Raw genomic sequence first — 72,089 nt, 5'->3', positions numbered from 1 at the left:
GGGTTCCCTGTTCCCTGTTCTGTCTCCACTTACCTGGCAAGCCGGAATTTGGCCCTGAAGATAAATCGCGGTTCCCGCTGTCCGCCACTGCTCTCCTGCTGCCTGTTGCTGTTCCGGTCTCCCGCCGCCGCACTTCCATCTTGCGCGGCCGCAGTGGGGAGACCGGACCACAAGACTACATGACCCAGGTGCCCTAGCAGTCGGTCACGAACCACGTGACCGTGCGGTGCGCGCCAGGAGGCGCTTAAAATCACGGTGCTGCTGCGGCAGAGCGGGTTCCCTGTTCCCTGTTCTGTCTCCACTTACCTGGCAAGCCGGAATTTGGCCCTGAAGATAAATCGCGGTTCCCGCTGTCCGCCACTGCTCTCCTGCTGCCTGTTGCTGTTCCGGTCTCCCGCCGCCGCACTTCCATCTTGCGCGGCCGCAGTGGGGAGACCGGACCACAAGACTACTTGACCCAGGTGCCCTAGCGGTCGGTCACGAACCACGTGACCGTGCGGTGCGCGCCAGGAGGCGCTTAAAATCACGGTGCTGCTGCGGCAGAGCGGGTTCCCTGTTCCCTGTTCTGTCTCCACTTACCTGGCAAGCCGGAATTTGGCCCTGAAGATAAATCGCGGTTCCCGCTGTCCGCCACTGCTCTCCTGCTGCCTGTTGCTGTTCCGGTCTCCCGCCGCCGCACTTCCATCTTGCGCGGCCGCAGTGGGGAGACCGGACCACAAGACTACATGACCCAGGTGCCCTAGCGGTCGGTCACGAACCACGTGACCGTGCGGTGCGCGCCAGGAGGCGCTTAAAATCACGGTGCTGCTCCCGCGTCGTGGGACCGCGCGCGGGTAGCGCCGGGAGAAGCCCGGGACAAGGGCGGGACCGTCTGTGGCCGTCCGGGGCCGACGGAGGCCGGGCTGGGCCACCCCCTTTGGTCTTCCTATTACATGGACTTGCTGTGTAGGTAAGATTGGGTGGAAAACATCTACTCGCGTTTGTGCCTGAGAGTTCTGGTTTGTTTATGAGGATGGGGAAAACGGTGCCCACTAGTGGACCCATCCGGCCTAATACCAGACAGAATACATCTATTAATACCCCTCTCCCAAGTCTAACAGCCATAGATCGCATGTTACAGAAAACCATCGGGGTTGTTGTATCAGCAATAGAGACCACTGAAAGACGCCTCTCACTCCCTATTGGATGTGCCCCTCCTGTATTGCCGGTTGATTCATCTACTATCGTGGCTAATTCCTGCGATTCTATGTTGTTGACCTCCTATATTGGATTACCAGGCCCTCGTAAAAGTACTGAATCTTTTACAGTGACTCATATTGTACAACCTGATTTGTCACCCAGGGTAAGCAGACTTTCGACTACCCCGGATCTTCAGAGACAGGACTTAAGTACAGATTTTCAACCACCTAATGACATTATTGATCTAGATGGTAGTATTACCCATTTGTCACCTAATGTTTCAGACTCAGCAACAACCAATGTTGCTACTTCACCGGTTAGAACTAGAGGGCAAAAGGCCAAAAGCAAGTTAAAGCACATAGAGAAAATTCAGCCCGCATATAAACAAAGGGGTAAAACCTGCAGGAATTATTCTAAAAAGGCAGGTAACCTATTTGGCCGTAAGGGGGCATTACCTGTAACTCAGCCAAATGCTCCTGTTGTCCAGTGTGATGATATTGTACACATGGTTGGCAAGGAGGGTTTTTGGGAGAAATGGAATCTTTATTTTCGACACGCATAGGGCCCATTTTAGACAAAATATGTGATTTAGAAGTACGGATGGATTCCATCGAACAACATTTAACACAAATCCCCCACTTATTTAAGTCTACCCAATCGTTACTGGTTACCCCGCAAATGGAAACTACTATAAATAAACCTGCATCTGAAGCTGTTCCACGTATGACTGTGGGTGTTAAGGACAAACCAAGAGGCCCAGTTATCCATCATTCAGCCCCTAGTACTTTACCCCATAGCACTAATAACAACAGTTGTAATTTGACTGCTCAGGGGAATCATGAAGAGAATGGTATAGCTCCGCAGGATAAAGCTGTCACCTTTATGGAAGGCACCGAGAAACATGGAGGCTTAGCAACAGATCAGTTAAGGGGCACTCGTCAATTTGATGATTTGAAAAATAATAATGTCCCTCCTGTTATTAACCTGCCACCCGAGTGCGGAGCATATGTCGCAGTTTTGTGTAACATCCCCAGATTACGGAAAGGGCAATTGGAAACAAATGCTTCTCTTAAAAACAAAACCCTTTATTGGTTAAGCAAAAATTGTGGGTTCTCAATCCTAGATGCTGATCAGATCTTGCTTACTCAAAGAGTGGGTTGGATAGGCCCTACATCTAAAGGTTTTGAAGGGGACTGCGTTATTATTAATTTTGGATCACCTTTTTGGGTTCATAAAGTTTTATCTAGAGCCCCTCCGCCCTCTAGTTGGGAATATAATACTACCCTCTTGCCACTTGCCTATTTTTATAAATTCCCTGTCTTTAACAATTCAGTTTTTGGCCATAGGGCACCTCACGTTAGGAACAAGTGGCTGCCTATGGGACCTGTGGGTAGTTCTGTGTTTTCCCCTTTACCACTCTATAATAGGTTTCAATGTCTGTCACAATTGGAGGATAACGATTGACACGGAACTTCACTAGATAACATAGTGGGAAATTCAGATAAGGGGACTATGGCGAACCCAAACATATTTATGAGGCAAAGTGAAGTCATTATCAATTGTCAGGAACCTATTATAACGAATGGGTCACTGGTTATAAATGACTTTAGTGTGCCTGATATTTTAACAGCTAGCATACTCAGTGAGCCCATCGTGAATTTAGAAGTACCAACAAACAGGCATAATGATAAGATCGCCAAGATCCCAGAAGGGTATTCATTAACAACCTGGAACATCGCAGGTCTTGGAAGCAAATTAGGTACTCCCTTTTGGCTGGATTTTATTAACTGTGGAAGTGACATAATTTGTTTCCAAGAAACATGGTGTACAGATTGCGTCACTGTGGAAGGTTACACCTCATATTGTGTTGATGCGATACCTTCTCCAATGGGAAGAGCTAAGGGAGGACTATTGTTGCTTATCTCAACTAAACTGATTGGATGTAAAGTTATCTCTTACTCTATAATTGACAGTTTTAGTCAAGTTTTGCGCCTAACATTCCCTGTTGGAAAGGATCTGGTTCTAATTAATTTTTATAATAATAAATTTCGCAGGGATAGGGGAGCTTGCTTAGTTTCACTGGAAAAAGAATTGGATAATGTATTAAATATCTCACCTAAGTTGACTGTTGTTGTGTGGGTGGGTGATTTTAATATCCAAGCTTGTCCCACCACATTTATTAACTCATGTGGTTATATGAACTCTTATTCAACCACTGTAGGGACTAAGGATGATATGATACATTTCCCTCATTGTGACTATGGCATGACCCTTAATGCTCTAATGGCCAAACTTGACCTTGAGCTACTGGATTGCACCGAGAGAAAGGGCCATATTAAATGTCCATCATTCACTGGCCGAGATGCAAACAGTAATATTGATCACATCTTATTAACTAGGAATAGTCCCTATATGGACCTTTGGATAACTGAACAGGTGGTTAGTGACCACAATAGTATTTCCATAGTCCTGTTGGCATGGGGTAACAAATTGACTAATACTGATTACACTATTACTGATATTCTACCCATCAGACCGAATGGAATGAGAATCAAATGGGATGGTGTAGACCCACATAAGATCCAATCGGTTGTGGTAAATAGTTGTAGGGACAGCATTAATTACTGTCTAAGGAATGAGGTTACCTCTGGTAAACTTTGTATGGAATTCACTAATATTAATAAGGTGATAAGCGATGTTTTAACCCGGAAATCCAAAGGCCTAAAACATGTTGGTAAGAAGTGGTTCAATTCTGAATGCACGGAGATATTAACTAACTTAAAGTTAGCTTTAAAGTCCAAACCCCGTGACAAAACTTTAGTCCGTAAATTACGATATGCTTATAAACAAGCTGTCCTTGCCCATAAAAAGGTGATGAGATCAGATGCCTGGGATAAGCTAGGCTTCGCAAGTGAAACCGGAAATATAAAATTATTCTGGGAAATTATAAATAGTCCCTTTTTAAAGGATGATCATATCCCTGAGCTGACGTCCCATGTTAATTGCACAGAATGGATAGAACATTTTTCTAATATTTTTAATCCAGATAAGGTTTTTTTAGATCAGTTTTTATTAAATAATTCTATTTGGCCATTTGTGCCACTGATGATTGGCGTCGATGAGGTGCGGGAAGGGATGGCAAATAGTAAAGGGGGCAAGGCACCAGGCCCGGATGGTGTCCCGATCGACTTATATAAAGCCGAAATAGATCTATGGGCACCAATCCTGACAAGAATTTTTAATGCTGCATCTGAGGGGGATTTTCCAAAATCTTGGGCAGAATCATTGATTGTCCCTCTATACAAGAAGGGTTCTCGATCCGAAGCATGTAATTACCGTCCTATTTCATTGTTAGATTCTTCAATTAAAGTACTAAGTAGGGTACTATTAAAAAGATTGGAAGACTGGGCTGCAGATTCAGACATTCTAACCCCAGTTCAATATGGGTTCAGGAAAGGCATTGGGACTATCGAGCAATGCCTTAATCTGGATTTGCTTATTAATAAATATACCACAGTGAAAGGAGGTAACTTGTTTTTATGTTTCGCTGATTTGAGCAGTGCATTTGATTTGGTGGACCACTCGCTCCTTTGGCCAGTATTGCTTGACCTTGGTGCACCGGAGGAGATAGTATTCTTTTTAGCAAGACTTTATGAAAAACTCTCTTGCAGTGTACGCTATGGGCCCACTGGCGAGCGAACTCCCTTCTTTACCGTGCGTAGAGGTATAAGGCAAGGATGTGTTATGGCACCTTTTTTATTCTCTCTCTTTATTAATCAAATTGCATCAACTTTAAACAATATTTCAGCTGATGCTCCCAAAATTGACAATATGGTCGTCTCAGTATTGTTATACGCGGACGACGCGGTCCTAATTTCCCGCACCCCTTTGGGTTTACAACGTGTTATTGACGCTTTTATTCATTTTACAAATGGCAGGAAATTGCTGATTAATAAATCCAAGACTTTTACAATGACTTGCGGTAAAAAATCAAAGTCATCATGTTCCTTTTTCCTAGAAGGCTCAAAGATCCAAGCTGTTAAAACATTCTGCTATTTAGGTATTAATTTTGATGGCAACGGTAAATGGACTAATGAGCAAGTAAATATTGGACATAAAGTAAATAGGAATTCTAATGGTATTTTTCGTTTTGCAACGAAAATAGGGGACTATAGAATAAAGGACATGGTCACCATATATAATGCGAGATGCGTTTCTTCAGCTCTATATGGTGCTGGTATATGGGGTTACTCCTCCACTGCCCAACTCCAGATAAATGAAAACAGCTTCCTCAAACGCCTGTTATGTGTCCCGGCTGCAGCTTCTACAGACTTGATTCACCAGGAAACTGGCCTCAATTATATTTCTGACCTGGCTGCAGTACGCCCTCTACTATTATGGCGTGCAATATGGCACAAGAAGGAAACTGCATTCACACAGTCTGTAATTAAAGACTGCCTTAAGCTAGATTTATGTCATCGTATTCCGTGGATAAATTACATTACTTCTTGGTTTAATACTCTGTTTGGAATTAACATTCATTCAGAGTATATAATACCCCTTTCGAAGAAGGAAATTAAAGACACGTTCATACTGTATAAGATGGAAGAAAGAAGTCAGCTATTTCGGTCTCAAAAAACCTCTGTCTTTTATAGGCAGCTTAGCCTTAAGAGTGGGCTACAGTCGTATTTGGTGGATGTGACTATTAAATCGCACCGTTTTGTTTTAGTACGTTTAAGACTAGGCATTGTACACCATCTTGTATCCTTCCCTGTTATAGGGGCAGGTTCTAATTTAAACTGCCCATGTGACAACGTTTCTAAACAAAGTTGCTGCCATTTCCTGCTATTTTGTAAATTTTATGTCTTTTTAAGGAAGTTTTATTTGAAACCTATCCTTTTAAAATACAATATTCGTTCTACAGCAGACGCAATGAACTTATTATGTTCCCTCCAAAGCCCTGACGTCTGCTTCTATGTTGCATCTTTTATTCTGAAGTGTAGAGCTGCCAGGAAATCCATAATTTTATGAATTGTGCAACGTGTTCTACAATGGCTATCATGTATACGTGTTTAAGTTATTATTATGACTATTTTGTGGTGCCATAGATAGACTCATGTCCACCCATGTTAATTTACATATATTTGTAATAAACTCGTGCAAGGTTATTCTGCTATACTTGAACTTGTGCATTAGTTTTATTTTGGCATGGGGGTGCCTTTTATCATGTTATGGATTTCACACCTAGGCACATGTCACTTTATTCTTGGTATGGAATGTTTCTTAGATTAGTGAATTTTTGTTTCTTGTATAACAATTTTTCATACCTAAATTTTGTACTATGCACATATCACTTTATCTGTAAGTGGAGTTTATAATTTGTTCGATTCCTAGTCCACTGTGCAACATGTAACAATTTTTAAAATGACATTTGTCGGATTTTTATTGATGTGTATTTATGTATGGTTCTTTTTCAGTCCGTGCAAGATACTGGTCCTGGCTCAGTGATTTATCATTAGTTGTAATTAAGTCAAATATATGTCATAAATTTTTAATATGTATCATTATGTGTGTTCAGCTTATGTGGTTGTATTTATACTAACCGAATAAAAGCTTTTTGACTTGACTTGACCCCCTACTCTGCCCAAACACCACTGCTCTGCCATAAACCCTAAAACACCACCCCCAGCATGACCCCCTACACTGCCTGAATACCACCGCAGTGCCCTAAACCCTAAAACACCACCCCCAACATGACCCCCTACACTGCCGAACACCACTGCACTGCCATAAACCCTAAAATACCACCCCCAGCACAACTCCCTACACTGCCCGAACACCACAGCACTGCCCTAAACCCTAAAACACTACCTCCAGCACGACCCCCTACGCCTCCCGAACACCACTGCACTGCCCTAAACCCTAAAACACCACCCCCAGCACGACCCCTAAACTACACAAACACCAATGCACTGCCCTAAACCCTAAAACACAACCCCCAGCCCGACCCTCTTCACTACACAAACACCACTGCACTACCCTAAACCCTAAAACACTACCCCAGCACGACCCCCTACACTACCCAAACACCACTGCGCTACCATAAACTCTAAAACACTACCCCCAGCACGACCCCCTACACAACCCAAAGACCACTGCACTACCTTGAACCCTAAAACACGACCCCCTACAATACACAAACACCGCTGCACTACCCTAAACCCTAAAACACTACCACCAGCTATACCCCCTACATTACCCAAAAAACACTCCACTACCCTAGACCCTAAACCACTACCCCAGCATGACCCCCTACACTAACCAAACACCGCTGCACTACCCTAAACCCTAAAACACTACCCCAGCACAACACCCTAAACTACCCAAACACCACTGCACTACTCTAAATCCTAAAACACTCCCCCAGCGCGACTCCCTACACTACCCAAACACCACTGCACTACCCTAAACCCTAAATCTGCCCCAGCACAACCCCCTATACTACCCTAACACCACTGCACTACCCTAAACCCTAAATCTACCCTCAACACAAACCCCTACACTACCCAAACACCACTAAACTACCCTTAACCCTAAAACACTACTGCAGTACGACCCCCTACACTACCCAAACACCACTCTACTACCTTACACCCTAAAACACTACCCCCAGCAGTACCCCCTACACTACCCAAACAGCACTGCACTACCCGAAACCCTAAAACAGAACCCCCAGCAGTACCCCCTACACTACCCAAACACCATTCCACTACCCTAAACCCTAAAACTCTACCCCCAGCAGTATCCCCTAAACTAACCAAACACCACTTCACTACCCTAAACCCTAAACTACTACCCCAGCATTAACCCCTACACTAACCAAACACCACTGCACTACCCTAAACCCTAAAACACTCCCCCCAGCACAACCCCCTACAATACCCAAACACCACTGCACTACCCTAAACCCTAAAACACTCCCCCCAGGACAACTCCCTACACTACCCAAACACCACTGCACTTCCCTAAACCCTAAATATACCCTCAGCACATCCCCCTGCACTACCCTTAACCCTAAAACACTACCCCAGCACGACCCCCTACAATACACAAACACCACTGCACTACCATAAACCCTAAATCTACCCCAAGCATGACCCCCTACACTACAAAACATCATTGCACTACCCTAAACCCTAAAACACTACCACCTGCACGACCCGCTACACTACACAAACACCACTGCACTACCCTAAACCCTAAAACACTACCCCCAGCATGACCCCCTACACTACACAAACACCACTGCACTACCCTAAACCCTAAAACACTCCCCCAGGACAACTCCCTACACTACCCAAACACCACTGCACTTCCCTAAACCCTAACTATACCCTCAGCACATCCCCCTATACTACCCAAACACCACTGCACTACCCTTAACCCCAAAACACTACCCCAGCACGACCCCCTACAATACACAAACACCACTGCACTACCATAAACCCTAAATCTACCCCAAGCACGACCCCCTACACTACATAAACATCACTGCACTACCCTAAACCCTAAAACACTACCACCTGCACGACCCGCTACACTACACAAACACCACTGCACTACCCTAAACCCTAAAACACTACCCCCAGCATGACCCCCTACACTACACAAACACCACTGCACTACCCTAAACCCTAAAACACTACCCTCAACACGTTGTCATCAGTGATATCATCTGTGATGTCACTGACCATGTCATGAATGATGTAATATGTGACGTCATCAGCAGTGCATTGCGGTGGCGCGAGTTATAGTTAGCTGAACTAACTATAAAACCGGAATTTCTATTGTATTGTACGAGTGAAATGTCCAACTAACTATAACGTTCCTGAAACCTATGGTTTTTCAGTTAATTTCTAGGGTTTTTTAAATGCTAATTTCTAACAATAACGTGCCTGAAACCCATGGTTTTTTCAGTGAATATATATATAGATATAGAAGATATTACCTACTAGCAGTCGCCAGTAGGCAGTTATGGTTAGGACCTATTTTCCATAGGAAATCCGCAACATTCTATTTGGAATAACGTTGGCGCCGATTGACGAATCTTCGCGAAATTTTCCAAACTTTGGCCAGTTCCGGTCCGCTCCTATCCTGAAAATTTCACGGTGATTCGTCAAGCGGGGGCCAAGAAAAAAGGGGGGTCCCAAAACGCATTTTCCCCATTCATTTTCCCATAGGACCTGTTGACGCAGCTGCAGCCCAAACTGCTGAACGGAATTACACCAAATTTGGCAAAGAGGTAGTCCTCAGTTCAGACTCATGACTTTTGCTTAAATGGTATAAATCCGTTCTGTAGTTCCTGAGAAAATTAGAATTAAAAAGATAGATATATCTGGGCGGAGCCTCACCACACATATCATCGTGAGATCTGATTGGCTGTCAGTACTTCATCCAAGAAGTGTTGGCAGCCATCTTGGGACCAATATACATGATAGCACCTCATTAAAAAGCATTGCAGTTAATAGAAGGTTTTAAGACTTTAGTTACATTATAAATAATTTGTTGATGGTACCATACTCATTTTAGGAATTGTGGTGTGTTCTAAGGTGATTTTACCATGTGTCTGACATTCTCAGTAAAACATGTACACCAACAAGGGCAGAGACTGTCAGTTGATTCCTTTGTGTTCTACTGCAGCTTTCCAGAGTGTTCTAAAGAACAACTAGAGCACTAACAGTCCTACTTATGACAAACGTATTGCACACCTGAAGCCATCTTGATTGGAATAAAGTGGTAACTCTTAAAACATTTAATTTAAAAAGGAACAAAATGAGGGGGTTCATTTTGCCATAGAATGTATGATTAGTGCTGCAGAAAGAAAAATTAGGGCACATTTTGAGTGACTTCTCAAATCCTCTTCTATTTCATTAAAGAATTCTAACATGCAGACTAAAACATGCACTTTCAAAACCAGCAGCAGACTTCCCTGGTGAGCAGGGATCTAATGAGCAACTAGAGTGCTAACATTCAGAATTTATAGCAAATGTGTGACATATCTGAATACCTTCTTGATGGAACCAAAGTAAAAAACTGAAAGCATTTCCTACTGAGGAGACTGCAGTAAATGACGAAATGACGAAACTTCATAACCAATAAATCTCCCAAGATGGCCACCAGAGACAAAAGAGCCCAAATGCAGCACAAATATCACCCAGATGTAGCCCACGTGTAGCCCAATGACAGAAGTGTGCAAAACACTTATTTTTTGTGTATTTGCAGTTTTATATAGTGCAGACTTGTCAGGTATTGGAGTGCTTTACATGAGCATTGGTTACATCACACAAGATCAAATTCATTTTGGTTGTAGACATGGGGAGATTAAGTGATTTGACCAGAATCACAGAATGTTGAGCTGAAGCAGAAACTCCAACCTGGTTCCCCAGTTGCAAAGTCTGCAGCTCTGGAAGTAACACCACGTCCTCTCCCCTAGGTGCAACATTTAATCAAGTGGTCAACTGGATAAAAAAATATAAAGATTACAAATAATTTAAAAGTTCTTTGTCGCTATTTGAAAACTCAGAAAATATGTCCTCATTTTAGTTTTTTAGAGCACTAACCATAATTTTGATGCAAATAAGACCCTCTCATATATGTAATTTCTAAAGGAAATGCTCTGGGTATTACAGTTTTGATTACATCAAGATGACGTCAGGCGTTCCACACTTTTGTAATAAATATACAATGTTAGCAATCTAGTTGTTCATTGGGATACTGTTGAGAGGCAGAGGCCAGGGGCACGGCTCTGAAAATTGAAGGCAGGTAGGAGAGTGCAGAGGCAACAATTTGACCACACTGGGCAGGCAGGAAGGGCAGTGGCAGCACAACAGACTATGGAGGGCAGTGGAAAGGGGGCAGGGGCAACAAACCAACAATACACGACTGGCAAGAGAGGCTGTGGCAATATAATAGACCATTGTGGGCAGAAGGAAGAGGCAGTGGTAGTACAACCATACATGCCAAAAGACCCGTTTCAGCCAGGAAACGTCCAATGTTTTTAAGCTCAAATGGGCTTTATTGATCTGTCTCTTGTCTACAATCTCCTCTTTTTCAATGTAGCTCAAAGGGGAAAATCAATACCCCAGGTTTTTTTTCAAAATCTCCCTCTTACCAAGTTCAAAATGTTCGCAAGTAGGGTACATTGGATCATGGTAGGCAGGAGGAATTGGGGTAGGGAAATGGACTTGGATAACAGAGGACAGGAGGGACACGGAGAGGTGCACCAAACTGACCCTACAGGGAAGGCATCAGGGTTTGCAGCAGCACAATACACCACACAGGGCATGCGGGACGGGAGTGCAGCACAACAATCCATAGAAAGCAATAGGGAGGGGACAGGACCATGCACATGGACAACAGAGAACAGAGGGGAAAGAGGCAATGGTAGCTAGCTGACCATAATGGACAGACAGGAGAGAAAGCTGCAGCATAACAGACCATAAAGGGCAGGAGGGACGGATCAGGGGCATTAGAATGGAACAGACAAGCCAGGAGGGAGGGAATAGGGGTCTGCACATGGAAACAGAGGGCTGGGGGCAAGGGGGCAGGGCAGGAGCAGCAATATGACCATGGAGGTCAGGCAGGATGGGCACTAGAAACAAGACACACCATGGAGAGCAACAATGAGACTATGATGGCATACACACAGACCATGGAGGATAGGTGGGAGGGGGTCAGGGGCAGCTAGCTGACCAAACAGGGAAGGTGGGAGGGGCCATGGCAGCACAGAAGACCATGCATGGCAAGCGGGAGGGTTAGTGGCAGCACAATGGCTATGATGGGCAAGAAGGAGGGTGCAGGGGCATGCACAAAGGACCATGGAGGATAGAAGGGAGGGTCAGGACCTGGGCACAGACAAGAGAGTTCAGAGGAAGGGGCCTCACAACAGACCGTGCGGGGCAGGCAGGAGGAGCAGTTGCAGCACAACAGAGCAGGGAGGGCAGAAGGGTGTGGCAGTAAAATGGACCATGGAGGACAGGAGGAAGGGGATAGGGGCATGGCATGTGGACAGGCAGGGTGGAGGTGGCAGGGACAGGTTACAGTCATCTGACAATGCTAGGCAGGTGGCAGGGGAGTGGCAGCTCAACAGAACACTCAGAGTAGATAGGAGTGGCAGGTCCATGGAACATGGTGGGCAAAAAGGATGGAGCAGGGGCATGCACAAAGACATCGGAGGGCAGGGGTAAGGAGAATAGGGGCAGCAAGCTAAGCACAGAGGCTAAGCAGGAGCTATATGATGGGCCATAGAATTGGGCAATGGAGGGCAGGAGGAGTGGACTGGTACATCATGCTAAATGGAGGGCAGTGGCAGCACATCAGACCATGCATGGCAGGAGGGAGGAGGCTAGTCCATGGATTCAGACAACAGAGGATAGGGAGGAGGTGGATGGGGCAGCAAGCTAACTGTTCAGAGAAGGTAGGTATTACCAACTTTAGTGTTTCTAAAATGTGAGTCTGTGCGAACTACTTAAAATATGAACAAGTATGCAGCATAATCTCACTTTTATTCAGGAAGAAGAGGACGTTTGTGACTGTGACTCCGGGCTCACTTGGCAGAAACACCCCCTGACCCTCCACCCCCCATCGCAAAATGTAATGCCCGTGAAAAGGGTAGGTGGACGCTGTGTTATATAGAACACAGTCCTGAGAGCACGATTGAAAATGAAAACTAGATATAGTGTATGGTATAAACTATGCACCAAAAAGTGTGATATAAGATGAACCGGGCGTGACATATAATATGCAATAGATTGTGCGCAATGACAGATTCAATGGAGAGCGCGAGATAGCAGAGGCACTAGCGCGTGCTATGCGATATGCACCTTGGAGTGTAATATGCACAGGGCAGTGTTGTGTAACCTAACTAGTCTCTAAAGTTGTAATATAAAATATGTGCTGGGGAGTGCAAAGTTGCATATGCACTGTGACAAAGATATGGATCCCAGATTGTAATATGTATGGCATAGCGCTGTGCGTTATAACATAGGCATCGAGGAAGGCACGTTAGATGGGGCAATATAACCCGTGCGAAGGCAAGTGTGGCATGACATATTCAAGGGGTGGTGTTACAGTGCACATGGGCTAGAGAGTGTCATAGCATACGCACTAGCTGGTGGAATACAACACAGAGGTGTGTGGCATTCGGCGGGCACTGGTGGGTGTAACACAGCATTGGGCTCAGCCAGGAGCACGCTGTGACTCTCAAGTGAGGTTCGTCTCCTTTCCAGAGAGTAAAATAAAAAGTATTACACATCCGGCGGTGGATGTGTGTTTTATTACCCGTGAGGGGGGTTTCTTGCATAGTTTGGTCGAATTTTTGTCGAATCCCCTTTGAATGGCTTGGTGTGCATGTGTATTAAATGTGCCCGTCAATAGCTACTCATGTTTGTATAAATAAACGACAAGGGTGTCTACTTGGAGAGTACCCATCGGCGGGGGTGCCGGGATTAGGCACGGTAGGGCGTCAGACACGTCAGAACTTCACTAGCGGTGTAAATACATTCCACGTGGATTCATTGTATGCATAGTCGCCTTTTAATGAATATCACGCAAATCGTCATGGTGATAGGTACATACAGTTTGTCCAGCATGTCCTAGGTGTTTCTATAAATATATATTTTTTTAAAAAATAATAAAAAACAAAGGCCGGCCCCGGGGGATGGGGTCCCCGGGGCCATAAGTGGCCTGAGGAGGGGGGCAATGCAGCCCCCCTCCTAAAGAATAAAAAAAATATGCCATGACCCGGGTGTTGGGGTCCCCGGGGCCGATTAAGGCCTTGGGAGGGCCAAATTATCTTTTTTCAACAAAAAAAATTAGGGTGCAGGCCCTGGGGGGTGGGTCCCCAGGGCCAATACATTAGAAAAAGAAGGGGGGCCACACAGCCTTCCTTCTTAAAAAAATTAAATAAATAAAAGACCGGCATCGTGCCGGTGGCCACGCCCCCTCCCTGCAGCACTCTGCAAACACGCCCCCTGGCCAGTTGTAAGTTGTAAGTTGTAAGTTGGGGAATTAATTCCCCTTCAATACTGAGGGTCCATGAAGGCCAACTAGCCCAACAGGTATCTCCAGTATGCGCCAGGGAGCTGCGTTGCAGACAGGTGTTCTGAGGCCACGCCCCTTTTTACACCTCTATGCAACGCAGCTCTGTGGCGCTTACTGGAGGTACCTAGTGGGCTAGTTTGATCCTAGGATTCAAGGGGACTTAATCTCTCAACTTAGAACGGTCATAGGGCGTGTTTACACAGTGGTGAAGGGAGGGGACGGGGCCTGAGTTAACGTGTGCAAACACGCCCTATGGCGCGTTTTAAGAGGTAGTTTTAATCCCCTGCCCTATTATATACTAGGGGCTTACAGAGGAGGTCATGCTAATCACAGTGGGACCCCAACGCATAGTGTTCCCTAGTGTATGTAGGTGTTTTCACTGTATTCTGAGTGTCTTTTAACATAGCACTGGCTCTAGGACTGGTTAGTCAGACTCAGTTACCACCAGTATCCGTCTGAAAAAGTTGAGGGTACAGGATGATTTTGCAACAAGGCTTCTTTCTGCTCTTCTGTTTGTTCTTTCTGCACGTTATCCTTCTTCCTGCACTTTTCTTCATCTTTGAGGACTTCTGTTGCTTCTTTCTGCATTTTTTTTTTATACTGTGCGTTTTTTCTTCTTTCTTCACATGCCCTATCTCTGTAGGCATAGTTAGAAATTAGCATTTAAAAAACCTTTGAAATTCACTGAAAAAACCATAGGTTTCAGGCACGTTATAGTTAGGAATTAGCATTTAAAAAACCTTAGAAATTGACTGAAAAAAACATAGGTTTCAGGGGCGTTATAGTTAGCTGGACTTTTCACTCGTACAAAACCATTGAAATTCCCCCTTTATAGTTAGTTCAGCTAACTATAACGACTATCTATTAGGTCATGGTTATTGCAATTCAGAATAGGCACTTGGATGACATATGCAATACTGTATTTTTGTCACAATACTTTCTTAGTACAATAACAGGCATAGTGCCCGAGAATTCAGTGTATATTAGTATGGTCTGTCTAAATTGTACGTCTTGCTTGCCCCCTGTGTCTCATAATAAACTATGTGTCTTCCATCCCCAAAAAGTGATCTACAATGGAAATTGCTAGCACCAGTAAATGTGAAAATAAAACAACAGAATTGTCACAGTAAATCAAATGATATCTCAAATTCTTATCTGTGTCTTGTAGAGTGTCTGGAAGATATATGAAGAAAAGGGTAGGGATAACGTTGTCATAGGATGAGGACATGTTCCCTTCCTTTCCTCCTGTTGGAAAGACAAAAGAGATTCCATGGTCAAAAACCTGTATATATTTGTAGATTATACCAATGTTCATCATACATTCAAAATAGAGTTAAAAGACAAAGTTAAAAAAGAGAAGAAGAGTTAAAGAACATATACGATAATACTCAAATGGGTTACTCAGGTCCTAGGGCTTAGAGGTTTATTCAGTTTGCAAATGAATAGCCATTTCTTCATCCAAATTATGCCCATTTGGAAATCTTGTGCACATGCCTATGATGTGTCTAGATTCTCGTTATCTGAGTCTTAGGGTACGGTTACCTCCCCTCTTTCTAGGTATGACCTGTTCTATACCATAATAGGAGAGTTTAGTGCAGTCTGAGAAATAGTATTTTTCAAAATGTCTGGCGATAGGATATAGTTTATCCTTATTTGTGATTGCCCTCAGATGCTCTAGGATGCGTTTTTTCACCATGTGTGTCGTGCTGCCCACATACCTTAGTTTGCAAGGAGACTCCAATACATAGATGACAAAGGTACTGTTACATGTTAAAAATTGATCTATACTGATCATCGTATTGGTGCTGGTATTCCAAAATTCCTTTGTCATCTGGCTATTGGCACAAGCCTTGCAGTGGCCGCATGGAAAAAAGCCTTTTAGATTGATGCCTCTGGTATTCGTACTGGCTGATACATCACTCTGTACCAACATGTCTCTGAGGTTGCGTCCCCTTCTGTAAGTTATACTGGGTCTGTCTGGTAGTTCCCCTCCTATTATAGGGTCATTTTTTAATATTTTCCAATTTTGTACGATGATTTTTCGTACTTTATCGGAATTGCCATTATAAGTTAGAATCATGCGTGTTGCATTAGATTCTTCCTTTTCCAATGGTTTCTCAGATGTAACTTCCAGTAGTCTGTCTCTCTCGGTCATAGATATCCTTTCCGTTGCCCTTTTGAGTACCCAAGGAGGGTAACCTCTCTCTCAGAACCTTTTGATCATCACAGTTTCTTCCTTAAGATAGTCATTCAGGGTACTACAGTTTCTTTTTGCCCTGAGCAGTTCACCATAGGGTATGCTCCATTTGAGATTGTCCGGGTGACTGCTCAGGGCATGAAGAAGAGTGTTGCCTGCGGTGATTTTGCGGTGAAGAATGGTCTGGATTCTGTTACCAACTACCAGTACTTTGGTGTCTAGATAGTCCACCTCATTTCTACTGATAGTGCTGGTAAATGTGAGATTCTTGTCATTCTGGTTCAGGGAATTAATGAAGTGACGAAGATCATCTTCTTCTCCCTGCCAGATGACAAAAATGTCGTCAATATACCTCAGCCATAACTTCACCTTCATGAGGGTATCATGAAGGTTGGCATTATGGTTGTTGTCTTCTTCCCATGCTCCCATAAAAAGATTTGAGAAACTGGGCGCAAAACATGTGCCCATCGCGGTTCCCAGTTCTTGTTTGTACATGTTATCATTAAATAGGAAAAAATTGTTATTCAGGCAGAATCTCATCATGTCCAAAATCATGTTGGTATGTCCCAAAAACCTGATATTTCTCTGTTTGAGGAACCGTGCACATGCCTGTATTCCCTGTTCATGATCGATTACTGTATATAGTGAATTAACATCTAAAGTCACCAATATACAGTTCTCCATCCATGTGAAATTATCGATTTTACTGAGAAAGTCCTTTGTGTCTCTTACATATGAAGGTAACTTGGATACAAAATCCCTTAAGTAATGATCCACATATCGCGAGATATTCTCCAAAACACATCCTCTGGAAGAGATTATGGGTCTGCCAGGTGGATTTTCTCTACTCTTATGTATCTTGGGTAAAAGGTACATAACTGGCAGAGTGGGGTTATCTTTTTTGAGAAAACAATATTCTTCCCATTCAATCATCCCTTTGTCCTTCCATTCATTTAATTTCTCCCAAATGTTTATGATACTCTTGTTGTATTCAGTTCTAGTCGAATGTGTGTATGTAGTGTTGTCATTGAGTTGGCGTATGGCTTCATTTACATACATTTCTTTAGTCATGATTACAATATTCCCCCCTTTATCAGCGGGTCTCACAATGATGTTTTCATCTGTAGCGAGCTCTTTCATAGCCAACCTTTGAGCATTCGTTAAATTATACTTAAAGTTTTTCATTTTCTTAGACCAATTACTTTGTCTATATTTAAGTAAATCGTTGCCCACAAGTTCCTGAAAAGTATCAATGTTGTCGTGGTTCATCTTGGGTAAGAAGGTGGACTTGGGTTTGAATTTACTGCATGCTGCTTTGTCATGTCTGATTTCTAGTTCTTCCAAAATCAGTAAGGAGTCTGTGCTCAACAAGGTGCCGTCTGGATTGTTCTGTAATTCATGAAGAGTGACCATAGCGTCAATGTCTCCAATTGTGAGATCTTCTTCATAAACAGAACGTTCCAGAGGTGGATGGTCTCTATTCTGTGTGGGTTTTAATTTGTGCCATTTCTTTAGTTTTAAATTTCTACAAAATTTAAAGACATCAATCTTGCTGTCCACATAGTTCATGGGAACTGCTGGGCAGAAAGATAGTCCTAAGCACAATGTACGTTTGTCCTTATTGCTTAATGTTTTGGACGTAAGATTAACTATTGTATGATTTACCATGTCGTCTTCCATTAATAGTTCTTCTTGGAGCAGAGGAAGAGGCGGAAGAGGGACAAACAGAGGAAACAAGAAAGACAATGCAACGGAGTATATGGGAAGAAGACAAACACGCTCCAAGAAGAACTATTAATGGAAGACGACATGGTAAATCATACAATAGTTCCCATGAACTATGTGGACAGCAAGATTGATGTCTTTAAATTTTGTAGAAATTTAAAACTAAGTATCCTAATGAACAACTAGATTGCTAACATTCTATATTTATTACAAAAGTGTGGAACGCCTGACGTCATCTTGATGTAATCAAAACTGTAATACCTAGAGCATTTCCTTTAGAAATTACATATATGAGAGGGTCTTATTGGCATCAAAATTATGGTTAGTGCTCTAAAAGACTAAAATAAGGACATATTTTCTGAGTTTTCAAATAGCGAGAAAGCACTTTTAAATTATTTGTTACCTTTATGTTTTTTTATCCAGTTGACCACTTGATTACATGTTGCACTTAGGGGAAAGGATGTGGTGTTACTTCCAGAACTGCAGACTTTGCAACTGGGGAACCAGGTTGGAGTTTCTGCTTCAGCTCGACATTCTGTGATTCTGGTCAAATCACTTAGTCTCCCCATGTCTACAACCAAATGAATTTGTTCTTGTGTGATGTAACCAATGCTCATGTAAAGCACTCCAATACCTGACAAGTCTGCACTATATAACACTGCAAAAACACAAAATAATAAGTGTTTTGCACACTTCTGTCATTGGGCTATATTTGGGCTACATCTGGGTGATTTTGGGCTACATTTGGGCTCTTTTGTCTCCGGTGGCCATCTTGGGAGATTTATTTGTTATGAAGTTTCCTAATTTCCTCATGTACTGCAGTCTCCTCAGTAGGAAATGCTTTCAGTTTTTTACTTTGATTCCATCATGAAGGTATTCAGATATGTCACACATTTGCCATAAATTCTGAATGTTAGCACTCTAGTTGCTCATTAGATCACTGTAGTAAAACTACTGTTCACCATGGAAGTCTGCTCCTGGTATTAAAAGTGCATGTTTCAGTCTGCATGTCAGAATTTTTAATGAAATAGAAGAGGATTTGAGAAGTCTTTCTTCAGCACTAATCATAATTTCTATGGCAAAATGAACCCCCTCATTGTGTTCCTTTTTAAATTAAATGTATTAAGTGTTACCAGTTTATTCCAATCAAGATGGCTTCAGGTGTGCCATACTTTTGTCATAATGAAGACAGTAAGCGCTCTAGTTGTTTCTAAAGAACACTCTTTGACATTCTGTCATTGAGCTATACTTGGGCTACATCTGGGTGATATTTGGGCTACATTTGGGCTCTTTTGTCTCTGGTGGCCATCTTGGCAGACTTATTTGTTATGAAGTTTCCTAATTTCCTCATTTACTGCAGTCTCCTCAGTAGGAAATACTTTCAGTTTTTTACTTTGATTCCAAAGGCATTCAGATGTGTCACACATTTGCCATAAATTCAGAATGTTAGCACTCTTTTTGCTCATTAGATCTCTGTAGTAAAGCTACTGCTCACCAGGGAAAACTGCTGCTGGTATTGAAAGTGCATGTTTCAGTCTGCATGTCAGAATTTTTTAATGAAATAGAAGAGGATTTGAGAAGTCACTCAAAATGTGCCCTAATTTTTCTTTCTGCAGCACTAATCATACTTTTTATGGAGAAATGAACTCCCTCATTTCGGTTCTTTTTAAATTAAATGTTTTAAGAGTTACCACTTTAATCCAAGCAAGATGGCTTCAGGTGTGCTGTATGTTTATCATAAGTAGGACTGTTAGCGCTCTAGTTGTTCTTTGGAACACTCTGGGAAGCTGCAGTAGAACACAAAGGAATCAACTGACAGTCTCTGCCCTTGTTGGATGTACATGTTTTACTGAGAATGTCAGACTTCATTCTCACATGACTGAGAAAGATAATGTGAATTTACAGAAAATAAGCTCTCAGTTTAGCTTTAGATCTCCTTCCAAACCTCTATGGGAAAAGCATGAGAAAATATTTTTCTCTCAATCATGATATCCCAGCAGAAGGCTTTTTCACATGGTGAAATCACCTTAGAACATACCACAATTCCTAAAATGAGTATGGTACCATCAACAAATGATTTATAATGTAACTAAAGTCTTAAAACCTTCTATTAACTGCAATGCTTTTTAATGAGGTGCTATCATGTATATTGGTCCCAAGATGGCTGCCAACACTTCTTGGATGAAGTGCTGACAGCCAATCAGATCTCAGGATGAGATGTGTGGTTAGGCTCCGCCCACATATATATATGATTTTACTTTTGATTTTCTTAGGAACTACTGAACAGATTGACACCAGACCTGCAAAAGGCACATCCCTGACCTGAGGACTACCTCTCTGCCAAATTTCAAGTAATTCTGTTGAGCCGTTCGGGCTGTACCTTGGACTAAAGGTCCCTATGCAAAATTGCATGGGGAAAACGCGTTTTGGGACCCCCCTTTTTTCTCAGCCCCTGCTTGACGAATCCCCCCGAGACTTTCAGGGTAGGAGTGGAGCGGAGCGCCCCACCTATTTTGAAAATTTCGCGAGGATTCGTCAACCGGCGCCAAAGTTATTCCAAATAGAATGTTGCAGATTTCCTATGGAAACACGGTCCTAACTATAACTATCTACTGGCGACCGCCAGTAGATTTTATATATATATATATTCACTGAAAAAACCATGGGTTTCACACACGTTATAGTTAGGAATTAGCATTTAAAAAACCTTAGAAATTCAGTGAAAAAACCATAGGTTTCACACACGTTATAGTTAGGAATTAGCATTTAAAAAACCTTAGAAATTCAGTGAAAAAACCATAGGTTTCACACATGTTATAGTTACCTGGACATTTTACTCGTAAAAAACCAATGAAATTCCCCCGTTATAGTTAGTTCAGCTAACTATAACTCGCGCGCCCGCAATGCACTGCTGATGACGTCACATATTACATCACTCATGACATGGTCAGTGACATCACTCATGACATCACTGATGACATCTCAAATGACATCACTGATGACCTCACTGATGACATCATCCAGTGAATGTGTGTTTTTCTGAAAATTAAATATGTTTTATATATGTATATCTCAAGGTCGATGGAAGAATAAATGGGTATATTACTGTCTAAATGGATGATTTCTTTTTGAAAAATTGATTGTGTAACTGACTGATTAAGTGTATCATAGTGAATACATGGCTTAGTGAGTAATGTTTAAATATATAAATATCTGTATCAGTCTCTCACTTTGTGTATAAGTGGCTGCATGGGTTGGAGAGTAGCTACATGGGTGTCTATATAGGTTATTAGTTGGTTTTTTGAGTATCAGTATGAGTGTCTGCATGGTATGACGTAGTGCATAGGTGCATGAATGAGTGACTCACTGTTTGTATGTGTTGAACAGAGCATGTGTGCAGGACTGCATGGGTGGATGAGTGTGTGTATGGGTGTGTTAGTGAGTGAATGACTGTCTCAATAGTGTCTTTATGAGTAACTACATATGTTTAAAACTAGTATATGTGACTATTGGTTTATATATGTGAGTATATGTGAGAGTGAGAGATTGAAAGAGTTCCTGTATGAATAAGTATGTATTTCTATAAGTAATTGTTTAAAAGACTAAGTATGTGTAAGTTTCCGTAGAAGTAAGTGTGGTGGTGTGTGTATAACTGTATATGCAAGTAAATGTATGTTTGATTCTTTATTAGCATGAGTGACTATGTGTGTGAGTAGCTCTATGGATGAGTGGCATTGTGTAACAGGATGTATAGGTGTATGAGTACATATGATAAGTGAGTACATGTATGAGTGAGTGTATTGGACTGTTGGTGAATGAGTGGATGTGTATGTGGATCTTAGAATTACTGAAGAGGTTGTTGTAACTGTTATTGGTATGTCCATTGTTTTGTAAATTTTAGTCTCTATTTTTGAATGTGTGTATCAAAGGTTTTATTAGGGGAAGAGGAGGTCTGCCACTCTATCACAAGGATGATGTCATCAGTGAGGTCATCAGTGATGTCATTTGAGATGTCATCAGTGATGTCATGAGTGATGTCACTGACCATGTCATGAGTGATGTAATATGTGACGTCATCAGCAGTGCATTGCGGGCGCGCGAGTTATAGTTAGCTGAACTAACTATAACGGGGGAATTTCATTGGTTTTTTACGAGTAAAATGTCCAGGTAACTATAACATGTGTGAAACCTATGGTTTTTTCACTGAATTTCTAAGGTTTTTTAAATGCTAATTCCTAACTATAACGTGTGTGAAACCTATGGTTTTTTCACTGAATTTCTAAGGTTTTTTAAATGCTAATTCCTAACTATAACGTGTGTGAAACCCATGGTTTTTTCAGTGAATTTGCAAGGTTTTTTAAATGCTAATTCCTAACTATAACGTGTGTGAAACCCATGGTTTTTTCAGTGAATTTGCAAGATTTTTTAAATGCTAATTTTTTTTTTTCTTCTATTTTTTCTAACATATTTTTATTTTAATTTTCTTACCTTTTATAAAGACTATGATTAAATTTTTAAAATTCTTTAATATGTTTTTTTTATATATTTTTTAAAATAAACATGTAAAATTTATTTGCAGTACTTTTTTCCTATTTTTTTTTTTATTTTTTTAGTACGCGTACCGTAAGCTCACGGTAAGCGTACGGTTTACGCAACGTCCGTAATTTTCCTACGCTGCTTGCGTATAGTTACGCAATTTGCGTAGCCGCGCGTACTCCGTGTGGGACGCGTACGCGTGTACGCTACACGCGCACGTTACGCGGAAGTGCCGGGAGTGTCTGTTATGCGCATGCGCGCAAGCGCGTGTCTTTTTTACGCGCATGCGCACTTTTGCCGTAAGCGTACCGTAAGCGTACCGTAAGCGTACGGTAGGTCATGTGATCATGAAACACAACTTTTGATTGGTTGAAACTACTTTCAGTTCTAGAACTCTCCTACACCACACCCATTCCCCTCATTTCTGCTTGTGATCCCTTGGGAGAAGGAGCTGGTTTGTCTTTGGGATACGATGGCAGAACAGCAGAGCTCTTCTGAGAGTGAGGCTAGCACTAGCAGCACTGTCTTGAGGCAGAGATCGAGGAAACAAAAGCCCTCTTATGTATGGGATTATTTTACTTTTCCTGAAGGCCAGCAAAAGGTAAATGCACCCTTAGTGACTTGTAAGCTGTGTAAGCGTGTACTTTCTAGAGGTAATCCTAACAGGAAGTATTCCTTTGGGAATCACACCATGAAGAGACACCTCCAGGATGTACACAGAAGGACACATGGTCATCTTTTTGGAGGTAACTCTTCAGAAAGACAAGCCAGTACATCCACAGCAGCTCAGCCTGGACCATCATCTGCAGGGCTGACTCCTTCTTCTGCAGGTCAGGTGAGCCCTTCATCTGTGGGGGGAGAATCTCCTTTTGCTGGCCCTCTGGAAATCAACCCTCGATTTCGGAAGGTTGATAATCGATGCACATTTTGTCAAGATCTAATTTGCTATAGGGAGACCAGTGTTTCCCTAGTGAACAACAAAATAGATCAGCACATTTGTCGCTTTGAATAATTTTCCCATGCTTCCTTTCCTCTGTCCCTGCATGAACACAACGGTTCTTTTAAGAGCCAACCTTATCTTTCATCTTTTTTTTACATATGTTTTTTAAAACTTTTTTTTATTTTTTTTTACCGTACGCGTACGGTGCGCGTACTTTTTTTTTTTTTTTTTTTAAAAAACACTAAAAATCAATAAACACATTACAAGGTCCTTGAGAGACTACAATTATTATGATTGACTTACCATACTCACTGAAAAAATATTTATTCATTTGTTTTTTAAAAAAATAGTTTTAAAAATGTTTGTAGTTTTCGAAAATTTTCTATATCTATCTGGAAAAAAAGAAAAAAGTATTAATATTTTTAAAACATTTTATAATACAGTACACATATTTACATTTTTTTCCAAAAAATATTTTTGCCTTATTTTTGCTGTTTTCAGAATATATTGCATTTCACTATAAATTGTGAAAGCAATTGCATTCATCATTTTACAGCGGGCAAAAAAAAATAACAATCACAAAGATTGTATTAAAAAAGCCCTGATTCTTTTTTTACTTAAACTTAACATTATAGAAATGCATAATATTCTAAAAAAATATCATCTAATACCAATACTTATTTCTTTAAAATACCGTCTGATATGTTTGTTTCAGAAGTATAATCACAATATTATATCTCAAATAACTCCAAAATACATCTGATTTCATTTCCTTTAGACCAAATAGTAATTTGAAATGTTTTTTTGGAATAAATTTCCAACGGTAATCCAATAAAATTCTAAAGTTTAATTTGTCCAGATCTCACCGATTCTCTGTAACATTTTGGTTCACGAAAATTTTTTGAATAATTTATTAAGTCCACAATAGAATTGGTTACTTTTCCGCATGGCCAAATAGTAATTTTTTAAATCATTTTTGAAAAAATTTCCAATGGCAGTCCAATAACATTCCAAAATTTAAAATGTGCAGAAGTTACCAATAATCTCTAAATTATTGGTTTTTCAAAGTTTCATTAAAAATTTAAAAAGTCCACATTACAATTGGTTATCTTTCCATTAGGCCAAATGATAATTTAAAAAATCTTTTTTCTACAAAATTGCAATGGTAATCCAGTAAAATGGTAAAATTATTTTGTCGAGATCTTGCCAAATCTGTCTAAAATTTAGGTTTCAGGAAGATTAGATAGGAATTTGCTAAATCAAAAGGCAAACGTTGTTTGAAAATCAATTGGGAATCATTACACAGTGTCCAGCCTTTTTCACATTTAAGATAAACTGTGTAATGTCCAGAAGTAACAGTAGGTCCATCATGAAAAATTATTGCAACAGTTACAAAAGTTTTTCCAGAAATTGATAATTGCTGTCCTGTAAACTTCTTTATTAAAGTATCCAATTTTGAACCATCAGCTCTACATCGTTGCATCATTAAAATTACATACTGTCCGTATTCCTTTAAAATTAATGTTGAAAACATGTCAGAATTACACTCACTACATTTCATGCTATGATTAGCATCTTTAACTAATTTTGCAAAAGTGACTGTTTTACTCTCTGGCAATGTCAAATAAATAAATCTTTCATTATCAACAATAGAGCCACATATATTATAACAATTATCACAACTATGTTCCCATTTATAAGAGAGACCAAAACAAATGTCAATGGGAACTCCTTCTTCTTCCACTACCTGAAGAAAATACATCAAAAATTCATGTGCATCTTGCTGTTCATTTTGAGAAAACTGTGTTCGTCCTGAACATACATCTAAAAGTTTTCTAATTTCAGTAGCACTTTCTATTTGAGTTTTATCTTTACTCAGCTTTTGAAAAAGGAGACTCAGCTCTGAACAGAATCTTTTTCCCTGATTTACTATTATCTGCTCTTGCAAACTTTTCAGATAAAATGCAACATTCAGCACTACATTTGCGTAGCAGTTGACACCAGAGCTATTTTCAAAATGACATCCTACAACCTGTTCTTCATTTTCCTTTTTCTTTTTGCTTGCAATTACATCACTCCTCTTTTTTTTCCTCTTCTCTACATCTTCATTACAGATATTCTCATTTTTAGGTCTCGTGAGCCAAAGGCTCGAAGAGACATTTTATATGTAGGCTTTTCAAAGTGCTGCCGTGGCCTAAAGCTACAGTGCACGTGAACGTGCACGTGCGCAGCGCCATGTGTCTTTCCTCCGTAGCGATCGTAAACACGATCACTTTCACTTTCGCGGGCTCCTCTGTTGCTGGCATTCCCCTCTCCCTTCTCGCCCAGCGTTTGTCTGAGACTCACCCGACCCCTCCCTCTCTCAGACCCTGTCTTGAAGAGAAAACCTTTACATGCATTGCTGCGCCAGCTTGTTTGAGGTTCTTCGTGACAGCTTAAAGGCATTGTCTTTCAGTCCATTTCCCTTATACGTAGGCGCTGCTTTTTGTTTTAACCCTATGCCCCCGTCTGTTTCTTGTTCTGACAAAGGAATGGCAGCAGAAGCATTTGCACTACGTTCTATATCCGGAAATCGCGGCATGTTTTGATTTAAGTAGCTTGGCTAGGGTGACCGTCTATCTGTTAGTTTACACGGACAGACCGTTGTCCGTGATTTTTTTCCTTACAATTTGTATTTTTCAGTATTCAAGCCTCTTTCATAAACCTGCTTTCATCTGCTCGATTGTGGGCGGAACATTCGAAGAGAAGTGCTGTAACTCACGCCTATCTCTTCTTTCCCTATTCCTAAATCAAGGCCATTGCCGCGTATTGAACCACTATCCTCAGTTCTTGAGGCCTTAATTAGCCGGAGTGATCTCTAGACAGTGACTGTAGAGTGAAGTCACGTGACAGGATCTGCACTACTTTGGGAATGACAAAAGGGGGAGGGGTCACGTGACATGGTGTGTGTGTGCATCCTTCTTCCATGATGGCGGTAGACGTCGGGATGCGTTTGGATTTGGACTAAAAGGCAAACAGATGGGAACAGAAGGGGAGCCACCGCCCACCATGGCCCTGCGCGAGCTGAAGGTCTGCTTGCTAGGGGTGAGTGACAGCAAGGAGACAGGGACAGCTGTCGTCATTGGTGCAGGAGGGCAGTATTCGTAGTACCTTTAAGAAGGAACCTGAGGTGTTTAGTAGAACAGGGCGGTGGTGTTCTCGTCTACCTATATGTTATACATTAGTTTTAGACTGGATTGCCAAACTCCAAGGGGAGTGGGTGTAAGTTTTTGTTACTCAAATTAAAGTGCCTCTTAAAATACACTAGAATTGCGGAATGATTTTGATTTCCTGAAGGAAATTCGTCTTTATGGAACTCCCCGACTGTTGTTAGTGCTCTTACGGTGTAGGGGATTTAGGGTTGCCAAGTTTTCAGTTTTCTTATGTGTGCCGTTTCCAATAACTGTAGTTTGTGTGAAGTTGGTTACAATTTCCTCAACCTGATTAATTCATTGATGTCTGTGTAGAAACTTAATCAAATATTTACAATACAGGGTTCTCGAGTGACTCAGGATTTCTCTCTCCTTTTGAAGATCTTATTCGTTTTTATGTAGTGTGGTGCCTCTATAATTAGTTGTTGTGTTCTTAGTTCATATGCTTGGGATGGGGGTTCGAGGTTTGTCAGTTGCTGGCTGATACCGGGAGCTGACCGCTCAGAGTAACTCAGTACAGCAGTGCAACACCAGGCCCGTACAGGGAACCAAAATCGGCACAGGCATATTTTATTGGACCACTCTGCCCACTGCTCGTAGAAAATGGTGAACATTTTGCATTTTATAAGACCGCGTGTTAACCAACAGGGTGAGGGAGAGTACTCTTATTATCAGTTCTAGCGGGGTTGGACATAATCTGCCTCACTTAAAGAGCTAGTAGCACTCAATTTGTTCCAGATTCCGCCTGGCTTGGTACTAGGTGAAGCCCAATACCTTGGTGCCAGATAACAAAGTTAATTAGGTTATCCCAAAGTTGGGACAAAAGTATATATAGATCTCTCCAGCAGGTTAATTGACCCCAATAATCATCTTTCTGCTATTATACCACAGAACTTTACGCGTACACAGAAGGCTCTGCATCAGGTGCCTGACGACCATGTGTTATTTTTAAATCCAGTCCGCTTGTGACATTTCAGTTAGCCACAAAGGAGTTTTAAAACTTACTTGACAATCTGCCGCAGAGTTTTTTTTTAATTTTTTTTTTATATATGTATAAATTGACTGTCAGATTCTGCGGCTCATGACTAAACTCCTTGTGACTTGGCTTCTAGTGATAATGTCTACCCAGGCATAAGCGAGTGTAGAGGCTTGCTGGTGGCCAACCTAAACACCGTCTCCCAGCGTCAAAACCGGTCCCACCCTTTGAAGGCTCCCAGCAACACGCCTGGTGCCTGGCAAGGCCTGTCCAGGCTTGTGCTACATGACAGTGTAGCTGTTGCTACAAAGTGGCACCATATCACTGTAGACATCAGTCAGTTCTGGCTTTATAGCTAATAACACTGGTATATAGAAATGTATATTTGCAGTGTTAAAACAAAACTGCAGCCTTCCTGAAATGCATGAATAAAACTGAGAAAAAAAGACTGGAATGCATAAGATGTCATATAACACATAGCTCCACTTTGCATCTTTGAAGTGCTGGTCTTGCAGCTTATGTTCCATGCATCAAGGCCTAATGTTGACTGAGTGGTTGGAAGTAAACAGGATTTTTGCAGGACCCTGCCCCACTTTTTACCCTCATTTGGACTACTAGCTGCTGGCTTTTTAGGTCTCGCCTGAGACAGCGCTTTAGCGCTGCTCTCGCAAGATCTTTTGTAAATGGGGGATCTGGAAGTGCAAACAAGTGCTTTCAGGCCTCCAAATACCGTGCATGTGCGCCGGGCGCGTGCACCATTTGGCAGCCTGCACACCATTTGCTTTCACTGTCGCGGCCGCACGGCCGCTTTGATGTTTGATCGCGATCGCGATCACTTTCACTTGTTTGTCATGTGAGTCTTGTTTGCTCCTTGTGTCCAGTACTCACTGCCTCTGATCGTCCCTTCCCCTCCCCCTGCCTTTGTCAGCAGGGTTCCGTCTGTCCCTGTTTTCTAGTCTCCTTGTGTCCTTCCAGCCCATCTCACCCGGTCTGTTGCTGCCTCCACTGCTTCCTTGGCCAGTTGATCTTTTTCTCCTCTCCCCTGTGTGATCTTCAGACTGGATGTCTCTTTCGTGTCTGCCTCTGCCCGCCACCTTTCTGTCCCTTCGCCCTTCACTGTCAGTCGTTGACTGTGTCTCAGCTGCATTGCTTGGTTTGCTTCACCCTTACTTGTCTCTTTGTTTTTATGCCTGTTATGATTCAGTGGCATGTGTGTTTTTGTGATGAGCTGTCTCACTCAGAGCTTATGGTTGTCAGTGCAGTGAGTACAGGCGAAGACCAAGGCACATAACAGCCGAGCTTCCCTTCACGCTGCATCACTGAGTCTCTGATACACATCTATTCACCAAAATGCCAGGGTTAGATGAAGTGGCGTCACGCACCCTTTTACCTCCGTGACTGACACCATATTGTTGTTCTCTTAGCCCCTCGGCTGTCTCTTCATTGCATCTGAGGGTCAATTGGAAGCACGAGCACTTTAAAGCAAACACAAATAAAACAAGCATTTGCAATGCAATAGGTCTCGCATTTACGCGAGTTTGAGCTATTGGCATTGTAAATAACAATGCCTTTTATGTTTTAAAAACAGAAACAAAAATAAAAGGCATTGTCATTTACAATGTCAATAGCTCAAACTCACGTAAATGCGAGACCTATTGCATTGCAAATGCTTGTTTCTTTTACGAGAAACTACACGTTTCTCCAACACAGGATACTGACCTAAATGAGGAGCATAGCTTCTTCTTAATCTATTATACTCCTTTACACAGTTTGTATCAGCACTAACTTTTGAGTCAGAAAAGTCTATCATGAATAAACCTGATAATGTTTTCACTCGTGACAAAGCAACATATGCCATACCTTCTTTGAACACAGTTGAACCAATGTTCACAAAAGCACAATCTACAGTCAATCCTTGAGACTTGTGAATAGTTACAGCATATGCTAGAGAAAACGGAAACTGCTTCCTACGTACATATAAGTCTTTCACAAGCATGAAACGAACTGAACAACGACAAATGTCTTTAACTTCTTCTATCTGATCAAATTTTATTTTTAAACATTCAATTCCATCTTTTTTCTGATAATTAATAAAACCCACAACTCTTCCCATAGCTCCATTAACTAAACCTTTTTCAACATCCAAATTTCTCCTTAAAAATACTCTACAGTTCATGCAAACATATAGATTTTTTTCTAATCCAGCTGTTTTGGAAATGTTCTTCTCTAGTGAATCCAATTTATTTTTCAGTGTGCCTGTTAATGTGATAGTAATTCTTCCATCCTCAATTTTGTCCACTGCTTCCAATTTCCTGATATCTTCCTTTTCCAATTTCAAAAGCTCCTCATTGAATATTGAGCATTCACGTAGAGTTGGCATTAAGCAGATGACACTTTTGTTTTCTGCAATGTTCTTGTATATCTTCTCTGCAGCCTTAGTGATGCTGAATGTATTTGCATTACAGACTGAAACCTGAAAACCCCACTCGCTTGTAAATACTGTGCATGATTATACATGGCAAGCACATGGGTGTGTGCTAAGAGTCTGCTTCTTCCCCCAAAAAATCGCTCCCCCTTTCCATCTAATGCAACTGTGAAATCACCAGAGCAATACGCAATAAATCTCTGCCTATAATTCCTCTCTGCACACAGAGTCATGTTTTTACATTAGTCCCAAAACGAAATTTCTTTGCCAATTTGAAAGCACACTTACTGCTCTTTTTTTTTTGGGCAAGTGAAAATCACTTTTACAGACTGTCACATTATGAAACCACTTTTTTCGATTTTCTTAAATGCACATGTCCAAACTTCTTTTTCAGACCACCTCCATGTGTAACCTGGGTGGCTGCCTACACTCCAGCAAGGGCAACCAACCTTAGTGATGCTGAATGTATTTGCATTACTGACTGAAACCTCAAACCCCACTCGGTTGTAAATACTGTGCATGATTATACATGGCAAGCACATGGGTGTGTGCTAAGAGTCTGCTTCTTCCCCCAAAAATTCGCTCCCCCTTTCCATCTAATGCAACTGTGAAATCACCAGAGCAATACGCAATAAATCTCTGCCTATAATTCCTCTCTGCACACAGAGTCATGTTTTCACATTAGTCCCAAAACGAAATTTCTTTGCCAATTTGAAAGCACACTTACTGCTCTTTTTTTTTTCGGGGCAAGTGAAAATCACTTTTACAGACTGACACATTATGAAACCACTTTTTTTGATTTATTTAAATGCACATGTCCAAACTGTTTTTTCAGACCACCACCATGTGTATTCTCGGTGACTGCCTACACTCCAGCAAGGGCAACCAGCCTTAGTGATGCTGAATGTATTTGCATTACAGACTGAAACCTGAAAACCCCACTCGCTTGTAAATACTGTGCATGATTATACATGGGAAGCACATGGGTGTGTGCTAAGAGTCTGCTTCTTCCCCCAAAAATTCGCTCCCCCTTTCCATCTAATGCAACTGTGAAATCACCAGAGCAATACGCAATAAATCTCTGCCTATAATTCCTCTCTGCACACAGAGTCATGTTTTCACATTAGTCCCAAAACGAAATTTCTTTGCCAATTTGAAAGCACACTTACTGCTCTTTTTTTTTTCGGGGCAAGTGAAAATCACTTTTACAGACTGACACATTATGAAACCACTTTTTTTGATTTATTTAAATGCACATGTCCAAACTGTTTTTTCAGACCACCACCATGTGTATTCTCGGTGACTGCCTACACTCCAGCAAGGGCAACCAGCCTTAGTGATGCTGAATGTATTTGCATTACAGACTGAAACCTGAAAACCCCACTCGCTTGTAAATACTGTGCATGATTATACATGGCAAGCACATGGGTGTGTGCTAAGAGTCTGCTTCTTCCCCCAAAAATTCGCTCCCCCTTTCCATCTAATGCAACTGTGAAATCACCAGAGCAATACGCAATAAATCTCTGCCTATAAATCCTCTCTGCACACAGAGTCATGTTTTCACATTAGTCCCAAAACGAAATTTCTTTGCCAATTTGAAAGCACACTTACTGCTCTTTTTTTTTCGGGGCAAGTGAAAATCACTTTTACAGACTGACACATTATGAAACCACTTTTTTTGATTTATTTAAATGCACATGTCCAAACTGTTTTTTCAGACCACCACCATGTGTATTCTCGGTGACTGCCTACACTCCAGCAAGGGCAACCAGCCTTAGTGATGCTGAATGTATTTGCATTACAGACTGAAACCTGAAAACCCCACTCGCTTGTAAATACTGTGCATGATTATACATGGCAAGCACATGGGTGTGTGCTAAGAGTCTGCTTCTTCCCCCAAACATTCGCTCCCCCTTTCCATCTAATGCAACTGTGAAATCACCAGAGCAATACGCAATAAATCTCTGCCTATAATTCCTCTCTGCACACAGAGTCATGTTTTCACATTAGTCCCAAAACGAAATTTCTTTGCCAATTTGAAAGCACACTTACTGCTCTTTTTTTTTTCGGGGCAAGTGAAAATCACTTTTACAGACTGACACATTATGAAACCACTTTTTTTGATTTATTTAAATGCACATGTCCAAACTGTTTTTTCAGACCACCACCATGTGTATTCTCGGTGACTGCCTACACTCCAGCAAGGGCAACCAGCCTTAGTGATGCTGAATGTATTTGCATTACTGAGTCCAACCTCAAACCCTTAAACTATTCTTTTTTTTTCCAGTACACCTTAATTTATTGTGAAAACATACTCCATATTATTTTACATGTTCCTCACATTTAAATTTCTCCCAAAACAGAAAATGATAAACGCAACTACAACAAAAACAATTTCCATTTCTATTATTCATCTCTTAAGTTACCACATACATCCCCTCTCAAACTGTAAACTCACCTTTAAAATTAGTTAGTTGTGAAAGAAATGTGACACTCAAACAGCAGATTATCAGAGCCAGGATCTCTGTTGTGTTCACCTCTCTCCTCTCAGCAGAACCAGATAATGGCAAACTTTCCCTCTATTTTTCCACACATATACATGTAAGTTTCAAATCTCAGTGCTTCCCCCTTTTTTTCAGTACCCTTCCCCCAACTTGACTTCTGCCTAGTACCCTTCCCCCAACTTGACTTCTGCCTGCTACCATAGCAACAGCTCATGGAACACTGCTGTGTTGAGTTAGGTCAGAAGTTCGCCAAACAATGTTTCAATTCCACAGAGCAAGAGTGCTTGACTTTTCAAACCTAACAGCAAATCCATAGTACTGTTCTTTGGTTACACATTTTTTTGTACCAATACAAAACATGCTTCTATTAATTTACACATACAGCCTAGTTTTTATTCTAGAATGGTATGAAACAGCCAATCAGTTCTTTTTGTTTTGAAAAAAATATGTATGCCTCCATTTCCAAACTGTCTTTCTTTTCATATTGCCATTCTACTGAAAGACACCTCCTGAGTGCATCCAGATCTCCTTTGAAGATGTTCACAGTGTGGATTGTAGGGCACAGCTATGTCTTCTGGAGTGAAAAGTTTGCAGAGAAAACAGATATGGTGAGAGACCTTGCTTTGCCAAATGTAGACATTAAATGGATTGGTCAGAGAGGGTTAAAGTGGCACCAATTGATGCCATTGGTGAAATCCTTCATGCAAATCCAACACCCTGACCTCATAATAGTGCACTGTGGTGGCAATGACCTAGGCACTTTGACTGGGGTAGGTCTGGAAATGCTTATGAAGGACACCTTTGCACAACTGTTTTCACTTTTCCCTAAAACTGCCTTTGTGTTTTCCAACATATGCCAAAGGCAAAAATGGAACTGGTCCAATCATTTCTGTCCACAGATTGACAAAGCAAGAAAGCACGTCAACAAATCTGTTTCTGCTTTCCTCCGTGACTATGGTATGGGTGCCATTTACCACAACAACTTGCGTTATGACATGCAAGACATTTATAGAGGAGATGGTGTGCACTTCAATGATGAAGGGAACAGAGTCTTCCTCTTGAACCTTAGACTCTGCATCGGTACTTACTTGTAGGTACCACTAAAAAAATTACTTCATAAACACAACAGCTCTTTTTAGAGCTCCCTAATATCTAAACTCTTAAATCTGCTTTTCATTTATTTATTTTTATTTTTTTTACCGTACGCTTACCGTAAGCTTACCGTACGCGTACCCCGTGATTTTTTTAAAAATCAATAAATGTTTTTTTTGTACTTTTCTGTCCTTCTTTGACCCCCTTACAAATGTTAGGGGGTCTGTAACTCTCCTCATTGCCCCCTTTTCTTGTTTTCACTCTTTTTTTTCAGAGTGAAATACACAAAATGGCGGCCGCCGCTTCCTGGTTTCGGCCGATTCGAATGTTTACTAAGATCTAAGAGCCAATCAGAATCGCGCTCGCGCACGCCACCGTACGCTTACGGTAAGCGTACGGTAAGCGTACCGTAAGCGGGCTCAGATATATATATTGATTTAAAGGCTATTTTCTCAGAATCTACTGAACAGATTTACACCAAACCTACAAAAGGCACTTCCTTGACCTAGGGACTACCTCTCTGCCAAATTTCGAGTAATTCTGTTCAGCCGTTCGGGCTGTAGCTCGTTCTAAAGGTCCTATGGAAAAATGCATGGGAAAAACGCATTTTGGGACCCCCCTTTTATCTCAGCCCCCGCTTGACAGATCCCCCGAGACTTTCAGGGTAGGAGCGGAGCGTAGCGCCCCACCTATTTTGAGAAATTCGCGAGGATTCATCGACCGGCGCCAAAGTTATTCAAAATAGAATGTTGAGGTTTTCCTATGGAAAAGGGGTCCTAACTATAACTACCTACCGGCGACCGCCAGTAGGTAATATATATATATATATATATATATATATATATATATATATATATATATATATATATATCCAACATAAGCAGGTAAGCCCCAAAGGAAGGAAGCCTCAGGCAGAATAATTCGCTCTTGGTTTATTGAATGACAACGTGCACGCAGGCAGACTCTCAGAGCTTCAGCATCAAAGTTAATATGATACGCCATACGCGTTTCGGGAGTCTTGCTATTCCCTTCTTCAGTGGCGCGGAGAGTAAAGACTGGCAGCAAAGTTTGTTTCACACACCTTCGTATTGAAGTACTTGCCACAGTGGGCGTGGCCATCTCACAGGCTTCTGGTACTTGTGGTGTGCTAATTATAATCCTCAGTGGGCTTGCAAAGTCAAGTCTTTAAAATTGAAAATGAATAGTTTCCCAAGTGGGTAGATGCATAGTCTTTTTGGCTGCCTGCTCCGCTTTGTCGTTGTCACACGGAGCGTCGAAACAACACCATCCTGCCGATGGCACTGACCTCGTCTGTCTTCCGTTGCTGCCGGCGCCAGGTGGGGCCAGCACAGACTCGCAAAGCGATGGGCTTCGTTCCGCGGCTGGGCAACAGCCGTATATATCCAACATAAGCAGGTAAGCCCCAAAGGAAGGAAGCCTCAGGCAGAATAATTCGCTCTTGGTTTATTGAATGACAACGTGCACGCAGGCAGACTCTCAGAGCTTCAGCATCAAAGTTAATATGATACGCCATACGCGTTTCGGGAGTCTTGCTATTCCCTTCTTCAGTGGCGCGGAGAGTAAAGACTGGCAGCAAAGTTTGTTTCACACACCTTCGTATTGAAGTACTTGCCACAGTGGGCGTGGCCATCTCACAGGCTTCTGGTACTTTTAAAGACTTGACTTTGCAAGCCCACTGAGGATTATAATTAGCACACCACAAGTACCAGAAGCCTGTGAGATGGCCACGCCCACTGTGGCAAGTACTTCAATACGAAGGTGTGTGAAACAAACTTTGCTGCCAGTCTTTACTCTCCGCGCCACTGAAGAAGGGAATAGCAAGACTCCCGAAACGCGTATGGCGTATCATATCAACTTTGATGCTGAAGCTCTGAGAGTCTGCCTGCGTGCACGTTGTCATTCAATAAACCAAGAGCGAATTATTCTGCCTGAGGCTTCCTTCCTTTGGGGCTTACCTGCGTATGTTGGATATATACGGCTGTTGCCCAGCCGCGGAACGAAGCCCATCGCTTTGCGAGTCCGTGCTGGCCCCACCTGGCGCCGGCAGCAACGGAAGACAGACGAGGTCAGTGCCATCGGCAGGATGGTGTTGTTTCGACGCTCCGTGTGACAACGACAAAGCGGAGCAGGCAGCCACTAAGACTATGCATCTACCCACTTGGGAAACTATTCATTTTCAATTTTAAAGACTTGACTTTGCAAGCCCACTGAGGATTATAATTAGCATACCACAAGTACCAGAAGCCTGTGAGATGGCCACGCCCACTGTGGCAAGTACTTCAATACGAAGGTGTGTGAAACAAACTTTGCTGCCAGTCTTTACTCTCCGCGCCACTGAAGAAGGGAATAGCAAGACTCCCGAAACGCGTATGGCGTATCATATCAACTTTGATGCTGAAGCTCTGAGAGTCTGCCTGCGTGCACGTTGTCATTCAATAAACCAAGAGCGAATTATTCTGCCTGAGGCTTCCTTCCTTTGGGGCTTACCTGCTTATGTTGGATATATACGGCTGTTGCCCAGCCGCGGAACGAAGCCCATCGCTTTGCGAGTCCGTGCTGGCCCCACCTGGCGCCGGCAGCAACGGAAGACAGACGAGGTCAGTGCCATCGGCAGGATGGTGTTGTTTCGACGCTCCGTGTGACAACGACAAAGCGGAGCAGGCAGCCACTAAGACTATGCATCTACCCACTTGGGAAACTATTCATTTTCAATTTTAAAGACTTGACTTTGCAAGCCCACTGAGGATTATAATTAGCACACCACAAGTACCAGAAGCCTGTGAGATGGCCACGCCCACTGTGGCAAGTACTTCAATACGAAGGTGTGTGAAACAAACTTTGCTGCCAGTCTTTACTCTCCGCGCCACTGAAGAAGGGAATAGCAAGACTCCCGAAACGCGTATGGCGTATCATATCAACTTTGATGCTGAAGCTCTGAGAGTCTGCCTGCGTGCACGTTGTCATTCAATAAACCAAGAGCGAATTATTCTGCCTGAGGCTTCCTTCCTTTGGGGCTTACCTGCTTATGTTGGATATATATATATATATATATATAAAGCTCCAAGGTTCCAAAGAACGAACGGACCAGCACTCGGGTTAGATTTAAATCTCAGTTGGATTTATTGGTGCAAAAACAGACGCGTTTCATCACAGATATATTACAGATATACATATCTCAATATATTAATCTCTCTCTCAATGGCTGTTCAAGTTCTTGGTTTTCAACATATGGCACTGTTTAACAAAACTCTTGAAGGATGCAGGCAGTACAGCACATTACCGGGATGCGTTGCAATAAAATCTATTAAAAAAAGTGCTCTGATAGGCATCAGAGCCTGACCTTTCACCGACGACCACAGTTTTTAGCAAAATGAAAACTACATCACAAGGTACACTGTATACCTTTCAACACACTTATTTCTCACATCAGTGCATTTATTACTTAATATAACTTGTTTGTGATGATCATTAAACCAATTCTGTATTTGAATCAACCTAATTAAATACAATTGTTATATTCACTTCATACTATCATGATGTGCCTTTGGATACACTGTATGATGTACTAAAAATATAATATCCTTTGCATTCAAACAGCAAGGTTTGATGTGTTAATTATTGCAATCAGATCAAAATCAATGAGTATACACAATTAATATCAATTCCACATATGAATCAAATCCATACATTTGAACAATCCCATAGAACTTCACAGTCAGTCCAAAATGGACAATCACTGTTGCAGCATCAAGAATGGTAAAAGATACCACATAATGAACACGGATTAGTACATTAAAAGACTGCCAAAACATTGTCCTGTCTTGTGTAGGCATTATAAAAACAGGTGTAATCCCATCCTTAAACCTCAGATTTCCTGGGATTTCTTTCATAAAATGAATAATAGGTTTGCTTTTCTGCTATCTCAAAAGCAGGTCTAGATTATGTCTACATTGATTACTGGTCATTTTAAAGAAACCAATCGCCTCTACATGTATCAGAGTTTCCCCTCTTGATTATGCATCAAATATAGAGCAATAGAATATTCATCATCAGCATTATTGATTACACTTATGTTTATTTGTATTTATGTAACTATGTACATTAATTCTCAGGCAGTATAATCCTACCAATGTAATTGAAGTTACATTTGTAAACCAGTGCCTACATTAAATTAGTACTCAAACAGTAATTAAAACATTTAATCCTAAATACTCTGTTTGGATGTTTGTTAGTGAATTGTACTTGTTCATTGCAAGCCTTGTATACATTGCATGTGTGTGAGTAACCGTAATGCTGGATGTCACCCAAAATAACATATTCACAATGGCTTTTAGTAATTATGTAATCAGTATAACAACCTCTCTGTTATTTAATAAAGGGATGCAATCCATCATAGTCAGAGAAATCTTAATCCAATCTGAAATTATTGTAACATTGTTGTTACAATTTAACTAGTTGGAACCCCTACTGTATGAATTGATGAATCTTGTGTTGACCTTTTCCTCCATTGTTATTAGTGAGGTTATATGGAAGTTCCTCCCGGTTATGTTTATCAGTTCTAGTAATAGCTGAGGAGACGGTTTGTTTAGAGTAGCCTACCGCTATAAATCGTTGACCAGTAGCTACTGAATCCTTTTCAAAACCTATGTGCTCCTCCAAAAACTAAAGTGAACCCTTTCGATGCGCATGACGAAGCGGTTCCGTCATGCGCGTTGGTTGCGCTGTGCGCATGACGGAACCGCTCCGTCATGGCCACGCCCGCGCACCGAACCTCCAGCACAGCGCGGAAATCCGCGCCGTGCTGAAGGAGTTAAAAGGAAGTTAAGGTTGACTAATAAATATTAGCAACAGTCTCACAACAGCAAACAAGCTTTGGAAAAGCCAATAGTTTTCGACTATGCAATATCTACGTGGCGCCTCTGGTGTTAGTGTGGCAGGGTTGGGTCCCGCCATACTAAATAAATAAAGGTGCCCACCACCAGGAGAGACCAGCACAAGGTGCCACATCCAAGCATATATGACTCTCCACATGGGCCTATTCCGTCAAGGAGGTTTTAGGAGACAAGGGTACCCCGATATGTGAACCTGGGGTGATAATGAAGAGTTAAGATCAATGGTTCAAGTATGGCCCAAAAGGGTCCAATAGAAAAGGTGACCCAAACAGGGTCACTTGTTTTTTAGGAGAAGTGAAATCAATTCCGTAGGGAGCAGGAGACAAAGTACGTAAAGGGTCATGTAGGTCAAAAGATAACAGGTATTTATTTAAACAAAGTCAATTTTAGAATGCTCACATAATAAGAAAAGCGTGGTGTGAAATAGTGATAGTGGTTTTAAAAAGACATCGCATTGACAACAATATAGTAGTTGAATTCCATAATTGATCTTTGCAAGTTATAAGGAATTCATGTTGTGGGGTGGTCGACGGCGTTTCGAACCCGATTATTCGGGTTCATCTTCAGGACAGTGGTGAGCATGTATTTTGACGTGAAACTGCCCGTAAAGTTCCTAGAGTCTCCAAAGTGGGAGGCAGGGGCTTCAAAAGTTAATTATTTGAAAACAAGCAGCTTGGCAGTACATAGATCCGCCTGGAGAATGTAATTTTCTTTAGAGGGGCGACAGGGCAGTGAATGGGAGCCTGAGGCCGAGCAGTCAGAGACGTCCTGCACAGCCAACCCCAACAGCTGCAGGACGTCTCTGACTGCTCGGCCTCAGGCTCCCATTCACTGCCCTGTCGCCCCTCTAAAGAAAATTACATTCTCCAGGCGGATCTATGTACTGCCAAGCTGCTTGTTTTCAAATAATTAACTTTTGAAGCCCCTGCCTCCCACTTTGGAGACTCTAGGAACTTTACGGGCAGTTTCACGTCAAAATACATGCTCACCACTGTCCTGAAGATGAACCCGAATAATCGGGTTCGAAACGCCGTCGACCACCCCACAACATGAATTCCTTATAACTTGCAAAGATCAATTATGGAATTCAACTACTATATTGTTGTCAATGCGATGTCTTTTTAAAACCACTATCACTATTTCACACCACGCTTTTCTTATTATGTGAGCATTCTAAAATTGACTTTGTTTAAATAAATACCTGTTATCTTTTGACCTACATGACCCTTTACGTACTTTGTCTCCTGCTCCCTACGGAATTGATTTCACTTCTCCTAAAAAACAAGTGACCCTGTTTGGGTCACCTTTTCTATTGGACCCTTTTGGGCCATACTTGAACCATTGTTCTTAACTCTTTATTCCGTCAAGGAGGCACCAATTAACTCATCCATTTAAACCAGAGCACAAGCAATAACTTTGTAGTCCACATCATCTGACAGATGTTGTAACGCCCTGAACGTCTCAGGATCGTTTAACAGACACGATAATGAGAACGCAACCACTTGTGAAGGTTTAGTTATTTTAATGAAGGCAAAAATAATACAAGGAATAAACAAAGGTTATAGTCACTGGAATCCTCCAGGCTAAGTACGTTACCAGCCCACAGCACGGATGGTCCTAGCCGTCCTCTGCATATACGCCGGTCCCGGCGTATGCCAACAGAGGGCAGAAATGAAATGGCCGACAATGCCAATCGGTAGGCTGTGAGGGGCACGAAGAGTGTTGGGGAGAATCGAGGAGTCAGGGAAACACCCAGCCGGGGTCTCTACCTGAAGGGAGCAGCCGCTCAACCTCTTCCTCAGACTGCACCGGGACGCGGAGTCACCTCCTGGTGATGCGTCACCGATACCCCAATCACAAGCAAAGAAGACTGAACCGAGAGCAGCCGCTCGATCGATCCTGTGGACTTCCGAGTCTGTAACACGGCAAACACCTCCTGGTGTGCGTTACAGCTGGCAGTCCCTGTATCTCTGGTCGGGCTGGGAGTTACGACTGCAACCAGCAAAAGCGCCACTGCGCTTTGACTCAGCCGAGTCAAAAAGCGAAGCTCAATGGTTATCCGGTAGAGCTTCCGGGTCCTTCACAGGTGACGATGGGGCAAGACACGGCCCAGGGAGTAACGACTCGACCTACCTCCGTTCTTGCCTTACTGGAGCACCACTCCGGAACACTGCTCTTCACTAAGCAGGTACGTCGGTGTAAACACAATATCCGACAGCGTTGTACCTCCCGGTTCCTCCCTTTATAGGGCGTGTTTTCCTTGAGTTATGTAACAGCTCTCCTGTTTACATAAGGGCGTGTTTTCCTTGAGTTATGTAACAGCTCTCCTGTTTACATAAGGGCGTGTTTTCCTTGAGTTATGTAACAGCTCTCCTGTTTACATAAGGGCGTGTTTTCCTTGAGTTATGTAACAGCTCTCCTGTTTACATAAGGGCGTGTTTTCCTTGAATTATGTAACAGCTCTCCTGTTTACATAACCTCTCAACCGCTAAGCATCCTGGGAGATGTAGTCCGTTTTCGCTGGTTACCGTTTTCCTCCCCTCGCATGACAGGAATTCTTGACAGTACATCCTCCCTCTCAGCGGCTCCCCACGGGTCCAGCGCTGGCAGGAAAACGCCGATGGAACAAGGAGACCAAGCGCGGAGCATGAACCCCTTCAGCCGGTTCCCATGACTGCTCCTCCGGGCCATAGCCTTTCCATGCAACCAGGTACCACAGCTTCCCCCTGCGCCATTTGGACGCCCGTATGCCCGACACTTCATACTCCACCTCCGACTCCACGCATACCGGCCTAGGTGTCCCAGACGGCTTGGAGGGCGCTGGTTTGAGCAATGATACATGAAAGACAGGGTGTATCCGCAATGACTGGGGCAAGCACACCTTCACGTTCACGGGACCCATACACTTGGTAATTCGATAGGGGCCCATGTACTTGGGATGGAACACACTGTTCTTTCGAAACCTCATGTTTCTTGTGGATATCCAGACGTAGTCTCCAGTGCGGTACAGTGGCCCGGGCCTTCTCTTCCTGTCTGCCGCAGCCTTGTATCTTCTCTTGGCCTCTATTAGGACAGCCCTTGAGCGCATCAACGTGTCTTTTATGTTCGCCACCCTGTCCGCTGTGGCGGGAATCCTGTCCTCTCTGAACGGATGTAGAAATGGCAAGAACCTGGGATGTTGGCCATAGTTGCTATAGAACGGAGATGCCTGTGTGGAGCTGTGAGTGGCGTTGTTATAGGCTATCTCTGCAACCCATAGCAAGTCGACCCATTCTTCCCTGCCCTGGTCCACAAAACATCGCAGATACTGTTTGAGCGTTTGGTTCAGGCGCTCGGTTTGGCCGTCCGTTTGAGGGTGGTAGCTGGTGGACAGGGCGGTCTTAACATGCAGCGCAGTGCACCAAGTCTTCCAGAATTGCGCAGTAAACTGCGACCCCCGGTCCGACACGATCACCCCAGGTAATCCATGCAGTCGTACCACATTCTTTAGGAGTAGTGACGCCAATTCCCCGGCCGTAGGGACTCTCTTGCAGGGGATGAAGTGCCCCATTTTCGTCAAGTAATCCACCACCACCAGTATTGCCGTCATCCCCTGGTCTACCGGTAGGCCCACCACGAAGTCCAGTGATATGCTATCCCATGGTCTATCCGGGGTCGGAAGTGGATGTAAGAGCCCTTGGGTTCGGCCATGGTCGGCCTTCATGGTAGCACACGTAGGACACTCCTGTCCCCACCTCCTGACATCCACTCTCATGGTTGGCCACCAGAAATGCCGTCCCATGCTAGCCACCGTTTTTTCAAAGCCCAAATGACCTGCGCATGGAGAGTCATGGCACCAGATGAATGCTTGTTTCCTTAGCCTAGGCGTGGGTATCAATAGGCACCTACCCTTCAGGGGTATCCCGTCCTTCAGCTGCCATTCTCTGTGACTGAGGAGCCACCTCCGCCATGCGAATGACCTGATCCCTCTCTTTATTCCCCTCAGGAATGTATCCGGTTGGATAACCCCCAATACCATCCTCGGGGAAATGATGGAATGCTCGGTCGCAGGCAATGGTTCCTTAACTGCAGATTGACGGGACAGGGCGTCCGCCTTCCGGTTTTCCGTCCCCGGCCGATATGTGATGCGGAAGTTGAACCCCGCAAAGAAGATCATCCACCGCAGCTGTCTGGGAGAAAGGTGTCTTGTGGCCGTCATGAACTGTAGGTTCCGATGGTCCGTGTACACCGATACCACATGTCTTGCCCCCATCAACCAATGCCTCCATTCGGTGAAGGCGTCCTTGATTGCGAGAAGCTCCTTCTCCGCAATATGGTAGTTGCGTTCGGCGTCGTTGAGTTTGCGGGACATGTACGCAACGGGATGAAGCACCCCTGTGTCGTGGTTGCGTTGGGACAAGATAGCCCCCAGCGCCACATCCGATGCGTCCGCTTCCACCACGTAGGGGAGATCCGGATCGGGGTGAGCCAACACCGGCGCCTTACCAAAGGCGCTTTTCAGGGCCTCAAAGGCTTTGTTCGCTTCAGGGGACCAGACAAACTCCTTGGACTTCCTCAGTAGCTGTGTGATTGGGGCCACCAATCCTGAAAATCCATCTATAAACCGCCTGTAAAAGTTGGCGAAGCCAATGAAACTTTGGACGTCCTTCACGCTTTGGGGCACCGGCCATTCTTTCACCGCCTTGATCTTTCGTTCTGCCATCTCCTGTCCCTCTGGACTCAGCATCACTCCGAGGAATTCCACGGATGTGACGTGGAAGTCACACTTGCTGAGTTTACAAAACAGCATGTTTTCCCTCAGCTTTTGGAGCACAGCTTTGACGTGGTGTACGTGCTCCTCCACACTGGACGAATAGATGAGGATGTCGTCGATATATACGACCACGTAGATATCCAACTCCTCTCTGAATACCTCATTCAAAAAGTACTGAAAGGCTGCCGGGGCGTTGCACAGACCGAACGGCATGACGAGGTACTCAAAAAGGCCGAACCTGGTCTTAAAGGCGGTCTTCCACTCGTCTCCGTCCCTCATGCGCACCAGATGGTATGCCCCTTTCAAATCCAACTTGGTGTAGATACGAGCTTTCTTGACCTGTTCCAGAAGTACACTGATGAGAGGCAAGGGGTACCGATTCTTTACGGTTATCGCATTCAATGCCCTAAAGTCCACACAGGCTCTCAGCTCCCCATTAGCCTTCGGGATGAAGAAGAGTGGCGAGGCGGCCGGAGACTTGGACGGGCGGATGAATCCTAGCTTGAGAAGTTTATCCAGGTACCCCCGGAGATGCACGTTTTCAGGCTCCGTCAGGGCATACAGCCTGCCGCTGGGAACGCTGGCCCCTGGCACCAGGTTGATCTGGCAGTCAAACTGTCTATGTGGTGGTAGCACTTCCGCCTTCACCTCATCAAATACATCCTCAAAGCTGTGATAAGCCTGGGGGAGAGCCACATCTTTTTCTGCCGCTGTAGCCACCGTCTGACTCCCGCTCTCATCTGCGTCAAGGGATTCCGTTCTTATTCCACAATGCAGGATGCAATACGGTGACGTCAGTTCGATGCGATGTGTTGGCCAATCCACAGAGGGGTTGTGTTTCTGTAGCCACGGCAATCCCAATATGACGCCATATTGGGGCGCTCGGATGATGTTAAAATCGATTTGTTCCAAATGGTTCCTCCCACATCTCATCGGAAGGACCCCCATGTGCTGCCCGATGGGACCCGTCACCAATCGCCTTCCGTCTACAGCATAGACGTCTTCGGGTACAGCTTTGGGAAGAAGCACTAGCCCTAGCCTGCATGCCTCGTTGTGGTCCATAAACATGCCAGTGGCCCCTGAATCCACCATGGCCACAACGGGTATCCACTGGTCATGCACTCCCACGTGCACCGTGAGAAACAGGTGTCGTTGTCCCTTAGTGACCGAGTTGGAAAGTGAAGGGATGGATGAGTGACTCCGAGATGCCCCTTCTTTGGTCTGGGAGTCCTCTAGTTTTCCGCCGGTACGTCCACCACGGCTGTTACCGACCGGTTGGCCCGATAACGTGACGTCTTCGGTTTGGCAGGGCATTCACGTACGTAGTGGCCTTTTTTGCCACAATATAGGCACAATCCTTGTTTACGGCGTGACTCTTTCTCCGTGGCTGTGAGGCTCGCTCGTATTGCGCCGATGTCCATGGGTTCTCCCTTGGATGCGGTGGAAGGTTCAGGACTTCCCACTGTCACATAGGATGGAAGGGAGTTTCCTTTTCTCCCATGATCCCCCTTTCTTTCACTTAGCCTATGTTCCAGCCGTAATACCAGGTTGATAAGGCCCTCACATGTCTTGGGTTGTGGGTCAATACGAGCCACGGCGTCCTTGAGCTCATCGCACAGCCCGTGATGGAAGAGCGCCGTCTGTTTAGCAACAGGCCACTTGGTTTCCGCAACCAGCCTTCGGAACGCGTTGAGATACTGCACCAGGTCGTTGGATCCCTGTCTCAACTCAAGCATTTCACGGTCCGCCGTGTACGAGTCAGCCCTTCTGTCGAAGACTTTCAGGAATTCCTCGCGAAAAGCACCCCAATCACATAAGATGGGGTCGTCCCTGCTCACCAGAGGTACGGCCCATTGTGCCGCGTTTCCAGCCAAATAGGATATAAGGAAAGCCACACGAGCCTGACTCGTGGGGAACGCCCTTGGTTTGCACGATAAATGTAGCGCCACTTGTGTGAGGAATACCTGCACTGTGTTAGGATCCCCACTGTACCTCTCTGGTGTTGCCAAGGGGACGGCTACCGGCATTTCCACTACTACCGCAGGGGTCTGGTTCGTGAGGGAGGTGCTGGGCGTGAGCGGGTCCAATTGGATAGCATCCAGTCTGGCTTTTACATTGGCTGTTTCTTGCCTGGAGGCAGCCAATTCAATTTGCACGGTCGCTAAAGCAGCCAGCACATCATCAAGTGTTGCCATGTCTGTTATCGACCGGGAGACAGTTAGTGTTATTAAGGTCGGATATTTTGTAACGCCCTGAACGTCTCAGGATCGTTTAACAGACACGATAATGAGAACGCAACCACTTGTGAAGGTTTAGTTATTTTAATGAAGGCAAAAATAATACAAGGAATAAACAAAGGTTATAGTCACTGGAATCCTCCAGGCTAAGTACGTTACCAGCCCACAGCACGGATGGTCCTAGCCGTCCTCTGCATATACGCCGGTCCCGGCGTATGCCAACAGAGGGCAGAAATGAAATGGCCGACAATGCCAATCGGTAGGCTGTGAGGGGCACGAAGAGTGTTGGGGAGAATCGAGGAGTCAGGGAAACACCCAGCCGGGGTCTCTACCTGAAGGGAGCAGCCGCTCAACCTCTTCCTCAGACTGCACCGGGACGCGGAGTCACCTCCTGGTGATGCGTCACCGATACCCCAATCACAAGCAAAGAAGACTGAACCGAGAGCAGCCGCTCGATCGATCCTGTGGACTTCCGAGTCTGTAACGCGGCAAACACCTCCTGGTGTGCGTTACAGCTGGCAGTCCCTGTATCTCTGGTCGGGCTGGGAGTTACGACTCCAACCAGCAAAAGCGCCACTGCGCTTTGACTCAGCCGAGTCAAAAAGCGAAGCTCAATGGTTATCCGGTAGAGCTTCCGGGTCCTTCACAGGTGACGATGGGGCAGACACGGCCCAGGGAGTAACGACTCGACCTACCTCCGTTCTTGCCTTACTGGAGCACCACTCCGGAACACTGCTCTTCACTAAGCAGGTACGTCGGTGTAAACACAATATCCGACAGCGTTGTACCTCCCGGTTCCTCCCTTTATAGGGCGTGTTTTCCTTGAGTTATGTAACAGCTCTCCTGTTTACATAAGGGCGTGTTTTCCTTGAGTTATGTAACAGCTCTCCTGTTTACATAAGGGCGTGTTTTCCTTGAGTTATGTAACAGCTCTCCTGTTTACATAAGGGCGTGTTTTCCTTGAGTTATGTAACAGCTCTCCTGTTTACATAAGGGCGTGTTTTCCTTGAATTATGTAACAGCTCTCCTGTTTACATAACCTCTCAACCGCTAAGCATCCTGGGAGATGTAGTCCGTTTTCGCTGGTTACCGTTTTCCTCCCCTCGCATGACAGGAATTCTTGACAGATGTGAAAGAGGCCACCTGTTGCAAAGTCATCCTGTGCCCTGGGTACCTACCAACATTTTGCTGATTGGTACTGGTGGTAACTGACTCTGACTGACCCTGGGCTCTGCCTAACCAGGGCCAGTGCTATGCTGAAAGAGAACTTGGAATAAGTATCTGCGAGGGTCAGAGCCTCTCAGATCTGCTGCTTGAAACTTAAGACAGCAAGACGGGACATGCTGAGAAGTTTGATGTGCATTTCCTAAGGTCTGCACTTTGAAGATTGCACCTTCTGCACCATCTAGAACTACCTCCCTGTGGACTACCATGCTGTAAAAGAACTAGAGGTTGGACTCCCTGCAAGCTACAGGTTAAAAGAGCTCACCTGGAACATCACCACCAAGAATCCTCAACCTGGAGCACGACCAGTGGATTTTTAAAGGTTTTGTCCAAGTGGATTGTGGGAACTGAAGTCCTCAACTTTAAAGGACCATCTTGGAGCTTCCAGACCCTTGGAGTGAGTTTGAGACACTTTGGGGAACTTCAAGAAGAAGTTTCAGAAGTTTGGAGAACTTTGGAAAAAAGCTCAATAAGGGGACCGACTCAACCTGGCCAGCCAAGCCGTCTGCCTTCAACTGCGAGCCGGCCTGCCATCCAGGTTTGTCCTGCTGAAAAGCTCCGTAGGTCCTACTTCCAGAGTTTGAACGGGAGTTGTCAAAATCTGAGGCCGTCAAACCCTCACTGAATCCGGCCTGGTGAAGAGCATCGAGAGACCACGCGAGAAAAAGCTCTGTAAAATATTCTAAGTCCGAATGAAGAAAAGGTGACAGACTGCCTGCCTTCAATCGCGTGTCGGCCTGGATCCATGGATCGTCCCGCTGGAATGCTCCAGAGGTCGGACTTCCATATGTTTGTCCGGGAGCTCGCCACAAGGCAATCTGGAGAACCCTCACCGAATCCAGATTGATTGAGAGCTTCGAGAGACCCCGGGAAGAAAAGCTCCAGAAAGGTGTCCGTGAGGGGTATCCACGCACGGCTTCATCATGGTCGGCCTGAAACTTTGACTTTGACCTGGTCTATAGCAAGCAGATGTCCCGATAAGGCGCTATAAGTTTCTATGTGCTAGATAATGCTAAATCGTTGAAAATTCATATCTCCGGTTCCCTACATTGGATTTTTGTCGTTTTGGTGTCATTTTAAAGATACAAATATTTCCTATTTTTATAAATTGGTTTTGGATTTTTACTATGCATTGTTTCTTAATTATTTACTGAATTGGTGTTTTTAAATGCTTTACATACCTGTCTTTGAAGGTAAGCGTACCTGCTAGCAGCCAACCGACCAAGGGCTGAGCATGGGAATAATTCTGATCCCTATACTGTGTTAGTGGCCTTATTGCCAGTGGCAGACATTCATTTGCCCCTGCTAATAATCCACTTTCCAACACCACCCGCTGAAAATGGGGAATCTATTGCAGCGATGCATGCAAAATCCACTTAATCTGTATAAAAGTTCCCTTCAAAAGTTCATAGAGCACAGTTACCTTAGCAATCGGACACCAGGCAGCAAGGCTTCTCTCACTGACATCCAAGCAGGGATTGGATTTAGAACTGCATAGTCTTTTGGTGAGTTATTGGCATATTAGTTCTGGTGCGGGGATGAACAGACAAATATTAGATACAGGGAGGGCTGGGGCAATTGTATGCAATTTCTTTACTTTCCAGTGTAATTGGCAAGGCAGTCTCCTCGGTTCACCAATTTGAAGTGAACATTGTCAGGGTGGCTGAAAGCAGCAAGCGTCAAGCAATGGAGGGAAGCGCGGGTGAAAGCAGCAAGGGGCAAGGAATGTATGACGTTACAACGCAGACATTTACAACGCATGCCTTTACAATGCAGTTTTTACATCGCAACATCCATTACAATGCATGATTTTACATCGCATGCCATCACAATGCATTTTTAGAAACTACATTTACAACGCATTCCATTACCTCGCATTATACCATTACAACGCATACCATTACAACACATACCATTACATTGCATTTAAGGTAAGTGTTGGATAGTGTAGGGGTAAAAATTACTATTTCCACTCCAGTGAGTGCAACAGTAGGGTAAGTGTAGGATAGTGTAGGGGTAAAAATTACTATTCCCACTCCAGTGAGTGCAACAGTAGGGTAAGTGTTGGATAGTGTACAGGTAAAAATTACTATTCCCACTCCAGTGAGTGCAACAGTAGGGTAAGTGTTAGATAGTGTACGGGTTAAAACTATGCGTTGTAAAGGTATGCGTTGTAATGGTATGTGTTGTAATGGTATGCATTGTAATGACATGCATTGTAGTGACATGCGTTGTAATGGCTGCATTGTAATGTCATTTATTTATTGATTTATTTAAAGTTTTGTATAGCGCGAACATGACCCAGGTGGGTATCAGAGCACTTTACAAAAGATTTAGGTAGATAAAGGAAAATAGCTAGGAGAGAGAAATCAGGGAAACAGTGGGACAATATACAGCAGGTGCAAGATGAAATTGAGGTGGACATAGGAATCAGGTTGGGTGAGAACGACAAGTAGGGCAATGTACATCAAGAGCAAACAAGACAGTATACAGTAACTTAGAGGCAATAGGAGCATAGCATCTAGAACAACGCATTGTTCATTAGTAGGGATTTGACTTCCCTTTTGAAGGCAAGTGTAGAGGGAATCAGTCTTGTTTCCACTGAAAGGGAGTTCTAGATTCTCGGGTCAATGCCAGAGAATGTAGGATTGTAGGTTTTAAGCTGATCAAATTTCTTGGGCTCGAGCAGCAGTGTGCCCGTGCTCCTTGTGGACCTGGAGCCACATGAGAGTTCCAGCTTGTTTGTTAGGTAGAGTGGGGTGTTGAAGTGTAGTGCTCTATGGGTCATACAAGCGATCTTTAGTTGTATTCTTGCTTCATAGGGAAGCCAATTGAGCGATTTCAGGTCCGGCGAAATGTGGTTGGTCTTCTTGGAACCCGTGATGAGTCTAGTAGCAGCATTTAGAGATGCTCTGATAGGTGCTAAACTGAGTTTTGACAGACCGCAAAGAGTTGCACTGCCGTATTCTAGTTTGGAGATGACAAGTGCTTGCACCGCCAATTTAAAGTCATCTTGGGGAAGGAAGGGTTTGAGTTTTCTTAGGATGCTAAGTTGGATGTTCGCTCCTTTGGTCGATGATCTGATGTGGTCTTGCATGTTTAGGTTTTTGGCTAGCACAACTCCCAGTGATTTAGTGGAGTCCACGATGTGAGGTGTGCAGTTGAGGGCGGTGAGGTTATAGAGAAATTTCACCACAGTGGGGTTTTGCCTAGCGGGTGCAACGAGGAGGAATTCTGTCTTGAGGGTGTTTAATTTGAGATGGTTGGAGGTTAGCCACTTGAGGGTTTTGAGAAGTGTTCCGTTGAGAGATTTGATGTCTTCGGGTGAGGAGATTTTCATGTAGAGTTGGGTGTTGTCCGCATACATGTGATATTGGATGTTGGAGGCTTTAAGAATTATAGTCAGTGGTTCCAGGAAAAGGTTGAAGAATGTGGGGGAGAGTGAGGATCCTTGGGGGACACCAAGTGTGCAGGCACTCAGGTTGGAGAGAGACTGGTTGGATTTGACTCTTTGTGTTCTGTTGCTGAGGAAAGAGGAAAACCATTTAAGGACTGTACCTGAGAACCCCATCCTGTTTTCCAAGAGGAAGCGTAGATTGTCATGCTTCACAGTGTCAAATGCCGATGAGAGATCGGGCAGAATTAAAAGGCAGGCTTCATTTTGGTCGAGTAAAGTGAGAGCATCGTCCACAATGTGAGTGATGGCCGTTTCGGTGCTGTGTCCAGTGCGGAAGCCCGATTGGAATAGGTCGAGAAGCTAGAATTGCTCAATGTGTTTGCGAAGTTGTTCATGAACCAATCAATCAATCAGTGACACTTGTAAAGCGCGCTACATACCCGTAGGGTCTCAAGGCGCTGGGGGGGGGGGGGGGGGGGGGGGGAGCCGCTACTGCTCGAACAGCCAGGTCTTCAGCTTCTTCCTGAAGGAGAGGTGGTCTTGGGTCAGGCGCAGGTCGGTCGGGAGGGAGTTCCAGGTCTTGGCGGCCAGGTAGGAGAAGGACCTTCCTCCTGTAGTCGCTTTCCGGATGCGGGGGACGGCGGCGAGGGCGTGGTTGGCTGATCGGAGGTGGCGTTTGGGAGCGTAGAAGTTGACTCGGCTGTTGAGGTAGCTCGGGCCTTGGTCGTGTAGGGCTTTGTGTGCGTGGGTGAGGAGGCGGAAGGTGATTCTTTTGTTGACGGGGAGCCAGTGAAGGTCTCTCAGGTGTCCGGAGATGTGGCTGGTTCGTGGGATGTCGAGGATGAGTCTGGCTGAGGCGTTCTGGATCCGCTGGAGTCTTTTCTGGAGCTTGGCGGTGGTACCGGCATAGAGGGCGTTGCCGTAGTCCAGTCGGCTGGTGACGAGGGCCTGGGTGACGGTCTTCCTGGTCTCGGTGGGGATCCACCAGAAGATCTTCCGTAGCATGCGTAGGATGTTGAAGCATGCCGAGGAGACGTTGTTGACTTGCCTGGTCATGGAGAGGGAGGAGTCCAGGATGAAGCCCAGGTTGCGTGCATGGTCTGTCGGTTTGGGTGCGGTGCCCAGGGCGGGGGGCCACCAGGAGTCGTCCCAGGCGGAGGGTGAAGAGCCCAGGATGAGGACCTCCGTCTTGTCCGAGTTCAGTTTCAGGCGGCTGGTCGTCATCCACTCGGCTACCTCTTTCATCCCTTCGTGCAGGTTGGCTCTGGCGGCGGCGGGGTCGTTGGTCAGGGAGAGGATCAGCTGAGTGTCGTCGGCGTAGGAGATAATGCTGAGGTTGTGTTTGCGTACGATGGCCGCGAGGGGGCTCATGTAGACGTTGAAGAGGGTGGGGCTCAGAGATGATCCTTGGGGGACGCCGCAGATGACTCCGGAGGCCTCTGACTTGTACGGTGGTAGGAGGACTCTCTGTGTTCTTCCGTCGAGGAAGGAGATGATCCATTCCAGCGCTTTGTCCTGGATTCCGATGTTGCTGAGGCGCCGTACTAGGGTTCGGTGGCAGACCGTGTCGAATGCCGCGGAGAGGTCTAGGAGGATGAGGGCCGCTGTTTCTCCATTGTCCATCAGGGCTCGGATGTCATCGGTGGCGGCGATGAGGGCGGCCTCGGTGCTGTGGTTGGCTCGGAAGCCGGACTGTGAGGGGTCGAGGGATCCGTTCGTCTCGAGGAAAGCGGCCATCTGCTGGTTGACGGTCTTCTCGATGACTTTGGCTGGAAACGGGAGGAGCGAGATGGGGCGGTAATTCTTGAGGTCGGTGGGGTCCGCTGTTGGTTTCTTGAGTAGAGCGCTGAGTTCGGCGTGAACACATTTCTCCAGAAGTTTTGCCAGGGTGGCTATATTTGTGATTGGGCGGTAGTTGTTCAGGTCAACAGGGTCAGCCGAGGGTTTTTTCAGAATACGGAGTACTAGGCCTGCCATCAAGCATTCCGGGATCTCACCTTGAAGAAGTGAGGCATTGATAATCTTAGACCAGAGTGGTGCTAGTGAACCTATCATTTCTTGAAAGAAGTTGGGGGGAGGGGGTCATTGAAGTGATTTGAGGGTTTAAGGGTCAAGAGAGTATTGAGGATGGTAATGTCATTGAGGGGAGTGAATTGACTCCATGAAGCATTTTTTTTGAGTGAGAGACCAAGTGGCGAGGGCAGGGGTGTGGAGTCCGAGCAGTCAGGAGAGGGCGAGAGAGTGAGTGCAGCAGACCTTAGATCTGATTCGATTTTTTTTCGTCTTTTCGAGGAAGAATTTAGCAACCGCATCTCAGTTTGGTTGCGGGCAAGCGGGGTGCTGAGATTGGGTAGAGGTGTTGTAGGATTGTGATTTAATGAGCTCAAAAAGTAGTTTCGGGCGATTTTTGGCTTTGTCAAGTTGGTATTTGAAGAAGTTGGCTTTTGCCGTTCTAATGCGTTTGTTGTATCTACTTCTTTTGAATCTTAGAGTTTTTAGAAGATCCGTGGAGGGAGTGGATCTCCACTTGCGTTCAGCTAGTCTAAGACTGCGTCTGTCAGAATTTAGACTGTCATTGAACCACAGTTTGGAGTCTTTTATGGGAATTCTTTTTAGTTGAAGGGTTTTCATTCAAAAGTTTTCATTCAAGGTCAGTGAGGTCGTGAACGTCAGTCATGTTAGAGTGGGGCGGAAGGAAGAGATTGCATCGCTCTATGAGCTCATTAACGCTTGTGTTATGGAGCGGTCTTTTCCAGTGTTTTAGTTTCAGTCGTTGAGCAATTTTGTGGTTCCAACTTTCAAGTATCAGAAAGCTGATAAAATGATGGTCAGACCAGTCACAGGGTAGAATGGATTCGAGATGAATGGAGTTGGGGTTGGAGATGATGAGATCCAGTGTTGAGCCTAAGTTGTGAGTAGGGCTGTCACAGAATTGGGTCAAAGATAGGTCGGTTAGGAAGGTTTTGAGGGTTGTAACCGCCTGATCGTGCAGGTCATTCCAGTGGAGATTGAAGTCACCAAGCAAGATCTGGGGGGAGTGTCGGCCTAGGTTGGAGTAGATGGTTTCCATAACTTGTTCAATTAGATGGAGGTTATCACCTGGGGGGTAGTAGACGATGTGAAGGGTGCATAAGGGTCTGTGTGTGCTAGTGATATCTATGCATAGGTATTCACAGGAGGAGAGATTAGCTCATGGGACTGTTTTGGTGTGAGAGAGTTGCGGACGATACAGGCTATGCCACCTCCAAATTTCTTAACTCGGTCGTGTCTGATAATGTTGTAACTAGGAGGGACTAATAGGTCAAGGATAGGGCCAGAGGAGTCGTTGAGCCATGTGTCTGTGAGGATAAGGAGGTCCAGATCTTGGACAAGGTTGAGATCAGCAAGGTCTGTGGCATGTTTCACCGTTGATCTACACTTAAGTAACCTGCTTTTCAGGTGTGATTTGTGCAGGGTGTCTGTGGGCATGGGTTGTGTGGTGGGGATCTGCAAGAGGCTATTGATGTTTACGAAATTGGGGTTGAGTCTGGGCGCTATATGGGGGTTGGGCGTGATGGTTTGGATGGGTTACGCATTACCATGTTTAGGGAGTGTCGAGTTAGGTGCAATTAGTGGGGCTGTTTGTGAGGATTTAGCATGAACTGAAATGGCCGAATGAGGAGTGGAGTACTCAAGGTATAGGGAGAGAATATCAGCTTCTGAATATGGATTTATGGATCTGGCAGGTCTAGACGGGGCGTTAGGGTGGGGAGTGGAGTTCGAATTTTGGGGAGGAGGTTTCGGGAGGATCATATGTGGGATCTCATGTGTTGTTGTGGTGGAAGAGAGATGGGGGATCTCAAGAGTGAAGCAAACACAAGGAGATGATGGATGGAGTGCTGAACATTGCAAACACTCACCCCCAGTCACATATCTGGGTTGAATCCATCATCGTTCTTTAGCTCACTTTGCCACCCCAGTTCAGATACAGCTATATGCAAATCAGTCTTGACCCTATGCCTCATGGGAACAGTCCAGACCGAACTGCCAAGCCATGTCTTCCCTGGACCGGAAACAAGCATCCTGGGACCGGTTCCGGGCTAACAGCCCTCATCAGCCAGGCTAGTTTGAATCCAGTGGCAAAGTGTGCAAGGGACCCACGTCTGGGCATACCCTGCCAACTTAGGGCGAACAAAGCAAACACAAGGAGATGATGGACGGAGTGCTGAACATTGCAAACACTCACCCCCGGTCCAGATCTGGGTGGAATCCATCATCGTTCTTGACCTCACTTTGCCACCCCAGTTCAGACACAGCTATATGCAAATCAGTCTTGACCCTGTGCCTCATGGGAACAGTCCAGACCGAACTGCCAAACCATATCTTCCCTGGACCGGAAACAAGCATCCTGGGACCGGTTTCGGGTTGACAGCCCTCATCAGCCAGGCTAATTTGAATCCAGTGGCAAAGTGAGCAAGGGACCCACGTCTGGGCATACCCTGCCAACTTAGGGCGAACAAAGCAAACACAAGGAGATGATGGACGGAGTGCTGAACATTGCAAACACTCAGATCTCTGTACTGGGGTGAATGTATGGCATTGTTCTGCATTCTGTCCATCAACTGTTGTTTTTGCATTTGTCACCCCGAGTGGGATGGGTATGCCCAGACGTGGGTCCCGTGCTCTCCATGCCACCGGAATCAAGCTATCCTGGCTGAAGAGTGGTGAAACACCGAAACCGGTCCTAGGATGCTTGTTTCCAGTCCAGGGAGGACCTGGCTTGGCAGTTTGGGCTGGACTGTTCCCATGAGGCACAGGGTCAAGACTGATTTGCATATGGCTGGGTTCAAACTGGAATGGCATGGTGAGCAAAACAACGATGGATTTAGGCCCAGATCTCTGTATTGGGGTGAATGTATGACATTGTTCTGCATTCTGTCCGTCAACTGTTGTTTTTGCATTTGTCACCCCGAGTGGGAGGGGTATGCCCAGACGTGGGTCCCGTGCTCTCCATGCCACTGGAATCAAGCTATCCTGGCTGTAGAGGGGTGAAACCCTGAAACCGGTCCTAGGATGCTTGAATCCAGTCCAGGGAGGACATGGCTTGGCAGTTCGGGCTGGACTGTTCCCATGGGGCACAGGGTCAAGACTGATTTTCATATGGCTGGGTTCAAACTGGAATGGCATGGTGAGCAAAAAAACGATTGATTTAGGTGCAGACCTCTGTACTGGGGTGAATGTATGACATTGTTCTGCATTCTGTCCATCAACTGTTGTTTTTGCACGGATCTCAAGAGTGGCCATGTTGGGAGAGAGATCAAGGGCTAGCTCTTCGGTGGCCTTAATGAGTTTAAGGATGACAGTTTTGAGAGTTAGCAGTTCATGGTTTATTTTATTGAGCTTAGAAGCAGGATCAGAGTGTGAATTATGGGTCACGTGGAAGGGAGGGGGGGTTAGTCAATGGGGAGTGCAGAGGGGAGATCAGGGCAGGTGAGCGGGAGAGGTGGGGGAAGTCCACTAATGGAAAGTTCCCTCTCTGATGTATGAGTGCGTGAGGCGATGTAAGGGAGGTTAGGGGAAGGAAGGTTTTATGAGTTCCTGTTGGAAAGTGGGCAAACAGGCTGTCTAGTGAGGGAGTTATGTAGGCAAGGGCTAGTGGGAGAGGAGGTGGGGAGAGTGTCGGAGAGGTGGTCGGAGCGAGTGATAACAAATGCACTGTGATTATTAGCCAAAGTCTGGTCAGGTTGTGGCACTGTGGGTGAGTTAGGGGAGCCTGGGGCTGGAGGAGCTATGGGCCAATGTGTGCTGATCAGGGTAGGTGAGGCAGTCCTCAGGCTATGGTCCATTAAAGAGGGATCAGGGACCTCCAGAGATGGGGTAAGGGTAAGTTCATACCTAGATTGAGTAGGGGAGTCGCAGGGGACCAGAGATCTTTTAAAGAGTGCAAACCTGTCATCAAAGATGTCCAGGATGCGATTGGTGGCATGAATGAGTATAGTCCCATTGTTGTAGATGGATATATTGGCATTTGCTCTAAAAGTGGGAGATTTATTAATGACCAAAAGTCGCAGACCGTGAGGGAATTTTTTGGTAGAGGTAATTCTGAGTAGGGAGTGGAACATAAATCTCCACTGAGATCTTCTTTTAGTGTAGAAGATCAAGTCACTCATAATAGTACCTTTTTAGGGCAGAGGTAGGGGTCAGAGATAAGGGTTTCTGGATTGGCTTTAAGGAGTCTATGTTTCAGAGTTTTAGTCGCATTTTTGGAGAGGTTGACCGGATAGTTAATTGTGTAGCTGTTAGATCCAGACTTTTTAAGTCTGGAGTCCATCCTGCACTGTGTAAGAGTGGACGTGGAGGAGAGAGCTTAGTATAAGTGGTTAGGCAGTGAGGTAGGAGTGCGCAGGAGTCCAGAGAGTGATCCTCCCTGAGAGTATGACTTGAGGGTGCATCTTAATTTAGGCGCGGTCAGAATAGCTAGGTCAAGTAGTGAGGTAACACATGGTCGTGACCTCATGTTGACATCATGTTGGAACTCAGTGGGAGCTTAGCGGGGGGAGCGGATGACTAATATGACCTGAGGATGCACCTTTGGACTGGGCGCAGGGGTTAAAGCAGTTGTCGCCTCAGGTGACCTGTTTGGGGAAGCTTCAGAACAAATAATGGAGGGGCACGGGCAGTTCTAGGGAGAGAACAGGCGTATTGGGGAATTATGGTCAAGCCGTCGGACAGTTATTATGGTGTGGAGCGCGGGCGTCCGTTTACATCCCTTGATACACGGGAGCCTCCTAATGGAGAGATCAGGGATATGCTGGAAGGGGTCATGTGCTGGGTCCTAATGTTGTGGTCAGTATAGTGTGGTGATGGCGTCAAGAGTCGGGTCAGCTATAGACAAACTATCTACCCAGATAAACAAGAAAAAAGCAAGGGCGGCCATTGTAGAGAGAGGGAGGGAGGAGACCTAAATAGTGGAAGGGGTCCTTGAAAGTGGTAGTGGGGTCAAACAATCACCAGTTAGAGAGGAGCAGCGGCGGCCATTATAGAGAAAGGGAGGAATATTAAGTAGTGGAGGGGGTAATTGAATAGTGGTAGTGGGGTCAAACAATCTACCCAGTTAATCAAGAGGAGAGCAGGGGGTGGCCATTTTAGCTAGAGGGAGGAATCCTTAATAGAGGAAGGGGTCATGCACTCAACCGAGATGATCCAGGGAGGAGGGGGCGGCCATTTTAGAGAGATATCCGTATTGCCAGGAACCGGGAGCAAGAGGTCATACAAGGGGCACTTACCCCAACATCATCGTTTGGAGGTAGGTTCAGAAGGAGGCCGTTAATCATGGGTCCTCAAAGCGAGAGCAGACAGCTCTCGGTGTCGGAGGTGGAATAGTCGTGATCGGCTCGGCATGAGATGGCGGGCGAGTTCGTGGGAAACAGCGTCTCACCACAGATGCCCTGAATCCCACGGTAGCTCTCGGTAGTGTGTGGAAGTATGGCAGGGTGCTGGGACTCAGGAAGCGTAGAAATATCGGCGAGGTGGCAGCAGGGGACGGGGACATCGGCGGGCACAGCGATGTCCTTGAGTCCCAGAAATATACACGGGAAGGGGCAGGGGGCTCAAAGCCACACCATCACAGTGGGGCCGAAGGTTTGGAGCGTCACTGGGATGTTCGGTCGACGTCCATTAGGCTTACGTCCATTCGGCGTTTCGAGTGCCCAAGAGCTCGGTTGGAGGTGGGGGAGGGTCGTGCCGGAGAGCATAGACAAGACGGCCTCCGAGGATCCACGGAGGGACGGGCCGCATCCAGAAAGTCACGATGCGATCTTCTTCGGCCCCAGCTTGGACATAGAGGCCAGTGGCCAAAAGGCAGGGGGTAAGAGGAAAACCGGAGCAGTTGCGACTATCTCCAGATGGCAGAGAGCAGCAGGAAGGCCGCAGGGAGCGGTGTCACCAAAGCACCATGATATCAGCAGGCCAGGATGAACAAAGGGTCAAGGAGATCAGGCAGTTGGCTACCTATCCTGGCATGGATCAGCCCTATCCCAAGTGCTTCAGAATGCCTGACCGAGCCCTAACCCAAGATGGTGGTGGGCCTCAGTCACCGGCAGCCAGAACAGCACAGGCACCTCTGTCAGGAGGCTCAGCTCAGCGCCGGCAGGGCAGAACTGACCTGGGAATGCCCACTCCCAATGAGGGCGCCTTGTAAGGAGCCAAATGCAAAGTATCAAATTTAGTGTTTCGTTGACCAGTTCATGAATGTCCTCAGGATCTGGCAATGCCTGGCTGGGGAATGCCTGACCGAGTCAAAGACCAAAATGGTGGTGGGCCTCAGACAACAGCAGCCAGAACTGAGCAGGCACCTCTGTCGGGCGGCTTAGCTCAGCGCCGGCAGGGCAGGAGCAGGCCTGCAGGGGACTGCTCACCCTGTGAACCCGACTTCGCCGTGGCCGCCGCAGACCAAGGTCCCGACAAGGGCTCCAATCCTACAGTCCACATCGAAGGCCCAGAGGTGGAACTAAGACTCAGCTGGAAGGCAGCCGGAAGATCACCACAGTCGATCCCTCTGACCAGCTCGCAGGCAGGAAGAGTGCAGTCGATCCAGTGACACCGTCCAGGCGAGGGCGTCGGCCGACGTGTCGCGGCTCCACTAAGACAGGCAGAGCGGTTCAGCAGCAGGTAGGAGACTTCCCGAGTTCAGATGCGATGGGTAATTCGTTAAGAATGTTATAGAGTTGAGGGATGTTTTCGGATGGCAGGTTAAAACAGGGATATTTACCAACAAGGTGATCCCCAACCGGGAGCACTAAGAGAGCAACCCACTCGGCGGCCATCTTGCCTATATATGCGATGTAAAGATGTTGCGTTGTAATGACTGCATTGTAAAGGTAGTGCAATGTAATGACTGCGTTGTAAAGGTTGTTTCCCAGGGGCAAGCAACAGAGGGAGGGGGTGGGTGAAAGCAGCAAAGGGTAAGGGAGGAAGCGGATGATATTAATGGGGCAAACAATGGAGGGAGGAGGTGGGTGAAAGCAGCACTGAGGCAAGTGATGGAGTGAGGGAGTCGGGTGAAAGCATGTCCGACCTCACATGGAGAGTATCGGAGGGCACGATGCATGTGCTTAAATCAATTGTGTGTACACATCCCATTTGCACATGCACAGGTTTTCTCTGTGAATTAGCCTTTGCATAATAAATGTTTTTATTTTCTCAATTTGCAACTGTGCACGTAGGGGAAAGCATTTGTGAATCAGGCCTAGTGTCTCTTTCCCCAGAGATGAAATTATCCAGCAATCTGTCTCCTAAGTAATCAACATTTGCTGCAGGTTTTAGCGTGGAGTTGTATATTTTGCTAAGCACAACTTGGCTGATACCACTTAGTGGCGATCCTTAAAATAAGTTCACGTAGAAATTGTTCTAGGCTTCAGAAAGTTCTGACCAAACCACCTGGCGGAAAGTAGTTAGAAAACCAATGTGTACACTAGCAAAGAATTTCCTACCAAATAGGCCAGCAAGTGTCTATGTGTAATGTAAATGGTGCTCATGTAAAACACTCCACTACCTTTGGGGACATGAGTGGGGACACGGGAGGTGGCTGAAGCAGAGGGAGATGGGTAAAAAAGCAGAGAGCAGGGAGGAAGATGTGGTGGGTTAAAAGCAGAGAAGGGGGATTCATTAAAAACAATGGCAGTGGGTAGTTGGTGGTGGCTTAGCATGCCGGAGAGAGACGATGACCTGCAGATACACACGTATGGAATTCTCGATAACAAATAAAATTAAAAAGTACCTACATAGCCAATGGAAGGACACTGGCCACTAGCTGTACTTGGGCCAAGCTCCGTGAAAAGGCATGGACAGACCAAGCAGAGCAGGAAGCCTGGAAATTGAAAGTAGAGGACGTGCTGACCAATCAGAAGCATGTAATTTAGAGCGACATTGGAATAAACGAATGGTAAGTAAAGGTAAGTATTTGGTGTGCTGTACGCACTTTTTAAGATTTTTTTTTATTACAAGAGATTTCACAAGTGCAGGTGCTGTGCAGGCGAAACCTTAATAGAGAGGACAATCAAACGTTAATGTGCAAGCTCACTCTCATTTTTCCCACAGATAAACTATCAACCTAAACTCCTACCAAGCCACACTTTTAATAAAAGGCACATTTTCCAAAGTATCAATTTTACACAGAAGCTATCATTTCTGCAAGACATCATATTCATCACATTTCTCTGTCCTCGTACATTTTCCACTGCCTTTCTGTCCGTCTCTATTCAGGTCCCCTTAGCTCTATGTTCCTCTTCCTGTACCTGTCCATCTCTCTCTTCCTGTTCCTCTGTTTTTGTGTGTCTGTTCCTCACTCTCTCTCTCCTTTTGTCCGTATGCCTCTCTCTGTTTTGCTGTCCTTGTCCCCCTCACTTTTTCCTGTCTCCTATGGCTCTTTCTAGCCCCACCGATGTCTCTTTGCTCTTGCCTTTCTGTCTCTCTGTCCCTTTGGAACTATCTCTCTGTTCCTGTCCCATTTTCTCTATCCCTCTCTGTCTACCTGTCTCTCTGACCATGTCTTTTTTTTATCGCTCTATCTCTCTATGCCTCTCTCACTTAGTCCCTTTCTCCCTCTGCCTCCTAAAAGCATATATTTACAAGGGGGGTGTTGTTACACCAATGGCTGGTGGTGGAGGCATTCGGTGCCTAACACACCTCCCCCCAACCTTGTCCAATGGGGGGGACACAGTACAATAACTTCCCTAACCTTACCTAAGAGTGAGGGTGGTGGAAATGTTTTCATTAGGTCTCAACTATGCAGCGCGCATGCGCTGCATAGGAGAGACCTTTAGTAATCGGTTCGCTTTTTCGCCCCATAACTTGCACGCGTTGCATTGCTTTCAATGCCAACGCGTGCATTTTTGGCGATTCCCTTGCGGGAGCAAGCTTTGAAACCATATGGTTCCTGCTCGCTCCCGCAAGGGAAACAGGCGCAGGCCCCCTCCTCTGTCCCCTCCCCCTGCTGCCTCCTCCTCTTTCAGCGCGAAGCGCGTGCTTGTTTTTTTTGCTTTTCGCTCGTGCCTTCATATGCCTACTAGTTTTGCTAATGCTTGGAAGTGAGGGGCGTAGATCGGCGCTCTCTCAGCCGTCTCTGGAAGCAGCTGCTGGTTTCCCAGCACAGCGAGGGACAGAGGGCCTGGGTGTGCGGGGGCTCCGGCGAAAGTGCGGGACAAAGCCACGCGGCAGCAGGTGGGCGCAGAGACCCGGGAAATAATTAATGAGGCGGGTGGAGTCGGGTTTTAACAGCACCGGGACTCTGTACCGACAGGTAGAGGGGGAGAGGGTTGATTAAAGTGGGGAATCCTGTATTATGATCTTATTGTTCACCATATGCATTTCATAAAGGCTGCGTAGATCTCACTGTGTCCTACGTGACGTCCTGCGTTAGTAGACACATCCTTGTGTTTTTAGGTCTCGTGCCTAGCGTTGCAGTGCGCAACACTGCTCGCGCAGCGCGAGACGTATTGTAAGGGGGTTCTGGAAGCTGGAATTACAAAAAGGGAAATTTCTGCTGCTCCTCTATTCAAGAAAAGGAAGAATCAAAAAGAAGGCTGGATCCAACTAAGTCCACCATGTGTCTATGGTTGGTAATCCATTTGTTGGATAATAATGCCCTCACACACCCTTTCAGGTGTCATGCTTCATCATATGGGCTGCTCCTTCTTCGGGCCGGCGGTGCAATGCCTAACGGGCTCCCTTAAAAACGGGCACTTTGTCGGAGATCTTCAATCCAACTGCCGTATGGTGAAGTGCGGGTGTGGGGGCCTAAATTGTGTAGATGTGAATAAGTGATATAAAACAGGGTTGAAAGTGCCTAATAGGAATCAATTTTATTCTGAGGGCCTCCTTCCCTGATTAAAAACGAGTGTGTGTAGCACTCAATAGAGCATAATGTCTCATGTAAGAGTGGCCTGTATTAATGATTAATGGTCAACATGTTTCTCACATAGAGTTAGTACACTTGTGATTCTTCAGGACCTAGAAAAACAACTATCTACAAAAGGAATGCTATAACTAGAATACTCTTGGTTATAAAGAATATAGCAAGTTAGTGTCTCTTGACTAAAATACCTGTTATTGTCTGGTACCACCTGTAAAAAAGAAGGTAGGTTATACCGTTTGTACAAAGGTATGTAGTAAACATAACAGTTGGAAAAAAGCCTTGGATGTCACTCATGAATCCTTGTTTACATTAAATGGTGGTGACTTCTGATGCGTCAAAGGGCACAACAGAAAACATAACAGTAGTTGGTGGTGAATTCCCACAGTGAACTATCGTGACTATTCGCCTTTGTGGAGTTCCTTAAAAACAGCAAGAAATACACAGGAGTAACTCACCCTATTCAGTAGAGGTCCAGACCACAACAGTACTCGGTGGATTAAACATGAGCAAAAGTTCCCCAGTGAGTAGGACTGGACCATGGAGCGGTAACAGAATGGGTATGTAAGTTGTGAGGCGTATAAACAGTTACTATTGACAAATAAAGGTTAAAACATGGAAAAAGATGGTCATAAACTGTAAGGAATGTCTCTTGCATGAATGCGAAACAAAGCAGCTGTATGTAGCAGTTATCGTAAAGCGAATCAGGCTAATAAAGCGCTGGTATGGGGAAGGTAAAAGGCAGTAATAACGATCCAATGTCTAGCGATTAAGGGCAACATATTGTGATCTCACTATCGTGCTCAGTTAGCAACCCATTTGTTAAGTAGACCACATCGGGGACGTGGATGTAATGATAAGTACAACTCTGCAAGTACAACTCTGCAAGAACACAGTGTGGTGAAATTAATGGAATAAATACCGGTCACCCGAGGAGAGGTACGGGCAAACGGCAGTCAGGGAATCAGTAGTAAGAAAACCTCTCAATCGATAAGGTAGGACAAAATAAAGTTAATGTTACTGGCACCATGACAAGTTGTATGTGTCGGTGTTAGAAGGTGTCACAACTTGCCTATGTTTTAAAAAAAAGGAAACTTAAGTAAATTGGAAGGGAAATGGTTTGTAAATACACACATTGTAAAGAAAGGCTAATTAGCGGCTTGCTTAAGGACGCTAACGGTTAAGTCTCTGTGTACGCCCTCATGGAGTTAAAAACCATTTACCCTTGTTACATGAATACTATAATAAAAGCACCGTGTTACTCATGTTTTCCTTGCTCACGCTGTTCTAATTGACCTACCCTCTCCACCGAGTCCAGAAGGTAAAGTGTGAAACAGCGAAGGAGGACTTATACTGGAAATGATGTCATGTTGTGTGGGGTGGAGTTAGTATTCACCTCGATGTCTAGTACAACTAAAGATGGCAGCCATCATAGAATGGGGTAAAGGACAACGGTGTAGTAAGGAAACTCATCTCATATTATTGGGAGAGGGAAAATAAAGTCTGCGTTGGATGGTGGCACGGATATCTGCGGCGGCCATTTTGGAATGGGACTAGTGGAAAATCATGTATTATATCAAGACCCAAGTAGGGCGATAAACAGGGTGAACGGTCCCTATTATGGTGATGATTAGATGGATATATGTCCAAAACGGCAGTGTGGAATTTGAATGGGGTATGAGCTAAAGTGATGATCAGCACAAAGCAAAATTCCTGCCCATAGGACAGCATTGTTGTAGGATTACTATATTGTGTAGCATAAAGAGGGGTAGGTAGGGTCCAGCCTCTAAGTCAAGGGTACCTGAAAAAATGGATGTAGACAAGTTAAGTCTTGATTGACCCCCATGGGATATCGTCGTTGAGACCATCAGTATCGGAAGACAAGCGGTGTATCCATCGCTGTTCTTTCGCAAATGGACTCCGTTTAGTCATATTAGGGTTGGCTTCTAGAATCAGCCATTTAATCGAGACCGGTGAGTGTTTCTTTTCGAGGAAATGTACACATATTTTGGTGTTGTTCTTATGGCAGCGAAAATTGCTGCGGTCTTCCGAGATTCGCAATTTGATAGGGCGAGTCGTCATCCCCACGTAGTAGAGATCACAAGGACACGTCAAAAGGTAAATACAATTGGCTGTGTTGCAATTAGTGTGTGATCTCAATTCCCAAATAAAGGTAGTGTTGAGAGTGACTGTTTTATGTATGGATGTAAAAGTACATGCACTACACATTCCACACGGATAATGTCCTTTTACCATGGGTAACTGCCAAAGCGTACTCTGCGAGGACTTAGCCTTCAGTTTGGGTCTGGTTTGCACAAGCATATCTTTGATGTTCTTAGATCGTTTGTATGCAAACCGAGGAAGTTCAAGGCTCATGGTGCAAAGTATTAGATAAGCCATTGGAAATCTTACTTTCGCTGCATAAAGGCCAACGTGGTGTTTGTTTAAAACTTGCTTGAAGAGTTGGGTCATGCATAGAACCAGCTTGCCTTTTCTCTGTGTGAAATGTCCCTGTGAGCCTTCCAGCCCAACCTGAAGGGCAGCCATTCATGCCGCTAACCCTCCTCTGGCATTGTAGTGAACCACCCGGCCACTGCATTACAATGTTGCACTCGCAACTCCCTGAGCCGGGCTCGGACCAGGGAGTATAAATAAACGGCAACGTCAGTGCACGTGGCTGACGGCACGGACTAAGAACCAGCGTCCATGTGTCCCTTATTGCTGCCGCAGCAGAGTTAGCCCTTCCCTACCGCTACCCCACTTAGCAGTCGGTTGAAACTCCCCCCAGCCACACGCCCAGAGAATTCACCCCTGCCTGACCCCATCACACTGGCGACGAGGGAAGTGTGAGATCCACACGCGCGCACACGAGCCCGCCTACCACAACGCAGATCGGCATTGGTGGCAGGCGTGAGGCGAGAAGTGCGATCCGCCACTGCTGGTGCACGGCGTTTGAAGTCCGGAGGCCTGCGGGGGACGAGAAGCACGGTAAGGTGTACGCGCGCATGTGTTGGTGGCAGCGGCAGTGACGCGGGCCGCGAGGGAATCCTGCGGCAGTGCGGCTCTGCAGAGGTGCGTGTGCGGCCCTCCGAGTTGCGCGCATGGTGGGCAGAAGACGCGCTGGAGCGCTCGGTGAGCGCTTGAAGCACCAGCCTGCACTGAAGACTCGGCAAGGAGCCAGGAGACAGGACAAGGACCGGGAGTCAGGGGGAAGTTCTCCATACCCAACTGCAGCGGTTTAGGCCTCTGGATCATGTTGAAGGGGCAGAGAGGAGAGGTCTTGCTGAGAGAAGCACAGAGGGGAGCCTATCTTCGACTGGAGGCACAAGGTGGTGTAGGGGCACGACCTCGCAAGCCAGGCTACGAAGCAGAGGTGACACTGAGGCGACCATGACCACGCCACAGGCAGCGGCAGCCCCCCAGGATGCGGGGGCTGCTGGGGGCAGTCCAGGTCGGATGGCGGTGAAGGCCCTCCCTGAATTTAGCCAGCTAGCGGACCCGGCTACAGCGGCGCCGCGGTGGCGTAAATTGATAGGCCAACTGGAGAACTACTTCGTAGCAACTAGAGAAACTGACAACGCCGTGAAGCGCTCCACCATGCTCCTGATGGGGGAGATGAGCTCTACGACGTTTTTCAAGATCTACCGGACACGGGAGATGGCAACGACTATGAGAAGGCCGTAAGAGCCCTAAACTGGCATTTTGATCCACAGGTCAATACCGACTTTAAACACTTCAAGCTTCGCCAGGCCAAACAGAAGGAGGATGAGTCGATTGATATGTTTTTCGCATGTCTGAGGAAGCTGGCGAGCACCTGCGTAGGAATTGACCGGCAGTTCGAAACGAGGGCACAGCTCATAGTGGGGTGCAACTCTCTAGAGTTGCGGAAGCTGATATTACCACAGCCGGGTATATCGTTGGATGACATCTTGGTCCTGGGAAGATCGCACGAGCTGGCAGATGTCAGGGCTGGAGAGATGGAGGTGGCATTGGCTAAGAGTTCCACGAGTACCCAACCCCTATTTCCAGATCCCATCAAGTAGGAAAGGTTGGACGCTATCAGGAAAACTTACACCAGAGGAGTGGGCCCCAACACAGGCACCGAGGAGCAACAGAAGAACGTACAAGGTGACTGGGTGCCAATCGCCAGTAGAGCGCTCACGGCTGTGGAGACGAGGTATGCTCAGAACGAGCTCGAGGTGCTGGCAATACGATGGGCATGCCAACACTTTAACATTTACTTGTGTGGGCATACGTTTATGGTGGTAACGGACCACAGCCGTTGGTACCGCTGTTCACAGGCACGGCCCACAATGGCACCCCCGGATAGAACGATGGGCTGTTCAGATCCAACATTACAGGTTTGAAGTTGAGTATCGCCCTGGTGCAAATAATCTGGCGGACTACCTGTCAAGGCACCCCATAGCTCTGCACCCCGGAAACAAGGGAGAGGTGGACGAAGGAACAGAATCGTTTGTGCGCCAGATTGTGGAGGAGGTGTGCCCACAGGCGTTATCACTGGAGATGATCCAAGAGGCTACCAGCCAAGATGGATATTTACAGGCCGTGAAGCGGATGCTCCATGACCATCAATGGAAGTGGTTCTTGCAAGGGGCCGGCCAGTTAACAGAAGAGGAACGAGAATACTGGGAGAGCATATGGAGATGCCATGAAGAGCTAAGTGAATCCGGCACTGGAATAATTCTCAGGGGCACCCGACTGGTGATACCAGCAAAACTCAGGAAAAGGACAGTCAATCTGGCCCACCAGGGCCACCAGGGAGTGGAGAAAACCAAGGACCGGCTGCGATCCAAAGTGTGGTTTCCAGGCGTGGACCGCCTGGTAGAAGAAAAGGTTCAAGGGTGCCATGCCTGTTTGATAACAGGAGCCGATCCGCCCGTGACTCCCATCATCACGGAGGGGCCCAGCCAAGTGCTGTGGGCTCAGGTGAGCCTGGATTTTGGAAGCTTCCCCGATGGAAGGCACACCGTAGTAATGGTCGACAGTCATTCCAAGTTTCCATTAGTAGAGGTAGTGACGTCCACGGCGTTTGACTGCATTCAGCCAATGCTGGAGAAGGTGTTTGCACTCCTGGGGATGCCCGAAGAAATACACACAGACAATGGTTCGCCATTTCAGGGACAAGATTTCAAAGAGTATTTGAATCAGCACAGCATCAAGCATCGCCGAGTAACACCTCAGTGGCCTCAGGCCAACAGGGATTTGGAAAGATTTATGAGGACCCTGAACAAGGCATTAAGGGTTGGAGTGGATCAGGTGAAAAATCTGGAGAATTGGCTGCACCGGTTCCTAAGAGCGTTCCACAATACCCCCCACTGCACTACCAGGTGTGCTCCCAGTGACTTACTCATGAAGCGAGCGGTGCGGGAAAGCACTCCCATGAGCGACAAATGGGCGCCAGCTATCCTGGATACTGAGTGCACCCAAGCCTGGCGACAACGCAACAATGACCGAGCCAGTCAGAAAGTGGGAGCCCACCAGTCAGCGATACAAGAAGGGGACTACGTGGTGGTGAAAGACCGGCATCCTGGATCAAAATTCTGCACGCCATACGAATGGGAGTTGTGGAAGGTGGTACAGGTCAAAGGATCTATGGTCACGGCGCTAAGGGGTGCACAGCAAATAGCACGCAACGCATCGTGGTTCAAAAAAGCATGTGAACCGGAGGAGAGAGTGAAGGAGTTCTAGCCCGTGGAGGGGAACGATGGGGAAGGTTCCCAGCTGGAAGGAAGCACAGGGGCTGAAAACATCACGGGGGAGGAAAGAGAGGAGAGCCTGGGTGAACAGGCAGCAGATACCACCGTGTCCGCGGATCCGAGGGAAGAAGCATCAGAGAACTCCCAAGGCAGTCAACACTATGGACTGAGAAGCAACCCTAAACCCAGCACTCGACTGCGAGATTTCCTGTGCTGATGAAGAAGGGAAAAGTGAGCAGTCGAGAGATTAACAGACAGAGGCCACGAACTGTTACAAACTTTATTGTTATGTTACCGTAGTTGGTATCCTCACATGTTCCGTGGGATAAATGGGATGTTGTGAGCCACCCGGCCACTGCATTACAATGTTGCACCCGCAACTCCCTGGTCCGGGCTCGACCAGGGAGTATATATAAATGTCGACGTCAGCGCACGTGGCTGACGGCGTGGACTAAGAACCAGCGTACATGTGTCCCTTATTGCTGCCGCAGCAGAGTTAGTTAGGCCTTCCCTACCGCTACCCCACTTAGCAGTCGGCTGAAACTCCCCCCAGCCGTAAGCTCAGGGAATTCACCCCTGCCTGACCCCATCACAGGCACGAACCAATCCGGTCTTTTTCTGTTTTCTTTATTTTGCTTTCTGATTTTGCTGTTTCTTGTGAAACTAATAGGTTGTAGATTCCAGCAATGCTTGTAATTCCCATCCCCGCCACACACTGCTTTAGAGGCCACTTTTCAAATGGTTACCTCGCCCTTCTCTGAGAAGGGCTGTTTTTATCTATCTATAATAGAACGGTTTACTTGCCATGCAGTGCAGTTGTGCCTGGCACCATTACTAGATAGGACGAGGAGCACGTGCAAATCAATGTGTTATTATCTAAAGGCATGTGCTTTTAACTAAATGTGAATGCTATAGGTGTCGTGTACTGATAGTTAACCCTTTAATTTCCAGGATGTTTGCGCAACTCTGTGTCAGAATGTTTTTTTTATTAGTTATTAAAACAAATGTACCTGGTCGCTTTGTCCACCAATACAAACTATACAGTTTTCTTTGGCACACCGAGGGCTATCTATTGCTGCAAACTCTGAATCAGTATCTCTTTGCAAAGGTATAATGGGAAATGTGGAGATATTTTTCATTTTTTAAGAAATGTTTTCAATATTTTCCTGCATTTCTCAAATGGAATAACATAAATCCTGGAAGGCTAACCAAGGAAATATTATCCTGAAAGACTGACGTCTGGAAATACCAAATATGTATGGATTTCCCCTGGAATGTCATACGCACAATCAATTATGTCATTTGAGAGCAGATCAGTAAATTGTAGCAGAATCTGTGTTAATGGTGCCCTGTTCATTTGATGACAGATACGAAACACTGGACTATATAAAAGTATAAACATTTTATATTTTTTAATTCTTTAATGAAGGGATCCATTGGTGCAAGCCAGCGCTCCCTTGCCCTGACTGGCTAGGAGAATCAGGGGCATATTATCAAGAAACGGCGTTAAAATTAGCGGCAGAATGAGCTTGATAATATGCCCTTGAGATTTCCTATAGAAGCCCATGTTCTGGTGACAACATGGGCTTCTATTGGAATGCTCTGCGGCATATTATCAAGCCCATTATCCCCGCTTTAGCGGCAGTTTTCTGCCGCTAATGCGGCGATAATTTTAACGCTGTGCTTGATAATATGCCCCTCAATTTTTTCTGCTTTTCACCAATTTTTTCCAAAACATGGTGTTTACGTCCAGACTCAAGCAGGAAAATATCCATGCCATGATTTGACTCATATCAGTGTTTCCCAAAGTCTTGCGAGCATGGGGGAATCAAACACATATGACTTTTTTCTGTGAGTATGGGGTGCTCACATGCAATAACGGGTGCAGTGCAATTGGGCAAATTTGAAAGCAATATAAAGTGAAATGCCGGTTTAGGGAACCTGCCTTTTGTTTCTAAGTATCACTCCTGGCCTGGTTAGTAGCCTACAACTAACTACATATTTTCATCATTTTTCGTTGTGTGCCCGACCTCCCTTGCCATGATTGTCTGTCCCAGTAGGAATGCTCAGACTATGTAATTTGTCAGAGTTTAAGAAAATTATTTCCAATTTATTTTCGAGTCTCCCTCACACGGCCATATATATATCTCTTCCCACTGTTGACCCAAATATGTGTTCCCCTGGGGCTCCTGAACATAGGGGTATCACACATATATGACTTTTCTATGGATGTGGACACCCACAGTTGATAAACTGGGTGCAGTGCACTTGGGAGATTTCTAAAGCAATTGAAAGAGAAATGCTGTCTTAGGTTATCTGTCTATGGTGTCTTGGTGCGAGATCTCCCTCAACTTTGTTCGATAACCAGGACTGCATGCTGCGCATGATGTTTCTCATATTTTCAGTAAATGTTTTCCCAAAACACAGTGTTTCTCTCCAGTCTTGTATGGAAATCCATCCCTCCCGGAGTATGACCCATATCTGTGTTTCCATGAGTCTCCTGAGCATTGGGGCATCTGATAGGTTTTGATTTTTAATGGTTTGAGCAGGGATCCACAGACTAGACAGCACAGAATATTTTTGACTTATTTTGTCTCAGGATAAGCCAGGACCCAGAGAAACCTACCAACTTCAGCTATTCTTAAAACTAAAGACCCCGTGGAATTCAGGGTAATGTGGCTTGTGTGAAAAACACCAAGTTTTGTTGCCCAGATAGTGCTAAAAATGTCAAAGTATGAGAAAGAAAATCATAATTTCTATACTTTTCTGTAAAATGAAACTCCTTGACTTCTGACAAGCAACAAAGTTTTTACCACCTGACATATCCACACTTTTTCCAATAAAAACAGAACCACACATGTATGAGAGGGCCTATTACACAGGACAGGAATAGGCTAAAGCCTTGACCGTTGGAAGAGCAAACTGACATTACATTGACTTCACGGTGTTCCAGTTTTGGCCTGCTCCTGACTGCTACAATAACCCCACCCACACGTTAGCTGCTGTTTTCATCAGTAGAAATGTGCAACATTATGTGGTTGGACTGTTGCTGCTCCACACACATTCCTGAACTTCCTGTACAGAAATGTGAGGAAGTTCAGTTTTTTTCAGCCAAATGTTGACATTTGCAGGATAAACTGGGCAAAAACAAGTTTTGGTACCCATGGATGCCACAATACCCGGGAGTTTAGATTTCAGAAATGTCTCAGAGTTGTAGGTTTTTCTAGATTTTCTTAGATTTTCCTAGGTGCCGATTATTCCCAATCCCAGAGACAACACCCACATCCGTTTTTGGGCCTTTCCTGTCCACGGGAAGGTATGCCATTTGCAATTTTACATTGAATTTCTCTTCATTCTCAGCTCCGTCTTGTAAGTTTATGTGTACAAAAACACTTTTTGAAAAAACGTTCTCAGAATAACCTGTCATTATGTGTAACCCAAAGTGGTACAAACGACTCCTAGCCCTAAACTCAAATTAATGGGTACCTTTCATAAAAGCATAGCTTTCATTCACTCCGAATTTCTACTAATACATTTTTTTTGTTATCAAGTGAAACATTTGCGGAACAGAGTTAACATTTTCTAAACCATGTCTCGATTGTTAACTCTGGGCATTTTTGGCCTTTGAGGAAACTAAAAATATTCGTGACAGGAAAAGTCCGATAGACATAAGGACATAAGATTTTTGTGGATTTGCCTTCTCTACAAAAAGCTACAGGTGACAAACGTGTTACACCTTTCTCTTTTTTCCCCTCACTATACCCCACGGGTTTCACACCTGTTTCCCCCACAAATTAAAGATAGAAAAACCAGAAGTTTCTGTTGTCGTAGGCTAAGAAAATATTCAAACGGATTCTGGCTCCTTTCTGTGGCACAGAACTGTATGTCTTTTACCCAGAGAGACAGTTGCTGTTTAGATTATTTCTTGGACGAAAAAAAGAAAATCCACTATAAGTCTGGCTTCTTAGTGGGGCACAGAACTGTGCGCCCCTGCCCTTTTAATGAGTCAGAAACTGTTTGGATGCCTACTTAGGCTACCAATTAAACAAACTGTTACTGATTCTTTGCCTGGACAGGGAATTGTGTTTATGT

The sequence above is a fragment of the Triturus cristatus genome, chromosome 1_1 (genome assembly GCF_964204655.1).
Source record: "Triturus cristatus chromosome 1_1, aTriCri1.1, whole genome shotgun sequence".
In the NCBI taxonomy this organism is placed as follows: Eukaryota; Metazoa; Chordata; class Amphibia; order Caudata; family Salamandridae; genus Triturus; species Triturus cristatus.
Note: the sequence above shows the minus strand (reverse complement) of the source record.